Source organism: Quercus robur, chromosome 11 (genome assembly GCF_932294415.1).
Source record: "Quercus robur chromosome 11, dhQueRobu3.1, whole genome shotgun sequence".
NCBI lineage: Eukaryota > Viridiplantae > Streptophyta > Magnoliopsida > Fagales > Fagaceae > Quercus > Quercus robur.
The window spans coordinates 13,151,209-13,223,297 of NC_065544.1; the positions used below are offsets into that span (position 1 = coordinate 13,151,209).

The 72,089-nt window shown below is 32.7% G+C and overlaps 5 protein-coding genes and 3 pseudogenes across 5 annotated transcripts in view; 4 read left to right on the plus strand and 4 right to left on the minus strand.

Moving 5' to 3' along the window:
• The first annotated feature begins 12,206 nt into the window (after positions 1-12,206).
• On the plus strand, positions 12,207-15,176 carry LOC126706571 (polygalacturonase QRT3-like). Its single transcript, XM_050406100.1, has 3 exons — positions 12,207-12,595; positions 12,855-13,091; positions 13,838-15,176. The coding sequence occupies exons 1-3, from the start codon at positions 12,254-12,256 to the stop codon at positions 14,891-14,893; spliced, it is 1,635 nt and encodes a 544-aa protein (XP_050262057.1). The 5' UTR covers positions 12,207-12,253; the 3' UTR covers positions 14,894-15,176.
• Positions 15,177-18,664: 3,488 nt separating this feature from the next.
• LOC126707383 (S-adenosyl-L-methionine:benzoic acid/salicylic acid carboxyl methyltransferase 1-like) lies at positions 18,665-23,047 on the minus strand (annotated as a pseudogene).
• Positions 23,048-28,165: 5,118 nt separating this feature from the next.
• On the minus strand, positions 28,166-31,300 carry LOC126706210 (S-adenosyl-L-methionine:benzoic acid/salicylic acid carboxyl methyltransferase 2-like; annotated as a pseudogene).
• Positions 31,301-40,566: 9,266 nt separating this feature from the next.
• On the minus strand, positions 40,567-43,957 carry LOC126706622 (S-adenosyl-L-methionine:benzoic acid/salicylic acid carboxyl methyltransferase 1-like). Its single transcript, XM_050406158.1, has 4 exons — positions 43,797-43,957; positions 42,819-43,223; positions 41,502-41,756; positions 40,567-41,122 (listed from the first exon to the last, which is right to left on the minus strand). The coding sequence occupies exons 1-4, from the start codon at positions 43,869-43,871 to the stop codon at positions 40,751-40,753; spliced, it is 1,107 nt and encodes a 368-aa protein (XP_050262115.1). The 5' UTR covers positions 43,872-43,957; the 3' UTR covers positions 40,567-40,750.
• Positions 43,958-48,411: 4,454 nt separating this feature from the next.
• On the plus strand, positions 48,412-52,980 carry LOC126705652 (anthranilate phosphoribosyltransferase, chloroplastic-like). The gene is made up of 10 exons (XM_050404759.1): positions 48,412-48,849; positions 48,950-49,093; positions 49,711-49,872; positions 49,969-50,052; positions 50,520-50,708; positions 51,380-51,470; positions 52,023-52,082; positions 52,198-52,316; positions 52,415-52,549; positions 52,644-52,980. The coding sequence occupies exons 1-10, from the start codon at positions 48,652-48,654 to the stop codon at positions 52,677-52,679; spliced, it is 1,218 nt and encodes a 405-aa protein (XP_050260716.1). The 5' UTR covers positions 48,412-48,651; the 3' UTR covers positions 52,680-52,980.
• Positions 52,981-54,219: 1,239 nt separating this feature from the next.
• LOC126704723 (pentatricopeptide repeat-containing protein At2g26790, mitochondrial-like) lies at positions 54,220-55,857 on the plus strand (annotated as a pseudogene).
• A 10,023-nt stretch (positions 55,858-65,880) lies between these two features.
• LOC126705352 (RING-H2 finger protein ATL74-like) lies at positions 65,881-66,916 on the plus strand. The gene has a single exon (XM_050404302.1). The coding sequence runs from the start codon at positions 65,899-65,901 to the stop codon at positions 66,595-66,597; it is 699 nt and encodes a 232-aa protein (XP_050260259.1). The 5' UTR covers positions 65,881-65,898; the 3' UTR covers positions 66,598-66,916.
• Positions 66,917-69,996: 3,080 nt separating this feature from the next.
• The window catches only part of LOC126705351 (choline-phosphate cytidylyltransferase 1-like), a 7,428-nt gene continuing 5,335 nt past the window's right edge, over positions 69,997-72,089 (minus strand). The window contains exons 7-8 of the mRNA XM_050404301.1: positions 70,636-70,746; positions 69,997-70,491 (exon numbers count right to left, since the gene is read on the minus strand). Of these exons, the coding sequence (XP_050260258.1) occupies positions 70,342-70,491; positions 70,636-70,746 (261 nt within the window). The 3' untranslated portion in view covers positions 69,997-70,341. The remainder of the gene's footprint in view (positions 70,492-70,635; positions 70,747-72,089) is intronic.

Consider the following 72,089-nt stretch of genomic DNA (forward strand, 5'->3'; position numbering starts at 1 on the left):
AAAGATGCTATATGAATTATATATAAGATTGTGAACAGTATGCCAAGAATATATATTAATTTCATAGTGCCAAGAAATTTTTTTTTTTTTAGAGAGTTTCAACTTGTGGCGTCTACTTCTAATGATAACTCTTTATCATCAGACCAAGATACCAATCGGTTTTTGGTGTAGGTAGAGATTGAACCCTAGATCTCTTATTCAACCTACTAATTGAACTAATTGGAACCCACATAGTGCCAAGAATCTTGAAACCGGAATTTCCCAAACCTTATTAAAAAAATAAATTCAGCCTTTCACGTCTACCAAGTAGAACCAAATCGCTAGCAACTAAAACATATAGTCATTCTCTAAAATTAAAAAAAAAAAAAAAAATTGGTTTACCTCTTCTATAATTAGAAAGTGTATAAAAGATAATTATTAAACATACAATTGAAAATGTTGGAGGATAAAATACTGTGATTGCATATAAACTTATAGCCAAAGGTTAAGCTACTCGACTAATTTAAAAGTTTAAAAGGATACTTTGATTATTTTATTTATTTATTTTTTTTTTTTTGAGAACTGGATACTTTGAAAGTTTTAGCTTAAACATTCCTTTATCGTTGTGCATCTTACAAAGTAGAGTTTTAAATAAAACAATAAATTTATCTCTGTTTTTTTTTTTTTTTTGAGAGAGAGTTTCAACTTATGTCGTTTGCTTCTAATGATAATTATTTATTATCAGATCAAGATACTAATAATTTTTTGGATACTAATAATTTTTTGATGTAAGCAGGGATTCAACTCCAGATCTCTTATATAACTATCAGAAACTTTACTAATTGAGCTAATTGGAACCCACGATCTTTGGTTTATTTATTAATTGGTAAATCATACATTGTAGGACCTCAGGATGGAAATAAAATTTTGAAAATAAATTCAATGAAACTTTGAAAAATACTCAGCTGCCAAAAAAAAAAAAAAAAGGGTTTGAGTAAAATCGGCCCTTTAACAATTGAAACAGCTAAATTTAGCACCTGAAAATGAAACTTTCCAGTTTTGGGATGGGGTGGGGGATTGTTACAAGTCATTACTTTTAGAGTTCTTCTAAGGTCAAAAAAATATTTTTACATCAATTTCACAACACTCAGTTTTAGGCTTTATTTTCCAATCTAAAAAAAGAAGAAACTGTTTTTAAAGTTACATTATTTCCCCCCAAGCTAGACACAACTGTATTTTTATCAATTTTTAATAGAATAATTTTAGGACCATAACCTTTACCGCACCATTTTTTATATTTATTGAATATGGTGGATTATGATTGATTGTTTATCATTTTTACAATGACCCATTACTTTTACACCCCCACTCACAACCTACCATATCATAGTTGTGGCACAAAAGAGTGAATCTACAATTTAAAAAAAAAAAAAAAAAGTATACAAATAAGGGTTGATTTTTTATTTTTTAAGGGTCTGTTTGGATAGAACTTATTTTACTGAAACTGAAAACTGAAAACACTGTAGCAAAATAATTTTTAAATGTGTAAATAGTACCGTGGGACCCATTTTTAATGAAAAAATTGATAAAAAATGAAATTTGTGGGTCCGTGAACAGTGCACGAATGCACTGTTCACATAAGACCGGTCAAAAGTTGCGGCTACTGTTGCATGAACAGTAGCTGCTTGTGGGAAAATCTCGTGAAAAAAAAAAAGAAAAAAAAGGGAAAACGCAGAAACGCACAGCAGCAGAAACGCAAACGCTATCCAAACATTACCTAAATACGTATCCAAGCATATATACTTTAGGTTAGACATTCCTCTTAAACTCTTTCATGCATATAAAGAAATATATATATATATATATATATATAGTTGGGTTCATGCAAGGTACACTTAGTGAAACTTTAAGAAATTAATGTTTACTCAATATATAGTTTTTAATTAGATATGAATTTTGACAAATCTACCGTAAGATTATACTATTTTCGTATGTTCATGCGCAATTAAGGAAATTCAATTATGAAAAAAAGAAAAAAAAAAGAAAAAAGAAACTATGGAATTCCAACCAAACATCATTATCTGAGAAAATCAATTTAAACAAAGAAATGTTGGAAAAGGATTGCCGTGGAAATCAAATATACGAGGCCTAGTGTAGGGAAGGCCATGTTACAAAACATACTAACATAGCCTCAAAGTATTAAAAATGCCATGTTTTGAGATTGGATCAACCTTATTTTTATTTTTATTTTTAAATATGGTAGAATTTAAACTTATGTTCATACTCAAAAAAAAAAAAGAAAAAGAAAAAAAAAAGCAATAATAAACCTATGATGTCCACTTTATGATAATTGTTCTTATTATCATACGGCTAAAATACCAGTTAGTTTTTAGTATAAGCAAGATTTGAATCTCAAATCTTTTAATCAGTTACCAAAAAAAATAAAAACTATGCCAGTTGATGGTTTCTTATTCCTACTAGAACCCACTGGGCCAACCATATGTTGAGGTCTCAATTTTTGTTCTCTGCCATATGGTGGGTTCTTATTCCTATTTTCAACCAAATGACAACTCAAGAACTATACTACAAGGTTAAGTATTGGGCGATTTTGGCCCATTAGCATTGATTTTTAAAATATTTAGGCTCGAAACACTGTTTGGGAAATATATAGTAATATACCACTTTTTTAGATACTCGAGCTTGGCAAGCTCGAGTACCATGTTTTTTAAATCCACTAACGCCCCATATTCAAGGAGCCCTATAGTGGCGTTTTTAAGCCCTATAGTGACGTTTTCGGGCCCTATAGCGGCGTTTTTCTGCAAAATTTTTTTTATAAGTCCCCCATAACAGGTTAAGGGGCCCTATAGTGACGTTTTTGGCCCCTATAGCGGCGTTTTCCTGCAAAATTTTTTTTATAAGTCCCCATAACAGGTTCAAGGGGCCCTATAGTGGCGTTTTTAAGCCCTATAGTGACGTTTTTGGTCCCTATAGCGGCGTTTTCCTGCAAAATTTTTTTATAAGTCCCCATAACAGGTTCAAGGGACCCTATAGTGGCGTTTTTTGGCCCGAAAACGTCACTATAGGGCTTAAAAACGCCACTATAGGGTTCCTTGAATATGGGGCGATAGTGGACTAAAAAAACATGGTACTCGAGCTTGCCATGCTCGAGTACCTAAAAAAGTGGTATATTGCTATATATTTCCCAAACAGTGTTTCGGGCCTAAATATTTTAAAAATAAATGCTAATGGGCCAAAATCGCCTTAAGTATTGGGCTAAACCTATTCAAAGTCCAAGAGCCTAAACAATTTCGTTAATACTTGACCACGCAGGTTTAGATTTTTTACCCAAATTCTTTGCCTGCAACAAGCCTCTTATGGAACCCAACAGCCCAACTGTATTACTTGACGGATTGAACCTTTGCAATCCATGAATTTTAATTTACGATCTGGGTTTTATGAAAAACCCAGACTTTGTTCATGATATGAGGCTTGCGACCCAAATTTTCTACTACTTCACAGATTGGGCTTACGGCTTCTGTACTCTTTCGTCTCATGAATTGGGTCTGTAACCGATCTTTGTTTTTGCTTTACGAGATGGGCTTCACAATTCCCGAACTTTTGCTACATAAAATGGGCCAATTAGGTAACAGCCTACGAGAGCCCAACACCATTACAAGCTCAACTGTTTAATGAGCATGAACAATACCTTTGTAACGTTCTTGGATGACATGATTTGAGCATTTGAATTTGGGTAATTAAAATCCAAATAACATGTTTGGGATGTTTAAAAAAAGTCAAGGATTTGAATTTGACAAATTCACTAAAAAATTTAAACCTTTAAAATCCTTAAATTTGAAATAACTCCTAAAATCTGTATATTTAAAATCAAAGTATTTCAAATCTATTAATTAAAAATTTAAATCCAAGTTTCCAAACATGACCTTGATCTAACCCATTTACTCTAAAGTAGCAAGTTCCATATTAGTTCTTTATTAGGTCAATTAATATTGGGTTTATAAAATGATTATGAAGATTCTCAAATGTAATTTTTTTTTTTGAGAATCAAAAATATTTCTCAAATGTAATTTTACTGGTCCTTTTTTGTAACTTCTCTTCTATGTTTCACTTTACAAAGTATAAAGTATACAAATTTTCTCATGAATACAAGTTTTTTAAAAAAGAATTTTTTTTTTTATAAAAATAATTGATTGAATAAGATCTGGTTTATGAGTAAAGCAAAGACTGAAGTTTAAAAGGTATTCAAGTTAGAATTATGCTAATATCATCTTTTGAAGTGATCCCAAGACAGGTCTAAATTCAATCCGAGGTAAGTTGATCTAGCATAAGAATAAAGACTTCTGAAAATTTTAATGTGCATAATTAACCTTATATTTTTCATAATTTTTTTTTTTTTTTTTTTATAATTATTTTTGGAGAAGAGAGAGGGCAGTAGTGAAAATGGCGACTTTATTGTACTTATGTTTACGGGTAAATTGCATTTTAGTATGTTGTATGTTCAATTTTGATAATTTCATTTTAAAACGTTTTATTTGGTTACTGAAAATTGAAAAAATGGATTAATTTGGTCCCCCTGTTTACCTAACTAACGTGATGCTAAAGCACCCAATTGAGGGATGAAATCGATCCAATCACAATTTAAGGGACAAGAATCTAACCAACCTATATTGAAAGGACCAAAATTGAAGCAATCACATATTTATAAGGGAAAAAATTACACTTGCTACAAATTTTAAGGATGAAATTATTTTCTTTTTGAAATTTTAAGAACCAAATCCAAACTTTTATATTCGAAGGACCAAAATCAATTAATGGACTAAACAAACATACAATTTATTCTATTTTTATTAAACTTTTTATCTCCTCCCATCTTCATTATCCAAAAAGGGCCATGAACACCAAAAGCTAGTTGGCAAATCAGGCCATAGTCAGGGTTCTACGAATTGATGTTCTAACAAATTCAGCTGTACAAATTGGGAGACAATGACCGATAAAAACACTACTGCTTTAAGGTCATGCATATAGCGTATTACGTTTCATATAGAGTTTGGCTTACGTGTCCGTTTGACAAGGATTATTTTTGTTAACTTATTTTACTATTCAGCTTATTTTTGCTAGTATTCATGGGTCTTATTATACTTTTTAGTACTATTCATAGGTCTCATTGTACTATTTTAACTAACTTTTATCTTTATCTGTAATACTTTCAGCAAAAAGTTTTTAGTTTCAGTAAAATAAGTAGATCCCAAACTGACCTATACTTCCAGTACTTTTTTAACTTGAATTTTCTTATGTTTTAATGAGAAACTGTCACATCACTCACTAATTAAATAAAATGTGGAGATTAAAACCGACTAACACTTATCATTGTATATTTAAAATAAAAAGAAACTTCCAGTTAAAAAAGTACTAGAGGTAAGCTAAATCATTTCATACAATAAGTGTGCATTATAAATAGACTTTTGAGGAGTCCAACCTTATGAAATACTACTTGTAGTTTGGCTTAGGGTCCATTTGGTTGGAATGGTGGAAAAGTGGGAAGATAGAAGATGATTGGAGGATGAAAAAGAGAAGGATAGAAAATATTTTAATTTCCCTTATTTTTGTTTGGTTGGAAGTAGAAAAGTAGATGGATGAAAAAAATGAATTTATATATAAAAATTTAATCACATACCCTTGTTAAAAAATAATGCCCAATTAAAACAAAAAAGTGACAAACACGCAAAAAAAAAAAAAATCACGTCTAATTAAACAAGAAAAAAAGAAGAAGAAAAAAACAAAACAAATCACTGTCACCCCATGCCCTAGGAAACCAAAAGAAAAAAAAAAAGAAAAAGAAAAAGGAAGAAACAAAAATCCCAAGGAAAGCAAAAAAAAAGAAAAAGAAAAAAAAGCCAACGTTTGCCAAAAAAAGAAAAAAAAAGAGATTCAACGTTTGCCCAAAAAAAGAAAAAGAAAAAAAACAGGAGCCAACGTTGCCCCAAAAGAAAGGGCAAAGTGTCCCAGGAAAGCAAAAGAAAAAAAAAGAGCGAACGTTACCTAGGAAAGCAATTGGCGCATTTTTGTCTCTATATACCTCTCTTTCAATTTTCTTTACATTTTGCTGGGCTGGGGAGAAAATACCCGGACCTTATCACATTTTTTTTCTCTTTCTCTTCCAATCAAACACATTTAAAAAAAAAATTTTCTTTTCATTTTCTCTCTAAAATTTTCCATTCATCCTATTTTACCTCTAAACAAACACACACTTAGATTTCCACAATACATAAATCTTTTCTTCTTCATATTGTAGTTTGTAGATGATACGCAACAAAATAACTAGCTTGAGAGAACAAATGTTTAATTTATGCTCCCAAACCACATGTAATTGGCTTTTTGTGGTGTAAAATGTGAGAAGAATGTTTAGGGAGACAATAAAATTTTGTAACATTCTCATAATTTTCTTATTTTCAATGGTGATAAGTTCCTATAAAATTGTATTTAATTTCATTTTGACTAACAGTGAATTGACCCCTCACTTATTTTGAAAATATTTAGGACATTTTGTTGTGAGTATAAAAGAATAAACCAATGCTCTTATAACATTCATTAATTTTTTCTTTATTCAAATTTCACAATCAAATTATTTAACTAATTATTAAATATATTATTTTCTACATGCATTTTTTTTTCTTTTTTTTGTTGAGAATAAAAACTTTTGACATAATCAATAATCTATGACAAAGGTTGTATTGTCTCTTTAGTTCCTATCACTATCCTTTCTCCGATCGATTTTAAACGTGCAGCAGTGCAACTCTACAAATCTGGCAGTAGCTTCTGCAGACCTTTGCTCTATAGATCTCCATTCCTCATTTGGTGACTAGTTCTTTGCGAAAATAATGATATAATTGTTTTTGAGCGAAGAATTTAGGAGTGGAACCTACTAGCTATACTTTCGCATCAAAAACCTTACCTAACACATTTATCAAACCCTAAACCACTGAGCCATCTTTGACCTCTACTTTTCTTATTGCCATAGTTTATTTTCCGAATTCATATTTGATAAATAAAAATAAATGTATAAAGAAAAAAATAGTTCAAATAATTTTATGAACATGAATATTCTATATCAAAAAATAAAAAGTTCCAAAAATTTTCCCAAAAAAAAGAAGAAGAAAAAAACCAATCATTTTGAAACCATTTTTTATTTATAAACATTAAAAAACTAATCTAATTCTAAAAGTTTTATAACTCAACTAGCACCTCTTGTTATTTTTAACAAAGTTCAAATCCTCCTACTACATTGTAATTATTGAATTATTAAAAAAAAAAGAAAAGTATGTTATGGTTTATGGAATTTGTTGTATTCTAAAATTTGTGTCCGACTGTTGGACTTTTTACTTTGCCCTAGGTGGGTAGCAATTCCATACAAACTTTGAATTTTGCGAGATAAAGCATTAAATTAGGAGTATATGACCTTTAGGTCAAATGCCATTGGTATTTTATAGAGATATACTATATTATATATAGGGTATAGGTTTAGGCAAAATTCAAACTGAGACTTATCAATTGAGCTTAGTGAAACCCCACATATTGAAAGCTAAAAGAATATAAAATCATTTAAATACAACATATATATTATTTCTAATCCTTAATTCAGGTGCCATTACGATGAAGTTTGACTGATCAGAGCCAACCAATTTGGCAGTACAAATGGACCTAATACGTATGTAAGCATTAATTGTGTGGTTAAGAGTGATTTATATGGTCATTATGGCCTATACTGATTTTTTACTGATGCAAATGCATGGATCTTAAATATCTAGTTGCTCTGTAAGAAAACATTTAAAGGGCTATTAATTATTATTAAAGAGTTGGCATATTTCTTCAAGGTGCAGCAAATTCAATTAAGGCAGGCACAAACAAGCATAAATCTCCTAACCTTCTCATTTAAAAGTCTATTATTGTAGTGACAAAGGATCAATTTTAAGAATAATTTGAATTGCCACGGCTCACTCTTGGTGTGGTGATCACTTCACAAGTATAAGTGCTTGTAGGGTGCGGGGGGTAAGGGCCGGGGTTTAACTCTCCAGAAGAGAGTGTCACACATATATATACTTAGATTAATTTAGAGTAGAAATTCTATTTTGTATTATAAAAAAAAAGAATAATTTGAATTAATTCCGTATCATGTTTCCGCATGAAGTTATTAGTAATTTATTTATTATACATCTAATAATTATCACTCCTGCATACCTATATTTGAGAAATGAGCAATTTAATTTATTTACTGCTTATTAAGTGACTTTATTCAATGCAGTTAGAATATTGACATTGATCTTGTTAAGCTCGATTTGTAAATTTTTAAAAGGCGCTTTTCCAAACAAAAATTAAAAGATATTCACATATTTTTTTTTTTTGACAGAAAACACACAGATTTTTGTGATTCTAAGGATATTCACACAGCAGTTTTAGGTGTAATTTGGTCATTTTTGGAAGTTTTTGGGGGCGTTTTGATCACTTACTTCTTTCTCTTATAAGAAAAGGAAAATTGTTGTCAATTCCCTGAAAAATGTTTACATCTAAAAACATTTTCCGTCAAAATCATTTAATGCAACCTTAATTTTAAAATTTGACTCATGGTCACTCTTCACTTTTAGCACCATATTATAAGTTGTGAATTTCTTGCCGTCTTTCTAACACCACCTTTATTATTACAACAAGTAATGTTATGAGGTTTGAAAATAATGGGTTTAGCTTGAGTCCAATGTCCTGTGCACTAGACCTGATAGTATGCTTTCATACATTTAAAAATTGCTATGTGTTAGCATCCTATTGGGTCCAGTACACAGGACGCACTAGACCTAAGCCACTCCTAAAAATAATTGTCTTACAAGTTTGTCCCTAAACTTATGAATATATATTTTTTCTTTATAACGCGACAATTACAACAGAAAATTCAAACTCTCATCATCTTGTAACTTAACAAGTTTTCTTTGACAAAACTCATTGATTCTATTAAAGAGTTACAAATGGAGCAAAAAAAATAGTGTCAGAAAAAGCAATTTTAACGTTTGGGAGTTGGGATATGAAGTCACCTAATTTGCACAATATTTCGATTTTGATGATGCAATTTGATTGTAGTAAGTGACAAAATATGGACCCCGACCAACTAAAATGGATGTGATTTGATCCATATTCGACAACAAAGGTGTGAACGGTACAATTGTGCTTGGACACAGCTGTGTTGGATCTTAACCCGTGATTGCATGCCATAACCCAATGCCATGAGTTTTTTTTGTCTGTCGTAGAGTATTATGCTATTATTACATCAAGTGATCAAACTTTTAGCATGTTTTCTCAAAATAACTACCTCATGTTACTTTCAAAATTCAACCTTAGATGAAGTTGAATTTTCTTCACTAAAGATCATACAAATGAAAACAAACATTAATTTCATCTACGAATTCCCAAATTAATTACATAACAAATTCAACTCTATAATTAAACAAGTAATCATAGCCTATAACTGTATTACACAAAGTGATTTACTAGATAATCCTCCATCTAGGAGATAGGGTTAGGTGGATCGACTCATATAGGATCCGCATGAGGAAAAAAACTGGCCATTCCTGTACCTTTTTCTTATTAACCACATAGGTTGAGTGATTCACAGTTGGTTTGGTTGGGATTAGTGGCTCAAGTTCTAAGCTTTGAGGTTATGATATTGGTTCACCCAGAATGCCAATGCCCGCTAGCTGATGTTATAGGGAACTAGGTGGACCTGAGATTAGGTTATGGCTAAACTCATGAGACAGTGTTTATAGTCCTTTTAATTACCATTTAGGTTTCTCAAACATTGGTTTTTTAGTTGGTATAGGTCCCCCTACCTTCTTTAATTTCTTGAACCAAAATGAAAAGTTACAGTTTTCTTAATATATTTATTGATGTCTCAATTTTATGTTCAACTTAATTAAGCTGGCCACTAATTAGGCTAGATTGCACGAGTGAAACACATTTGTTGTGCAATGCTTGTCCATTCATATATGAATCCTCTAGTACAGGGGATCATGGGTGCCCCCCAACTAGGTTCAGTTATAAAGTAAATTTAGACCCACCGGGCAATTAAGAGCATCACTAGGACAAGTAATAATCCTGGGTAAACCAATCTTGTCTTCTCTGAGAATTTGAACTCATGGCCTATTCCTCCCAAATCATGTGGAAGTTGTTAATATAACATAATTCGGTCCAAATCTGTAAACTTAAACTTTTTTTGAGTTAGATAATGTCTTAATATGTTTTATGAAACCCTCACAAAGAGACTCATTATGGTGTTAATGTTCAGCTCTCATAACCTCAAAATCCTAGGAGGTGGTATTAGGTCCAACTGTTATACAAGGAAAGTGTTCATTAACGAGTTTCACTAAGTGTGCGTTTGGATACAATTTATTTTGCTGAAAATTGAAAATTGAAAACAATAAAAAAATAATTTTTTTTACTGTTTATTACTGTTTGGCACTATTCATTGGCCTAAATACATTGTTCATGGCCAATGAACAGTGCATAACATGCTGGTTTAAAAAAAAAAAAGGCCTAAAATGCGGACGCGCAAATGCGGACGCCCAATACAAACAGACCTTAAGTAGATTGGGAAAAACTCTCATGTTTAGCTCTATGCATTGTTGAGTAATGGCAATTTGCGTTCAAGGGGGACATTAGATGGCTCACAAGTGAAGGGGTAGACTTATTGGCAAGGCCAGCCTTAGGCCTAGGGCCCCTTAATAGAGAAAGGCCCCCGCAAGGTAGAGTAAGTGATTTTTTTTTTTTTTTTTTTTTAGTTTTTTTATATATAAAAAAGAATTAAAAATAAGTTGTACATTTTTTCCTCCATTTTTAATGCCCAAAAAAATTGAATGATCATAGAAATACTACAAATTTTATTACATAGATCTTATAAATTGTTATTCATTTATTATTGTAGTTGTAGAAGTGTCACCAATCACATTATTTTCCAAATCAGTTTCTAAGTTCTTTATAGTAACTTTAACATTTTCCACAAAAAAAAAAAAAAAAAAAAAGATTAATAGTAATCTAACCAAATCACCATTAAGTAAATGAAAAATATTGAAGTTATGGCAAAATTACTACAAAAAAAATTATAAACTAATGTAGCAAAAATATGGTTGGTACCACTTAAATAATATAATAAATAAATGTTTGAATCAATTTTTTCTACTTGTAATACGTTAGTTGTAAGGCCTATGCAGTAAAGGTAGTAGTATTACTAGTATTGCTCAAGTGAATTAGTCGTATTAGACTGTGAGAATAATGGATTTTTAAATAAAAATAAAAATATAGAACATTAACTAAATTGATGCTTAATAAACTAAGTATTATTTAAGTGATATTTAAATAAAATAAATACCCATTTAAAATTTTTTCCTTGAGTCTCAAATTGTCTCCCATTTAATATTCTTTTTTATTTAGAGTGATGCATTCAAAAAAAAAAAAAAAAGTCAATAATTATATATAGAGAAATTATCGTATACTCCCGGAGTACTATAAATGCATATTCCCTCCTCTCACATGAATGGTGGGTCCCACTAATTAAATTCATGGTATCACATGAATGGTGGGTCCCACTAATTAAATTCATGGTAAGTGAGACCTACTATTCATGTGAGAGGGAAGACTACGCATTTCTGGTACTCCGGAAGTATTTAATAATTTTCCTTTTATATATATATATATATATATATATATACACACTTTTATTTCAATATAATAAGTGACAAACCACTCTAACTGCCCACATCAAGAGTCCTTGATTTATAAGCTATCATATTTCCACCAGGGAACAACCATCACCAGATCATCACCTACCAGTTAACCAACTAAAATAGATTGGTTCATCCCAAATAAATAAATAAATAAAAACGATTATATATTTGGGAGATCTACAATATGGTACGTGGAACCCCATCTAACTATAATATTGTACAAATTCACATAAACAGAACCTGTGTGAATGAACCTTTTACACTATGTCAAACTTCTCATGGTCCTTAAAGTAAGAAGTTGGTAACAGCTTACTTTTCTGTCAGGGAAGAGAGAGAATCAAAAATCCTATGCGGCAAGGCAATTCTCATTTATCACGTATAAAAAATAAACATACATATATATAAAAGAGAGCCAATGTAGGTGTCATGTGTATGATCTAATATGAATAATTTTCTAACCATTTTTCTATCAAATCTTAGTTATAGGCTCGCTTTCCATGTCCCACAAGTCCCTATCTTTTCTATCTCTCTCACGCATATATAAAGTGGTAAGGTTTTCTCTCAACCTCTTGTCTTTTACATATATAGGAGAGAAGGAGCAGGGAGCAACAATGGCAAGAAAAGCTCTGCTATGGTCCATGTTTATGGGATTGGCTAGTTTTAGTTTCTTGTTAATTCATGTTTATGGAGAGCAACCTCAGGTGGGTCAATTTTCTGGTGGTCATTATCATGACCAAATGCGCAAAATGCAAGCCATCAAGGCCTCCTTTGTCCGGCATGACTCGATTGCTCTTTCACCATCAATCTCACCCTCTCCTAGTGCTGCTCAGCAACCACCGGTACCGATACGTTTCTCTTAAAACTCTCAGCTAATTTTGGTTCTTTCTTGGTTGATATAGTTTGTTCATCAATATTTAAATTTTACATATACGCGATTTGACAAGCTTATTTGTTAAAAGGTGAAATAAAAAGTGACTTTAGTCAATAAACTAGTCTATTAATTTTAATTTCACATGACATTATTAATTCTTTGTCATTTCTTCGCTAAATATTTCATAGTCCTGACCAACATTCTTGCTTGTGATGATGGTGGAGAAGGTTGTATCAAGTTCTCGTGTGTATCATGTGACATCATACGGTGCAGATCCAACAGGGAAAATGGACAGCACAGAAGCAATCCTTAAAGCAATATCAGATGCAGTTCAACGTCCAAGTGAAGGGTCATTGATAGAGGGAATACAGAATCTTGGTGGTGCAAAGCTTAGTCTTGAAGGTGGCAATTACCTTATTAGCCGACCACTAAGATTGCCGGCCACCGGTTTGGGAAACTTCATGGTATAGATTCTCACAAACGTATACTATAAACTACTTAACTTTGTCTTCATTAAGCGTTGATTTTCTCGTATAAAAGATAATTTTATATACTTTTGTGTACCAATAATATCTAACAAGGTCCTCTATAAAAGTGGTAGGTACCACTTGTCACATCACCATAGGCCTATGTGGCAAGACCAAGTGCCTTGTTTGACACAGAGATCTTTATGACTTTATGTTCCTGCGGTCTCGATCAGTTAAGCCTGCAAAGTGCGAATTGTTTATGTTTTAAACGGTTGGTCTAACATGACTTAGAATACATGACTTAGAATACTTGACTTTAGATAATAAAAAAACAGAAAGAGAGAGAGAATAAAGTCTCATTCTTCTTGGGTTCTAATTGAAGTTATGAAAAGGATTTTTAGATCACACATATTCCGTGACTCCTAGATGCCATGAGAAAGAAAATTCTCCTTGCGGCAGCTTTTGGAAATACTTTTCTTTAATCTAAAGGAAAATATTGCTATATGATTTTGACTGAATCGCAATAAACTTGTCTTTTGGATGGTTCAATCTAAAAGTTTTGGATCTATGTAAAGTAAAATGCACCAAATCCATATTATATGCACAAAACCAAAAAAGAGACTGCTTTTTTATAAGACACCAAAATATTCCTTAGCTATAAATTATATGAATGCTAAGAATTGAAGACTTATTTTATCCTACACTTTAATGATGCTGTGTTAATTTTGTATTTGATGAAACAGATACATGGAGGAACACTACGTGCCTCAGATGATTTTCCAACTGATGGGTATCTGATTGACTTGTCATCTTCATCGAATAGCAAGAATGAAGTGAACGGAAAGAGTTCGATGGATGCACAGCTATCCTCATCATCATCTTACAATTATGAGTACATAACCCTCAAAGACCTCATGTTAGATTCAAACTACAGGGGTGGAGGCATTGCAGTCATAAATTCACTTAGAACTAGCATAGACAACTGTTACATTGTCCATTTCACTACTAATGGGATTTTAGTCCAAAGTGGCCATGAGACCTACATACGAAACTCCTTTCTCGGCCAACACATCACTGCCGGTGGAGATCAAGGCGAAAGGAACTTCTCTGGTACTGCAATAACCCTAATGGGCAATGATAATGCTGTCACAGATGTGGTAATTTTTTCAGCTGCTACAGGAATAATAATTTCAGGTCAAGCCAACATACTCACTGGAGTACATTGCTACAATAAGGCCACTGGCTTTGGTGGCACTGGGATTTATCTGAAATTGCCTGGTTTGACACAAACCCGGATTGTGAATTCTTATTTGGATTACACTGGTATAGTGGCTGAAGACCCTGTGCAACTTGATATCTCTAATTGCTTTTTCCTTGGTGATGCATACATTGTCCTAAAATCAATAAATGGGGTTGCAAATGGGGTCAATATTGTTGATAACATGTTTGGTGGCTCTGACAAAGGAATTGAAATTGTTCAATTGGACCAATCCAATGGGCCTTTCAAAGATATCAAACAAGTTGTGATTGATAGGAACAATGTCAAAGGGATGAATTTAAAGGCCACTGTTGCAAGGGGGTCTGCTAATGGGGAAGGAAACTCATGGGTTGTAGATTTTAATAATGTTCTACTTTTTCCTAACCTTATTAGGCATGTTCAATACTCGTTAAGTTCTACTAGCAGCCAGTTCCCTAACCATGCCTTGAGGAATATATCCGGTAACCGGGTTCAGATTCAGACAAATTTGAATGTTTCAGCAAGTGTATTCGTTACAGTGGATCAATCGGTAGCAAATTAAGCTGGCCAAAATTTAGGAACAAGAAGTCCTTATTGGCAACTGTGAATAGCTTGGAAGAGTGATACATTTGTCAGAGTCTTTTACTATCAAAAAGAAATTAATGTTACTAAAATTTTAAATTATGTCATTAGAAAAATTGAACCAGAGAAAAAGTTGTTCTGGTGGATAGTCCAATAGAAAATACAGAATTATTTTCATCAAGTTCACCTTTTGGAATTGGAATGTCAGAGGTTTGAAACAAAATACTCGATTTTTAGTACAAGTTCAGTCCAAGCTTCAATTTTTCAGATGGAAATTACTGTTGTATTGAAACATCAAACAAGACATTTAAAAATTCCAGTGAATGTTGGGAATTTTTGCACTGAAAAACGACTAAATTGGTCAACAACAAGAATTACTGTGCATATTTAAATTCCACATGGCAAATGAACCAAGCTTCTTTGATTTCAGGTTTGCCTTCAAATCGTATGTGAAATAAAATAGAGTCACTTCAATCACCCTCTTAGTTTATACTTGGCAAGATTTGAGCTTTAAGACCCCCCTCAACTCTATCCCTATTTTTATCACTTAAGCTAAAATATAAGAGTCTTAAAATTGAACAGGATGTAGAAGTTTCAATTCCAACTAACAAAAGTCAAATCAAAACCGAATTGAACAACTGCCTATTCTCTATTCAACATAATTTAGTGCATATCTAGAAGCTCTATGTTGTCATAAGTTCATCAATTTCAAAACATTTTAAAATTGGTACTCTAGTGAAGAAAAAACTCTTATGTTGATGTTTAATACATTGACAAACCTGAATATTGGTTTATTTAACGGATGTGAAGATGAGCACCAAAGTGAAATTAGTTGAACAAATAAATATCAGGTAGAAATTATAAACTTGGGGTAGGAGAAATGTCCTTATGTCCAAAGGTCCAAAGGTTGAAATTGAAAGTTTAACTAATCTTGCCCTATTGGGTGTTGTGGTTGGGCATTAGTCATCATCCATGCGGTTAGAGTTAGAGTTGGTAAGCTTACTCAATTTGAAAACCAAGTTAGAGAAGTAATTATTTTGTCTAGCTCAATTATTTTATTTTTGGATAGGTGTCTAACTATACTGATAAAAGCTTGGTTCTTCATGTCATTATTCTTTAGTTATTCCCAAGTCAAAATTCTGGGTTTAACTGAAATCAAATTTTTAAATGATATATTCTTCTTAATTCTCAACAAATATAATAATCCTACTCACTCACCCCAATAAAACTTGAAAAAAGAAAAGAAAACGGACAACTGTTGGACTAAAGAGGAATAATAGTTAAGGCCCAAATTTGAGTTTGGATTGAAAATGGAGAGTTCTTAGGAATGAGCTCCAATGGGCCTGAACTTGAGCACCTTTATATCGTCATCCTGTAATGCCGTGTCTAACTCCATTATAGTTGATACTTTTTTCTACCCAAAAAAAACTAAAAAAGAAGAATAATAATTTTATACTATCTTATGCTCTTGGAAATTTAAAATATTAAAATCGTTTATAGTTTCTTTCTGGGGAGGGGAGAGGGGAGGTGGGTTGAACACGTTACACAAAAAAAAAAATAATAATAAAAAAAATACAATTTAAAACTATTATTTTAATAAGTTATTTGTTTATAAAATTAGGTTGGATCTAATATGTCATAAAAATGTGTTTTAAGAAAATACTTTTAGAGCCCGTTTGGATTGAGGGAGAGAGTGAGTAGATGGGAGTAAAATTGAATTGGCTGACCACTCACTCTCCCTCTCCCTTACTCCAAACCGACCCTTGGTATATTTAGGTGTTTGTTGTTAAAATCTTGGTAAAACCAAAAATTTTTTTTGGTTGACTAGGAAAATGCAGTTTTAACTTTCAAGAGGTGTGTAATATTTATTTTTTGTCCAAACAAGAGTAACATTTTTTTTCCTTTTCATATAGCCTTCAGCCCCTCTACACACAACCCCCAATCAAACCAGCCAACACCTTCTCCCAAAGCCACAAACCATTGACACCACTCTTTCTCCCCCCGAAGCTTTGCCAATAACCTTGTGTCCAGTGACAATTTTTATTTATATTCTCATGTTATTATTGATGTTGGTTAGTCTTTGAACATGTTTGTCGCCCTCTCCTTGTTAAAAAAGGACTTCTTAATTTCCTCCCACTCCAAGCTCCTGCTAATTTGGTGTTATTCTGTTTTCTTTATCCTTTCCTTGTTTATTATTGGACTTCTATATGCTGCTCTGAGGGTGTGTCTGTGTGTGTGAGCTTATTTTTTCAATCCATTTGGATTTTTTCTGATTTGTTATAATTATTTTATAACTGTGATATAATTATTTTATAAAAATAAAATGTAAAATTTGTATTTAAAAAATATGTGCTATTTTTATAAGTTTTAGGTAATGAAACATATAATATATTTAGCATTCAACAACAATACATAGTGAGATATATATATATATATATATATATATATTTATATATATAGAAAATCTTAATTTAATAGAAAAAAGATTTAAATTACATAATTATAATATTGTTTTATATAAATGGAGAAGATGTTATAAAAAAGATTTTTTTTTTTTAATGTACGACAATCAGTTTACTAATTTCAACATATCCAAGAAATTTTTTTTTTTTTTTTAAATGTACACCCCCGTTCCATAGAACACATTTAACATGTTACATTCAATTTAAGATATTATATAAGTGTAGTATTGTAGATTTTTTTTTTCTTTCCAAATATAATTTAATGTCTATATTATTGAAAATTGAATTTTAAGGTAATCTTGTGAATATCGATCATTTTTCTTGATTTTTTAGGGCCCATATCTCTAATTTCTAATGCCTATTTTAATTGTATTTTTTAGCCCAAAACTAAAGGGTTTGGGCAAAATAGAATAAAATTTAATACTTTTCATCCAAAAAAAAAAAAAAAAAAAATTGAGCCTAATATTGATAAGACAAAAATACAAAAGAATCAATTTAAGGCCCAATTAGTCCAAATTGGATTGAAGTAGACCGAAGTAAACCAAATTGGACCAAAATTGACCAAAATAGATTGAAATGGACCGAATGAACCAAAATGAACCAAAGTCAACAAAAATAGATCAAATGGATCAAAGTGGACCAAATGAACCCAAGTGGTTCGAAATGAACTAAATTGGACCGAAATGCTAATGTAGCTTAATTAACATGAACATGACAACCATAAATGTTACTGTTCAGCTTTTAGATATTATATGGATATAGACGGTAGATATCAGATAAATAATTTGATAGATAACACAAAACATGACCTAATATATGTGATTATCCTTTTCATAATCCAAAGAAACTGTAGAAAAGACATGTTAAGGAATATTAAGCAAGTACACAGTCAAGAAACGTAAACAAAACATAGTTCACACAAATTGAATCCAAATAAAAAAGCAAATGCTCAGACCATATTTTGTAGTGATTTTCAGCAAAAATCTCAAATTTCAACATATTTGAAACTAATAGATTACTGATTCTTTAAAAAACTTAAACACCTCTCACACATGGGCTTAAATCCCCCCTTAATAAGTGGAGCTCAATGCATGAAATTTTTAATATTTTAAATGGGAGGTTTATTAATTAAAAAGTGGCTAAATCTCTTCTAAAGATTGTTGGGGAAACAATGGAAGAGTATTCAAACTAATTAACAAAATTATAAAGTAAAATTAGGATATAGTAGTATAATAAATCAAAAACATATTTGACGGAGTTATAAAGAAAAAAAAAAGATTGAAACAAAATTATAAAGAAAAGAACATGTTGATATGCTCATCACAAGTTTCCGAGCAGTTCTGAATATTCTTCATGCCAAATTGCTGAGAAAAAGAGAAATTGTAGGAAACTAAAGGTCACTGGGAACAATCCAGTAAACCAAATTTTCATACACGTGATTTAATTACATATGAAAGCACTAAATGATAATACATGGCAACACCTTGTAATAATAATACAAGAGCTTGACCTGCCACATTATTAGATAAGCACAAACACGAGTCATTCATGTGATGAAATGACCATTATTATATTCTCGATCACCCATATATAAAATCTTAATCATCCTATCTTTGTAATAGAAATGGTCACATTGATAAATTGACAATTCTCTTTAGAAATGCGATCAGCAATAATTTTCCTGTACCTAAGAAAAACTTCGTCAATTATTGCATCTCCAAAATGACTAACAAGCATGGATTCAGCCACAGCTCTCATGTACTTTGCAACTTTGTATCCATCGTCACTAAATGCATTTGATGCATTGAATTCATCATCAAAATCATTCCATTTGATTGCAGAAACCTCCAAGTGATCAATTGAGAAATATCCTTCTTTTGAAACTTCGGTTTTCACTTCTAATGGGGATGGTGTGTATTGAGGGATATTGAAGGAATTCATTTTGTCTTCATCTATGAGTCCCTAGAATGTACATCATATGGTTTAGCACAAAAGATTTTATGCAAATTTGAGAACAATTATTCTTTCCTAGTACGAATTGCTATAAATATATATATATATAAAATAATAATAATAATAATAATAATAATATATCAAAATCTAAAAATAAGAAGCACAAAGATACTTGTTAGTTGTTAGTTGTTATATTAGTACATGATCAAGAAACTCCTACAGGTCAACATCAACATATTTGGAGCCCCTTGATTTTTCAAAATTGCATGAACTAATTCAAAAATAAATAAATAAAATGTTCGTACTTCGTACAACAACACACCATACCGGACACACACACACATATAAACAAGTGGTGTCCAATTATTGACCAAAGTACTCTACTCTCTACCTATGAAAACCTTAGGCACTCTATGGATTGATAGTGTGGTGGATGGAAGGGGAGAACTCTTGGTTTATCACACATCCTTTAAGTCCATTAAATCCACCACTTGAGTGTCCTCAAGGGACCCTAGGCAAGTATCTTAAATGCGCAATATCACATACATGATTGAAAAACAAAAGAAAAAAAAACACCTAACAATCAAATAATGTCACCATTTAAGAAGATTAATCATAAGTTAAGTTATTTATGAGCATATTTTTTGAAAATAAGTAGAAGAATCTCATTCAGTTATTAAGGCAATGTTTGGATCCACGTTTAACCACGTTTGCGTCTGCGTTTGTTATAAATTGCTGGGTTTCTGTTTTTTTTTTTTTTTTTTTTTTTTTTCACGTGTTTTGTTTTGGAGTATTGCGGTTACTGTTCAATGAATAGTAACCGCAAATGTTGACTTTCTGCAGTGAACAGTGCACATATGCACTGTTCACGGACCCACAAATTACACTTTTTATCAACTTTTTCATTAAAAATGGGTCCCACGGTACTATTCACACATTTAAAAATTATTTTGCTACAGTGTTTTCAGTTTTCAGTTTTAGCAAAATAAGTTCTATCCAAACACACCCTAAATTTCCAGTAGTTTAAAAAATTTGGATTAAGCAATCAAAAATTTGGAATTAATTAATTAATTAGGAGTATACTAATCATAATTAAGTGAAACTAATAGAAACTTTCCATCATTTATTACCCAAAGTTTAATTTGTAGTAGCCAATGTTACCTCAGAGACCACGTCATTGAGTGCCATTGCCAAAAGCTCCCAAATAGAACAACACTCTCTGCTAGATGGATCTTCACTTCTTCTTCCTAAAAAGGTTAATACCATTCCCCCTCCTGCCACCAACTCCTCTGCACGACACTTCAAAAACATTGAAAAATCTCTTTGATATTGCTCATAGTATGCCCTAAGAACATCTGGCGGGCTTGTACATGCCATGTATATGTTCCCTTTATTATTATCCAACCCTTCTGGAACCTATTGCACAATAAAATTCATATTATTAATGTATTTTTCATTGTAATGCTAGTAAAGTGAGAACTATATTTGGCAATTTACCATTATCAGATCTTGAATGGTTCTTTATTATTATTTATAATTCAATAGAAATAATGGGGGAGTGGTACGTGATTTAAGTCCTGAATGTCTTTGTTGTAAATATTAGGAGGTCGTGCCAATTGAGCTAGACTCTAAGCATATATATTTTGAATAGTTATATTGAAAGAGAATGCTAAAGCATGTATATTACCAAAAGCATATCTTAATTGACTCTGTTAACTTAGCAATACCAGTCAACCTTAAGAATCCCCTCAAAAAAAAAAAAAAAAAAAAAAAACACCTTAAGAATATGGATAACTATGTCTTTATCTTCTGTATTTTAGATCAATTGAATGCTAGGGTTATTTAAGATCAATTGATAAGCATAGTTAGATTAAAGGAAAATGCTAAAGTGTATTACCAAAAACATATCTTACTATGACTTTGTTAACTTAGCAATACCAATTGGCCTAAAGAGTATGAATAACAGAGTCTTTCTATTTAGTATTTAAGATTAATTAAATGCTAAGGTTATTGTTGAGTGATTGAAATATAAATTACTCATTACATAACTGCTCAATTTGACGTGATAGTTGGTGTAATAGTTGCATATAACATCTCTCTCATACCTGATATGAGAGGTATTTAAAAAAAAAATAATAATAATAGAGGGATGTTGTATGCAATCATTACACAAAATAATAAATCATCACTTCGCAATAATAATGAGGTTTGAATTTCTTGCTTAAATTTCAAGATAAAGAATGCGAATTTCTTTTAGTATCAAAGCGAATTTCTTTGAATTTGAATCTTGTTTTCAGTCTACCTCTCATTTAAAAAGTTAAAAATCATATCAGTTGGCATTTAGATAAAGTGGTAGTTTATCAATCACATGATTATGGATATTATTAATTATGTTAACCTTTTTTCCCGATTTAACGAACATGTTACCTGAGATAACCATTGGAGACTATAAGAAGAGTGGACAAAATGCAGACTCTTGCTTGGAAAAAGCCTGCCATAGAAGGAACCAGGAGTTCCTGAGAACAAACATGGACCAATACCAGGCCCCATTTGATAACTCATTTGTTTTTGGAAATTTGGCAATGACTTGAAAATGGTATTAAAGTCATTCCCTGGAAGGTCGTTCAAAAATACTTGATATTCAGGTTATTCATGACCTAGTTTTTGGCGAAGCTTGTCCACTACCTTGATAAGTTCAGAAACCAAAAACAAAGAGTTCGGTCCAGAAGAACAACCCAAGTCAGCGATGACTAGGCTCCTTGGCAAGGTGCTGCAGTAGAGATTGGTTATAGCTTCCTCTGAGATGTGTTTGGTCAAAGATATTACTTTTTTCTGTCCAAACCAATTAATAGTTTGAATGAGTTATAATCTACATTATTATGCACATAAACTTTTCAAATGACCGTCCTTTATCTATCATTTTGATTATAAGATACAAACATGCTAATTGCAATTTAACAATAAAGATAGAGATGAACTTAGTGTAAAACTATTTTAAACTATTTTTTTTTATGAAGTGCCAAGAACTTGTAATGCAACTGTCTTGGCACTTTCAAAGACTATATATATATATATACATATTATTTTTCTTTTTAATAATCAATGACATAGCATGTTATAATTGGAGTAGTATTCCTCAAAAAATAAAATTTGAAACAAATCATGGAGTAGCATTACTTTTTGGATTCATTGCTGACACAATTTTTATTGTGCACTAGATTATAGCAATCATATCAACCCTTGTTTTAAAAAGTATGAAAAAAAAGTTATGTATTGTAAAATCGTAATGAGTTGACATGTGCTCTTATTTTATTTTTTAAATGCTGAGTAAGCTAGCATGTATCTTATATTCAAACTGTCTTAATTTTTCCTCCTCTTTGCATGCATAAGTCAATCAAACCAGGGCAGCAAAGTTTTGTTTTGTTTTGCATATTAATTAGAACACAATGTTTTGTCAAAAAAAAATTAGAACACAATGTGGCACACAAAATTGCCCATTTGGTACACTTGAGCAATCAATCAATTGGGAAGTGGAAAAGTATGTACCCCACCTGTATGTACTTTGAAAATACTGGTGGGAGGGGGTTGGTAATTAAGTTTACCTGAATCAGGGAGTTGCTTGCATAACTTGTTTCATCTATTCCACCATTCATGTGGAGCACTTGAACAACTTCCATCTCTTTCTCTGTCTCACTTTCTCTTGTATAGATGAGTGATTCTAAGAGTTTAAGCTGCAATTTTGTCATTGGAGTGGAACCCAATTTATAACCATTGGTACCTCTCTTTTCTCAAGAACTAGTGGCCATGATTTCGTTTTGGTTTCTTGGGCTACATTCACTGTACCAATGCTACTGAGTACTGACACAACCACTCCTGCACTTTTTTGAGAAAAGAACCACTTTTACACTTAATTTCACAAATTGTGAAACTTGTAAAGTGGTCAGCGAAAAGTGGTGGGCCACATTCACAAGTTAGTAATGTGAAAAAAATATCGACTACTCACAATCATATAAATGAACAAGTCGTGAATTTAAGTATATAATTGGACGTGTTGCTAGAATTATTCAATCACGTACACTAGTCGAAGTTGGTTTCTTAGGCTACATTCATTGTACCAATGCTGATGAGTACTGACACAACCACTCTTACACTTTTTTTTTTTTTTGGAGAAAAGAACCACTCTTACACTTAATTTCACAAATTGTGAAACTTGTACAATTATGAGTGGTCAGCGAAAAGTGGCGGGCCGCATTCACAAGTTAGTAATGTGAAAAAAATATCCACTACTCACAATCATATAAATGAACAAGTTATGAATTTAAGTATATAATTGGACGTGTCGCTAGAATTATTCAATCACATACACTAGTCGAAGTTAGATTTGTCTCAAATTCCTAAATTACAATAATGATAGATATCAACCAAGGAATTTGATAGATAACTAATTTATAAAGAGTATCCACAGCAGTGGAGCCAAATTTTTAGCTTTTTATCATTATAAAAAGTCACTTTATCTATTTTACATTTTCACATCCAACAACGGTGGTTTTATTTTAGCTTTTAATACAATAAAATAATATAAACACTACAATAAAATAATATTTCATTCAACCATCAAAACACAACCACAACTAAAAGTAGTGTGACCGCATGGTGGACATTGGGAGAGACACAAAGAGGTAGTGAGGAGAGAGACAAAAGCAGTGTGAACACAAAATATATATATATATATATATATATATATTTTTTTTTTACCTTTCAGCTACAGTGCACAGCAAAAAGTAGCTGTGCACTATAGCTGTGGAGCCAAAAAATATAGGTTTGGCTCTACTATTGCAGGGTACATTTTGATATTTAGAGCATTACCATTAGGTGTGCTAAATGTGTTAAATGCTATAATATTTGGCATTTGGCATACCAAACACCAAAAATAGAGCATCATCAGGTGTGTTATATGTGCCAAAATTTTGAGAAATGCTATAGTACGCTCTCAAATATGAGAGTGTACGGACGAGAATGCCAAAATTTTTATGCTTATTTTGTTAAGTTTTCTTCTCTCCTCCCAACACATCTCTTCTCGGTCAACAAATTCAGAGTCTCCCAAGGCACGCTTCAAGCTTTGGTCTCTGCCGCTGTGCTCTCCGGCGACCACTTCAACACCGCCCTCATCCCCTTCATTGTCGAGCGCCTCGGCGACGCCAAACAGCTCGTCCATGACGCTACCTGGCGGTTCCTCCTCACCCTCATGCAGGTCTCTTCTCCGTCCGTGACTCCTCACTTATGCTTGGAGTCACAAGAGCTGGGTTTGATGGATCTCCCACCTCCGACGCTTTTGGATTCTTTGATTTGGGATGGGTTTGATGGGTCTCCCACTCCGTCGCATCACTCCCACAAGAACTGGGTTTTACGCTTTTGGGTTTTTTTTTTAATGATATTTTAATGTGATGTATATATTATTTTAATGTATGGGATTGAAGAATAGAACATTTGATAAATGAGATATTGTGAAATAATGTGCTAAAATGATAAAGTAGGTTTTTGACGTGTCAAAATGGCATTTTTCATGAGAGAGCTGATGAGAATGCTCTTAGTGGTGCTAAAAATAGCTATATATGATATAACTATTTAGCACCACTATTGCTAGTGCTCTTAGAATAAAAGTAGCGGTCTTGAATTTTTTTTGGACCTATTCCTATATACTTGTTATATATTTATGTGGGCGTTATCTCCTTATTACTATGCTTAATTTGTATAATTAAGCCATGATTTGCATTAGTTTCTATTATTTATCTTTACATAATTTCTTGAATAAGATGCTATTCATTATGTGTAATTTTCTACTTTCAGGAAATCATGTGAGAAATATGAGTTTACAGGAATTTGTGAGAGAATGGAGGCCAAACTAGAATTAAAGTGGAACTAAAGGACCATGCTTAAATGTCTAAGGAGGTGCAGTTGGAGTGCTTGGATCGTCTACCATGATTGGAAGCTTCAAATAAGGAAAGAAATTAAAGAGGCAGAATCTGAGAAGGAAAAATCTAATTTGAGCACTGATCAGTATTTTGGGCGTATCTCTCTCCTCAAAAATCCAATTAACATAAGACTAGATGGGTTGGAACCGTGACTTAAATATCTACAACTTTCTAGTTTTGAGTTTTTCGAAATTCTCAATTTTTGAAGGCCGAAATTCTCACAAGTTACTGCTGTAGATCTGGACGGAAATTAAAATAGTAAAAGTTTTATTTACTTTGGACTTTTGATGTTAGGGTTTTGAAGGGAGGCTGTGTAGAACAAATTTTGGCAGAGAAAAATTTGTATTTTTCTTTCTCTAATGGCAGCCTAAACTCTTTGCTAGGGCTAGGGGTTATGTTTCTTCTATACGGTATGAATTTTCAATGTGATTCTTTCTAGGATTTTATCAACAACATATGTGATTGTTCAATTAGATTTCTTTTGATGTATTCTTCCATGCTTTCAATAAGTTCAATCATTTTTTTCTTATTGCTTAGATGAATTTCTAATAGTTTCAAATAGAAATTAGGTTTTAAAGTGAATGGGTTTTTTCTGAAAACTTTTCTAGCTGCATTATTAATCTAGGTTATCATACATTCTTGAATTGTCTCAGTTCAACTAAATCATAAGTATTTAATTGTATAAGAACAATCAATTATGAAATATATAATTTCTTAGATCACAAAGAATTTCATATCGATATAGGGAAACACCCCGATGCCCTAGTATTTACATTATTGATTTAAATCAGTTTTTTTTATTATTCTTGTTAACAATCACCAAGAAAAATTATTTTCTTCTTTACCCAAAATTTTGTTTAATTATATTGTCTTTAAATCTATCCTGCTCCTTGTGATTCGACCTTGGCACTTCGAGAATTATATTGCTATGGTCTCCTAAACTTAGGAGTGAGCAAGCAAGAGTTTACCTGCATCATTAGTCATATGAGAGGTGGCACCTGAGTCAGGAATCCATTCAGGATTGTTGGGATTTGATATAGAGAGTGCTGCTAAGGCTTGTGGTATCTCTTCATCTTGATAGGCATGGTTGTATCGATTTCTACAATTGATAGTGTGCGCACCAAAAATGTGGTTAATGGGCCAACCCCCACTTGGGCTCACAATTTACTTGTAGTGTGGGTTTTGAGTTTCCTACTCTGGGTAGTTCATGACACGGAGACTCCACAAAGCAACCTTACACTATGAATTCCCCTACTCTTCTGATGCTTCTCTTGCTCCCTCTATTCTCAGTTTCTTATGGAACCTTTCAACCACCCCCTTTTTCTTCATCCCCTTCTCCTCTTTATAGCTTGAGATTAGTGGAGGGTTTATAATTACTTTCTTGTTATCCTTAAGTGGGTGTTTAGTTGGGAGTGGGGTGTGGTAGAAGTGGCATCGGAACTGATTCCCACATCAAAAGATTTGCCCGGCAAATTACCAGCAAATTGCACTTCCCGGCTAGGTTAGAGTTGATTGGCAAGGTCTCACCTTTGCCGTTCATGCCATAATGGCTCCATTGTGGTTTTTGGGCTTTGGATGGGTGTCTAGGCTTGTCTGGGCCAAGGTTGTGGGCCCAACAAAATACACAACTGCACACGGTGTCTTGAGGTCCAAGGCTCAAGGCCCAACAAGTTCAAGGAATTGTACACGTGGCATCATCGTAATGGATTCTATGAACAATGGGCCTGAGGGGGAATAATGCCCCATATAGAAAGCCTTATGTCCAGGCTTGTTGCAGATTTGACAAATGATGGAGGGTCGTTGGTGTTGGCTATGTTCATCCATAGATTGTGATGGTCGTTGTGATTGACTAGAGGATCTAGTTGGAGTGCTTCCAAAATGTGAACCACAATTGTGTTGTGATGGAGTAAATCCTTGCCCTCTTGAACTAAAATGATTGCCTCCACGGTGCCCTAGATTTCAATTATGTGAATTTCCTCTGCCTCTATTTTGGCTTTGAGAGAAGAAGGCTTGATTTTCATTCAAGCTACTATCTTGATGTCTGTGTTCATAGATGGATAAAGAAGTAACAAATTTTTCAAAAGAGGGGAGGGGTGATCTTACTCGCATTGCAGTGACAAAGTTGTCATATTTTTGTTAAGACCATTGAGATTTGAGAACCCAATAAACCTTATCCTCATCATCCACAGAGTTGTGTATTGCTGCTAGTTCATCACAAATTACCTTTAACTCATAAAGGTATTCATCTAGCGATCGATGATTCTCTTTGCGAATTTCTTGAAGTCTTCGTGTAAGGTCGCGTGACCTCTCCTTAGAGCAGTTAGCAAACCAATCTTCAAGACACTTCCACACCTCTTGTGCGATGGTCAAGCCAATAGTAAGACTTAACTTTTGAAGTCAAAGTCGCTGTGATAAGGCTTTTTATGAGTTGGTCATCTTTCTTCCATATGGCATATTATGGGTTTGGCTCTTCTTTTCCATCTGAGGAGATTTGCAATGCCTTGGGTTGGTTTGGGTTTTCCACAATGTGGTCCACCATTTGAATGCTCTCAATTAATGGTGGCAGTTGGTCTCTCCACATGACAAAATTTTTCGTAGATAATTTTTCCCCAACCATTGCAGCAATCTGTGCAATGGTGGTGATATTGAGAGAGGATGATGATGTAGACAAAGCCATAAGCAAGATAAAGAAAAAAAAAAAAATAGAAGGTTTTACACTACCACAACAAACGTGGTTTGCTTTGATACCATAAAGAAGAAATTGAGTAATTATATTATTCAAAGGGCCTCCTCTCAATGTCAATGAGAGAAGTTATACATATGTATTTATATACAAATGATCAGTGTTTGTACAGAGAAGAATTTCAAAATGATTCAAGGTGTATAATTATGAGTGGAGTGATTTTCTCTTGGAGCCAAATCATTTGCTGATCTTCAGTAACGGTAAGAGAGCCAAATATGGTGTTGATTGAGTGATGGCAAAGGATTTTGTGTGATTTGTCTAGGAATGAATGATTTCCAAATTTGTTGCTCTGTTAGTCTTTCCTTTTGTGTATTGCTGACTTTTCTTCTTCTTTAACCATTCCCCCTCCTACCACCAACTCCTCTGCATGACACTTCAAAAACATTGAAAAATCTCTTTGATATTACTCATAGTATGCCCTAAGAACATTTGGCGGGCTTGTACATGCCATGTATATGTTCCCTTTTTTATTATCCAACCCTTCTAGAACCTATTGCACAATAAAATTCATAGTATTAATGTATTTTTCATTGTCATGCCAATAAAGTGTGAACTATATTTGGCAATTTACTAGATCTTGAATGGTTCTTTATTATTATTTATAATTCGATAGTAACAATAAGGGAGTGGTGATTTAAGTCTTGAATGTCTCTGTTGTAAATATTAGGAGATACCTTGAGCTAGACTCTAAGCACATAAATTTTGAATAGTTATATTAAAAGAAAATATTAAAGCATGTATTACCAGAAGCATATCTTAATTGACTTTGTTAACTTAGCAATACCGATTGACCTTAAGAATCCCCTAAAAAAAAAGACCTTAAGAATATGGATAACTATGTCTTTATCTTCAGTATTTAAGATCAATTGAATGCTAGGGTTATTTAAGATCAATTGATAAGCATAGTTAGATTAAAGGAAAATGATAAAGCATGTATGGAAAAAATTGGCTTCTGCCCTTTTTGGGCAAAATAAATAGCATTCTACCCCTTTTCCCAAATTAATTAGGGAAATGACCCTCTTTTGAAAATCGACTTTTTCAAAATCGAGTTAAGTCCTATAGTGACGTTTTTAAGGACCTATAGTGACGTTTTTTAACTCAAGCTCCATGAAATTGAGTTATAGGTAAAAAAATTGCATGTAACTTGACTTCATAGAAATCGAGTACAAAATGCCACTATAGGTCATTAAAATGTCACTATAGACTCTTTAAAACGCCACTATAGGGTTTCAGAAATTTTTTTTTTTTTTAACTCAATTTTGAGAAAATCGATTTTCAAAAGAGGGTCATTTCCCTAATTAGTTTGGGAAATGGGGTAGAATGCTATTTATTTTGCCCGAAAAGGGCAGATGCCAATTTTGTCCAAGCATGTATTACCAAAAACATATCTTACTATGACTTTGTTAACTTAGCAATACCAATTGACCTAAAGAATATGAATAACAGTGTCTTTCTATTCAATATTTAAGATTAATTAAATGCTAAGGTTACTGTTGAGTGATTGAAATATAAATTACTCATTACATAATTGCTGAATTTGAGGTGATAGTTGGTTTAATAGTTGCATACAACATTTCTCTCATACCTGATATGAGAGGAATTAAAAAGAAAAGAAAAGAATAATAGCAATGTTGTATGCAATCATTACACAAAATGATAAATCATTACTTCACAATAATAATGAGGTTTGAATTTCTTGCTTAAAATTCAAGATATGGAATGCGAATTTCTTTTAGTATCAAAGTGAATTTCTTAGAATTTGAACCTTGCTTTCAGTCTATCTCTTATTTAAAAAGTTAAAAATCACACCAGTTGGCATTTGGATAAAGTGGTAGTTTATCAATCACACACTATGGATATTATTAATTAATAATTACATTAACCTTTTTTTCCTATTTAAAGAATATGTTACCTGAGATAACCAATGGAGACTAGAAGAAGAGTGGACAAAATGCAGACTCTTGCTTGGAAAAAGCCTGCGATAGAAGGAACCAGGAGTTCCTGAGAACAAACATGGACCAATACCAGGCCCCATTTGATAACTCATTTGTTTTTGGAAGTTTGGCAATGACTTGAAAATGGTATTAAAGTCATTCCCTGGAAGGTCGTTCAAAAATACTTGATATTTAGGTGATTCATGACCTAGTTTTTGGCGAAGCTTGTCCACTACCTTGATAAGTTCAGAAACCAAAAACAAAGTGTTTGGTCCAGAAGAACAACCCAAGTCAGCGATGGCTAGGCTCCTTGGCAAGGTGCTGCAGTAGAGGTTGGTTATATATAGCTTCCTCTGAGATGTGTTTGGCCAAAGATATTATTTTTTTCTGTCCAAACCAATTAATAGTGTGAATGAGTTATAATCTACATTATTATGCACATAAACTATTCAAATGACTGTCCTTTATCTATGATTTTGATTACAAGATACAAACATGCTAATTGCAATTTAACAATAAAGATAGAGATGAACTTAGTGTAAAAACTATTTTAAACTTTTTTTTTTATTAAGTGCCAAGAACTTGTAATGCAACTGTCTTGGCACTTTCATCCTGTACTTTCAAAGGAAATTAAACATCCAACTTCCAAATTCCCCCCCCCCCCCCAATGCTAAAACACTAAATATATATATATATATATATTAATAATTAATGGAATAGCATGTTATAATTGGAGTAGCATTCCTCAAAAAATAACAATGAAAAATAAATTTTGAGACAGATCATGGAATAGCATTACTTTTTCTTGAATTCATTGCCGACACAATTTTTATTGTACACTAGATTATAATAGATCATATGAACCCTTGTTTAAAAAAGTACGAAGAAAATGTTGTGTATTGTAAAATTGTAATGAGCTGACATGTGCTCTTATTTATTTATTTATTTTTTTTAATTGCTGATCAGTGAGCTATCTTAATTTTTCCTCCTCTTTTGCATAAGTCAATCGAACCAGGGCAGCAAATTTTTTGTTTTTCTGTTTTTTTTTTTGTTTTTTTTTTTTTTTTTTTTTTTGTTTTTGCATATTAGAAAAAAATGTGGCACACAAAATTGCCCATTTGGTATACTTGAGCAATCAATTAATTGGGAAATTTAAAATCATGTAACCCAACTGTGTGTACTTTGAAAATATTGGTGGGAGGGGTTTGGTAATTAAGATTACCTGAATCAGGGAGTTGTTTGCATAACTTGTTTCATCTATTCCACCATTCATGTGGAGCACTTGAACAACTTCCATCTCTCTCTCTCACTATCTCTCGTATAGATGAGTGCTTCAAAGAGTTTAAGCTGCAATTTTGTCATTGGAGTGGAACCCAATTTATAACCATAGGTACCTCTCTTTTCTCAAGAACTAGTGGTCATGATTTCGTTTTGGTTTCTTGGGCTACTTTCATAGTACCAATGGTACTAACACAACCACTCGTGCACTTAATTTTACAAATTATTAACTTATGCAATTATAAGTAGTCGACGAAAAGTGGTGGGTCACATTCACAAGTTAGTAATGTTAAAAAAATATTGACCACTCACAATCACATAAATGAGTAAGTTGTGAATTAAGGTGGGTGATTGGACGTGTCGCTAGAATTATTCATTACCAACCCCATAGACATAAGATCATAACATGAGCCTAGTTCTTTCCTTTTTCATATATGATATACACTTATACAGTAGTCAAAGTTAATTAGATTTGTCTCAAATTTCTAATTTACAATAATGATAGATATCAAACAAGGAATTTGATTGATAACTAATTTATAAGGATGATGGATGCCAAACAAGGAATTTGATAGATAATGCAAAATATGGCCAAAACACGACATTCAGATTTTCTACAGTTCTTAGGGTACACTATCTAATAGCTTTCTTTAAATCTTAACCATTTTTTTTTTATTATAATTTAATGGTCTAAATTCTATCATGTTTTCATTCCATTGACAATATTTTTAAAATGATAAAATAATGTTGCCAAAAAAAAAAAAACTAACTCATCTGCCAAACTCTGTCTCTCTAGAATCATCCAAAATGTCCCAGCTTTTGGGTTGTCTTCATCACCTTCTGCAAGTCATTCGTCCCTGAATGATTATTGATAACATTCTTAACATTATTTCAAATCTTCATCTCAATACAACAAACTCATTCCATTTTCCACAATTCTATTCATATGGATTAAAAGAAAATTACACTATTGAAGACTGCAATCGCAAATCTGAGTCACCTTGTTTCAACAAATTTATCTTCAAGATATTTATTCCAAAAAAAAATTCACTTTAAGATGAACCGTGAAAAAAGAAAAGAAAGTCTACACTATTGAAGACAACAATCTCCAATCTGAGTCAACTTGGTTCAACAAATTTCTCTTCAAGATATTTATTCCAAAAAAAAATTCACTTTAAGATGAACCATGAAAAAAGAAAAGAAAGTCTATTCTATCCCAATCAAAGTCACAAATCTTTATATCCACTGATTGTTTTGTTCAATACAGTAAAATTAAAATTAATCGGAACAAACCCACCCCCTGTTTGGTTATCAAGAGATCAAATGAAAGTGAGCACAGAACTATACATGCAAGTTGCCGGAGAAGGAAACCAGTTTGGCAGATCGCCTTGGGGAGGGGAAACTGGATTGGCATATGAAGGAGGAGATGATAGTTAATGACGTTAGTAAGTATTTGGTTTTGTTTGCACTATTATTTTTATTATTATTTTAAAGGCATTGTTAGTGAAATGTTAATGTGGCATGGTGGCAGAATCTAGACCCTTATATCTTAAAAGAAATGTTAGGATTTCAAGAAATCTTTTTGATAAAATACCTAAGAATGGAATCTTGATCCCAGAACATGTGGATATTCTTTCATAAAAGCGAATCATGAATTATTTCAAATAATGGATCAAAACCCTACTTGACGGAATTTGCAACTTATCGGTTTTTTAGAGTCAAGGCATAAAACTAAATTCATTGTCTTTAAGAAGTGATTTTGTCCCCCCAATACGTAGGAAAGACTCCTTTAACTGATGCAAATGACTCAAGCACTTGCTCTTCAATATACAACAACACCGCACTTACAAATGGATGCCCAATATGAAAGGTTTCTTCAGTGTTTAATTTTTAACAATTGGTTTTTGTTATGTTATTAGGAGCTGGGTCATTAGACAAGATTAGAATAGATTGTTAGGTCAGTTTTTAAATAAATCTTATTTATTTATAATCAATTGATAGAGATTAGGTTTTCTTTGTTTATTTTTTTTAAAGGAAGATTTCTTTTGAATTTGAATGTTACTTTATCCCGTAAAGACATTTATATATATATATATATATATATATATATATGGCTTGGTGTTAAAACATACTAAAATATTATTATTAAAATATTAAGTGAGTTTTTATTTTGAAAGTCTAGACTCCCTCAAATAGTTCATTTATCAATTAAATGGTCTTACTTTCCTCTAAACAACCAACACAAAAAAAGGGTACATATCAATCAGTTTCCAATGAACTTGAAAGAGCAATTGCAAACGTAGATGACATCGAAAAAGATTCGCTTTAGTGCAGGTAACGTTACTGAAGTGATGTTTGTCTACATTTGGGTTCAACGTATTCATCAGTTTTCTTAAAGACACATGCAATGGTATGAACCTGTCGGCTCCTTTCGCCCTAGTTATACGGCCCGTTTCTCTACCCAATCTTTGAGTTGGCTTAATTCTAAGGATCTCCTCTCGCCAACTTGCTTCATAAATAGCAATGGAGTACAAAGCTCTTCCAACGAATGGATAGGATGTAAAAGGAATATGGAAAGATTTTTACAAGTTATGCCTTTTGTTACCACTTTTATGAGATAAAAAAATTATATATTAATTTGTTACATACCGGTTGTAGGAGTGATAGGTCTAAGACTATATATTTATGTATATATTGGGCCAGGGGCCCAATCCGATGACGTTAAATAGTTCGTGGACGAGTAAATACTTTTGTGAGAATCTGTGTTAGTAAGTGAAGAAGTGAAGTATGATCATAATCATCCAAAGAGGTAGTCCGAGGAGGGTTATATCCTCAGCTATGCAAAGCCGAGGTCAGAAGGTACAGTCTGACATCAAAAGTAACGTTCCTGACAATTCCATTGATGAGAATAAGTATCAAGAAGGAACAAGATATAGGGAGGCTATGAAATATCAAAAGTGAAAGCTGCTACCACCGGATTAAATGCTCTGTAGCTAACTTTTTGTTTGCATTAATGTGAAGAAGACCCTTGAATAGTGTCACCTTGGCTACCCCAACTCACAGAGGGTCTAAGAGGGTGTCTGATAGGACAAGCACTCAAGTAGTGATTTAAAAAATCAAGAAGTGGAAGGTCAAGATTGTCTAAAGTGAAGTATGATCATAATCATCCAAAGAGGTAGTCCGAGGAGGGTTATATCCTCAGCTATGCAAAGCCGAGGTCGGAAGGTACAGTCTGACATCAAAAGTAACGTTCCTGACAATTCCATTGATGAGAATAAGTATCAAGAAGGAACAAGATATAAGGAGGCTATGAAATATCTAAAGTGAAAGCTGTTACCACCGCAATAAATGCTCTGTAGCTAACTTTTTGGTTGCATTAATGTGAAGAAGACCCTTGAATAGTGTCACCTTGGCTACCCCAACTCACAGAGGGCCTGAAAGGGTGTCCGATGGGATAAGCACTCAAGTAGTGACTTAGAAAATCAACAAGTGGAAGGTCAAAATCATCTAAAGGGGACTATATAATGTAAGAGACCCTCCATGGAGAAGAGATCAAGAAATAAAGAAAAAAATACCATAGCAATCAAGAATTGAACTGGTAATCTATCTTGAGAGAAGTATATAAGAACTAATTTCCTCATACTGTGCTGAGGACAGTTTTATTTAGAATAAACCAGTCTATTTTCATTTTCTTGTCATCTGAATTTTTTTTACTTGTTGTTTGATTCATTAAAATCTAGTTTTCCAACTCACTCTCTACAAATTCATTGTAATGGGCTTTTTGGGCCTAAGTTCATTTATCATTTGGGCTAGGGACTCAAATTTGGTCCTTACGCCGGTAATTCGGCGAAATAGTATTCCTTTTCAAAAAAAAAAAAAAAAAAAAACCGCCGCACAAAGAAAATATTTTGTTGCGAGTGAATAAGATATTGATGAATTGTCACTACATAAAATCATCATTATTAATAGGAGTCTTTTTCTCAATTATATTCAATTTGTAAAAGTCTTGGTGAGCCTCGTGGGAATTTGAAGTTAATTTTGACTCCAAAACAAGTCGGAGTTCAAGTTTAAGAAGAATTAAGTTTCTGGAATCTTGATTCTTGCTCAATTTCTTCTCAATAGATTGAGACTCTCTTACCTCGACCCATTGAGATAGAATCTCAACTTGTTGAGATTCGTGCAAATCCAGTGATTGGATCTGTTTCTATCAGCTGTTGTGAAGGTCGGGTTTTGTGGTTTTGAAGCCAAGGTATAAAAGGAATCCTATGGCACATTTTCAAGTTTTTTGTAACCCCTGTGGTGTACAAAAGTATAGAAAATTTCCAATCTCTCTGTGTGTAGGGGGCTCTGTGAGTTTGAGCTGATTGTATTGAGCAAATGAAACCCAGTCGGACCAATTCCTTTCCTCAAGAACTAGTTATCATGATTGTGAAACCAAAAACGAAAAAAAATGAGTAATTTGTTGTGGTCTTGTGATTTCTTTTTGGTTTCTTGAGGGTATTGTACTCTAAAGGACTAATGCTTGCGGTCATAACTTAAAAGAAAGGAGCTGGAAGTAAAATATTTGAAGCCAATTTCGTTACATACTATCCAATATACGAGGTCCCTCACAAACGAAGTTTCAAACTCACAATTAGACAGGGTTGTAAATGAATGAAGCTGTTTATGAACAGTTTGAATTCAAACTCAAGATATATATATATATATATATATATATATATATATATATTCATTTGTTTAGTAAACAAATCAAACTTAAGTCAAAATTTAGGCTCAATTATTAAACAAGCCAAGCTCAAACATAATAATGTATTTATAAATAAGCTCATGAACCTAAGACTTTTTTTTTTTTTTGGATAAACATAAACCTGAGACTCGATTTTTTTTTTTTTTTGAGAAACCAGTAAGAACATTTATTAATGTAAATCAAACTGAAAAATATCCTCCAAATCACGTGGTAACTCTTCTAACCACACATCAGAATCAGCAGATGCAACTGCTCTACGAGCGAGGGCATGAGCAAGTTTATTTCCCTCTCTCTTAACATGACAAAAACTACAATCAACGTTAGAAACTAAACTATGAATATCATATTTTTATATGTATACTTGTCTAAAAATATACTTATATAAACTTGAGATTGAATCGTATAAGTTTGTAAATAAGTCATGATATCATTATTGATAATATAAACAGTCTATTCGTAGTAACAATTCATAGATTTGTGAAGGTGTAAAAAATTTTAATCATGATATTACTCTATATAGAAAAAAAATAAGTTAATCAAGTAATTCATGAAAAAATTCAAGCATGTTTATTTCTAATCTTATTTGAATTAAGATTCTTTGCTTGTCACATTAAGTGCCCATTTGGATTGGGCTTATTGCACGTCTGCGTTTTGAGTTTCACGTTTCCTTTTTTTTTTTAGCACATATGAACAGTAACTGCACAGTTCATGCACATTGATTCATTGTGTAGGAGACAAAGTGCACTATTTATGCACTGTTCACACACTGTTCATGGGACCCACAACCACTTTATTCAGAAAAAAAAAAATTAAAAATGGGTCTCACTGCACTATTCACACATTTAAAAATTATTTTACTACAGTGTTTTCAGTTTTCAGCAAAATAAACTGTATTTAAACAGACCCTAAGTCTCCTGTTTGAAATAGGATTTTCATCCATCACGTGGCTTACAAGCCACACCACCACAAACTCATTAAATGACCACTAATAGGCATGTGGGCTGGAGGTGCCCACATGCACCCAACAAATATATGGCAACACCTTGTACGAGAATTAGAAAAAGAAACAAATACAAGTACTTGTCAACCCTACCACATTAACATTATTAGAGAAGCACCTCTGCGTGAGTCATTCATATAACGATGAATACAAATTCTTTGTATTGTTTTTTGTGTACCACTCTATATTCCACTAATCCCATTATGTGGCTATTAAGCCACACTACCACAAACTTATTAAATGACCACTAATAGGCATGTGGGTTGGAGGTGCCCACATGCACCCAACAAATATATGGCAACACCTTGTATGAGAATTAGAAAAAGAAACAAATACAAGTACTTGTCAACCCTACCACATTAACATTATTAGAGAAGCACCTCTGTGTGAGTCATTCTTATAACGATGAATACAAATTTTCTATACCACTCTATGTTCCACCAATTACTATTTTTCATGTTTTGATTTTACTTTCCTTATAAAATAACTGAAATTTAGAATGAAAAGCAATCATACACATGATAAGTAGTGATTGGTGGAACATAAAGTGGTATACAAAAAGTGGTACAGAGAATTTGCATTTGATGATGATAGGACCATTGTTCAATCAGCCATATATAACTATCTTTGTCATAGAAATGGTCGATAAATTGAGCTTTTTCTTTAGAAATGCAATCAGCAATAATTTTCCTGTACCTACAGAAAACCTCCTCAATTATTGCATCTCCAAAGTGAGTGGCGAGCAAGAGTCCAACCACAACTCTCATACATTTTGCGACATTGTATCCATCATCACTAAATACAAAAGATGGATTGAATCTACTATCATGATCATTACATTAGACTGCAAAAACCTCTAGGCGATCAATGGAGAAGTATCCTCCTTTTAAAACTTTAGATTTCAATTCTGATGCGATGATGTGTATTGAGGGATATTGACGGAATCCATAATATCTTCCTCTAAGTTCCTAGAATGTATTTCCTATGGTTAGCACGATAGATTTTATGCAACTTTGAGATCAATTATTCCTTCCTAGTACGAATATGCTATATTAGTTCACAGTCAAGAAATTCCAACAGGTCATAATCAAAATATTTGGAGTCCCTTGATTTTTTTAAAATTACATTAACTAATTCAAAAATAAATAAACAAAATGTTGATATGGCTATAATTGCACTATACCGGGAGAGGAACCTAGTTTATAGTCATAGGCACCTCCCTTTTCCAAGTAACTAGTGGTCATGATTGTCAAAAAATAAAAAAAGTAATGGTCACGAATTTACTTGAACAACTTCCATCTTGTATAGCTGGTTGGTGGATTGAGATTAGGTGCAATACTCTAAGTATTGTACCTGATACAATTGTAATCAATGGCTGAGATTGAAAGTTGTTTTTTCAACTTTCAATCTCAACCATTAAAGGAAAGTTAAAAAGTAAAAAATGTAAAAAATTTTGTGAGAGAAAGTGAGTAAATTGCATTAGGTCCTGATCTCAATCCGCTGGTTGGTTATGTGAATTTGAGCTGATTGTATCGAGGGAGATGAAACCAATATACAACCAAACGTACCTTTTCTCAAGATATTATTGTTCATGATTGTGAAATCAAAAAAACAAACAAACAAAAAACCAAAAAGAGAAAGAAGTGGTCGTGATTCTTTTTTAGTTAGAGAATTTCATTACCATGAGAATTATGTTTCAATGACACGTGAGTCCTACATGTCATTGAGACATGGTCTCATGAGACTACTGTGCTTAGAAGAAGGACTAACGCTTGTGGTCATAACTTAGAAAAGAAAAGAAAATGGAAGTAAATTATTTGAAGCCTTCAATACCAACCTCTCATACGCCATACCCATTAGGTCATCACAAGTACGTAACGCTGGCTCTTTCCTTTTCATATATGATATACAGTAGTCAATGTTAAATTTTGCCTAATAAAATCCATTATTATATATAGATATCAAACAAAGAATTTGATAGATAACCTCTTAACCTTTCAGAATTAGTGAACTATGTACAAAAATTATGGGTGTATATTACGTATCATCAATGGCATTATCCTTTTTTTTTTTTTTTTTTTTAACCTTCCACACAAGAATTATAAATACAAACCTCATACCGTGAGGTCATCACAACTGTAATATACTAGTCTCATCACACGCGCTTCGCATGTGCAATGAAGCTATTTTTTTTTTAAACCTATATTTTTATTTTATATATATAATTTTTATTTTGAGAATTTAATTTATAAGTGGATAAAGTAATTTGAAAATCAACAAGAGAGTGACCTTATTTTTTAGGCAATATTTTAGTGAGAGTTAGAATTGTATTTTTACCAAATTGTTCTTTAATTTTGTCTCTACTTAAATATAGGGATATAGGGACATTTTTGAAAAAAAAAAAAAATGAGGATCCTAAATGGAAGAAGCTTCTTAAATAGGAGTATATACCTTCAAATAGTACTGCTTTTGGTATATAGAGTGTTCACCAACCACAGTTTTGTTAGTTTCTAATTAACAACTTCTGCAATTGCAAACGTAGATAAACATTGAAAACATTTGCCTTGGTGCCGGTAATGTTACTGATTTGATGTTTGTCTAGATCTGGGTTCAATGTATTCATCGGTTACTTTAAACAATATGCAATGGTCTGAACGTCCTATACGGCATTTCATGCCGTTTCTTTGATCAATCTTTGAGTTGGCTTATTTCTTAAGCTCTCCTCACACCGACTTGCTTCATATATGCTGATATATAGCTACAGTGTAAATGAACCGTGAGCTTGATTCGGGAAAATGTTTATTTGTGTTTGTTTATTTAGCAAATAAGTCAAACTTATGTCAAGTTTAGACTCCTATTAAACATGTCAAACTCAAACATAATAATATATATTCATGATCAAATTGATGAACCTAAGGCTCGATTTAACTATATATAATTTTATATTTCTATATGCTTAATTGCCTAAAAATATACTTATTTAGACTTAATAATATGATATCAAGTTCATATGATATCAAGTTTTTATTTAAAGTTTATTAATAATATAAACAATCCATTCATAGTAAAAAAATTAATGGATTTGTGGATATGTAAAATTTTTTAGTCATGGTATTACTTAAAATAGGGGGAAAGAGCTAATCAAGTAGCTCATGAACTAATTTGAGATTGTTCGACAAGAAAATAAACTAAGTTTAAACATGTAATTTTGTTTCATGATGAAATTAAACTTGGCTTGTGTTCAAAATATTATTAAAAGAACAAACTTGAATCTTTAATACTTGGTTTGGCTCAACTCGTTTACATCTTAAATCAAATGTCAAATGAAAAGTTTGACAATGAAATAAAGAAAAATCAATTGAAAAGTTGAGTATTTTCGCTTTTTTTTTTTTTTTTTGGTGCTAATCTTATATAAAGACTAGTGGCCATATAAGGGAAAAAAAAAATAATCTTCAGTGACAAAAACTTTACTATTTGATCTAATTGAAATTCACTCACAATAAATGCATAATTCATAAACCATCCAAATATATGATTTTCTTCATGCCAAGTTGCTAGAGAAAATGAGAAATTGTAGGCACTAGATAGAGTTCACTGAGAACAATTCAAATACACGTTATTTATTACATAAGAAAGCACTAGCGGATAATATATGGCAACACCTATTGCGAGCGAGAACTAGGAAAAAAACAAATACGAGACCAGTTGACCTACCACATTATTTGAAAACCACACTAACGTGAGCCATTCATATGATGAAATGACCACTTTTTTTCATGGAAATGGTCACATTGATAAATTGAGTATTCTCTTTAGAGATGTGATCGGAAATAATTTTCCTGTACCTACGGAAAACCTCATCAATGATTGCATCTCCAAATTGATTAACAAGCAAGGGTTCAGCCACAGCTCTCATGCAATTTGCAACATTGTATCCATCATCACTAAATGCAATAGATGGGTTGAATTCACTATCATAATCATTCCATTTGACTGCAGAAACCTCCAGGCGATCAATGGAGAAGTATCCTCCTTTTAAAACTTCAGATTTCACTTCTGATGGGGATGGTGTGTATTGAGGGATGTTGAAGGAATCCATTTTATCTTCCTCTATGAGTCCCTGGAATGTACATCCTATGGTTAGCATAATAGATTTTATGCAAATTTGAGTTCAATTATTCCTTCCTAGTGCAAACATGCTACATTACCACTTGTTCTATTAGTTCATGGTCAAGAAACTCCTATAGGTCATCATATTATCAACATATTTGGACTGTGGAGTCCTTTGATTTTTTAAAATTTCATTAACTAATTCAAAAATAAATAGATAGTAGGATCTAATTCCATTATTAACATTCCGTCAATTTATACAAACTCAGATTGAATACTCAAATTTTCAAGATTATTTAATTAATTATGACTATACTAATCATAATTAAGTGAAACAAATAGGAAACTTTTAATCATTTTGTAACCAGAGTTGTAGTAGCCTATGTTACCTCAGAGACCATGTCATTGAGGGCCATAGCTAAAAGCTCCCAGATGTAACAACACTCTTTGCTAGATGGATCTTCACTTCTTCTCCCTAAAAATGTTAACACCATTCCCCCTCCTACCATCAGCTCCTCTGCACGGCACTTCAGAAACACTGAAAAATCTCTTTGAAATTGCTCGTAGTATGCCCTAAGTACACTTGGTGGGCTTGTAGATGCCATGTATATGTTCCCTTTGTTATTATCCAGCCCTTCTGGAACCTATTGCACAATAAAATTCATATCATTACTGTGTATTTTTTATTCTCATGCTAGTAAAGTGTGAACTATATCTGGCAATTTATCATTGCATAGATCTTGAATAATTTTTTTTAAAATCACTTTTTATAATTCGAAAATTACAATGATGGTGCGAAGATTTGAGTTGTGAACATCTCTGTTATAAATACAAATAGGTGTTAGTTGAGCTGACACGTAGATCTTGAATAGTTACATTAAGAAAAATGCTAAAGCATGTATTACCAAAAGCACATCTTATGAAGAATTTGATAACTTAGTAATACCAATTGACCTCAAGAATAGGAATAACTATGTCTTATGTATTTAAGATCAATTGAATGCTAAAGTAATTCTTGAGTGATTGACATATAAATTACTCATTTCATAAGTGCTTAATTGGAGGTGGTTATTTGTGTATTGTTGCATACAATATTTCATTCATATGAATGGGTTTGAGAGGGATATTGTATGCTATCATTATACAATATAATAAATCATCACTTCACATTAACAATGAGGTTTCAATTTCTTGCTTAAAATTCAAGATAAGAAATGCAAATTTCTTTTGTAATGCAGTATTAGAGTAAATCATCTTGAGCTCAAACCTTGTTTTCATTCTACCTCTCATTTAAAAAGTTAAAAATCACACATGGAGGGCGTTTGGATTCAGATGAATCCAGTGTCCACGTTTCCAGTGTTGCGTTTCGCTTTGTTTTTTTTTTTTTTTTTTTTTTGCCCGCATTTGTTGACTTTGGAGACAAAATGTACTGTTATGAACAGTGTATATACTGTTCATGCACTGTACATATACTGTTCACGTATTAAAAAATATTAAAAAATATTAAAAATGGGTCCCACAGTACTATTTACACATTTAAAAATTATTTTGCTACAGTGTTTTCAATTTTCAGTTTCAGCAACAATAAGCTCAATCCAAACGGACCCATGTTGGCCTTTTGGATAAAGTGGTAGTTTATTAATCACATGATTATGGATATAATTATTAATTAAATTAACCTTTTTTCTGTTTAAAGAATAAGTTACCTGAGATAACCATTGGAGACTGTAAGAAGAGTGCAAAAAATGCAAACTGTCGCTTGGAAAAAGCCTACCATAAAAAGAACCAGGAGTTCCTGAGAACAAACATGGACCAGCACCAGGCCCCATTTGACAACTCATTTGTTTTTGGAAGCTTGGCAATGACTTGAAAATGGTATTAAAGTCATTTCCAGGAAGGTCGTTCAAAAACACTTGATATTCAAGTGATTCATGGCCTAATTTTTTGCGAAGCTTTTCCACTACCTTGATAATTTCAGTAACCACAAAAAAAGTGTTTGGTCCTGAAGAACAACCCAAGTCAGCGATGGCTAGGCTCCTTGGCAAGGTCCTGCAATAGAGATTGGTAATAGCTTCCTCTGTGATTGGTCTGGTCAAAGATATTACTTTTTGCTGTCAAAGTCCAAACAAAATGAGTTTGAATGAGTAGTAATTTATATGCTCATAAACTAAGAAAATAATTGTCCTTTATGAAATGGGTTGTGTATGGTAAAATGAAGTGATGATAATAGCGTATATCTTATATTCAACTATTCAAAGTATTGTAATTTTTCTTCCTCTTTGTGTTTAGTCAATCAAACTAGCGCAGTAAAAAAACTTTTATGTTATAACAAAGAAAAATAATTGTCACACACTCATTATTATATATTCTCTATACAAACACTACCTCAGATTGAATTCGTGTTCTTAAAACACTATTTTAGTTAAAAATGTGAAATTATAAAATCATATTTTTAAAACATGATTTTACAATTTTAACTAATATCGTGTTTTCAAAGTGTGCAATAACGAGTATTTAATAAAATTTTCTACGTAACAATATATGGCACATAAAAAATGTCCTTTTTAACATGGCATTGGCCTGACTTGAACAGTCAATTAAGTGGGAATATCATGTACCACCTGTATATATGAACCTATATGATTTGAAAATATTCGTGGTAGGGGTTTGGTAATTAATTTTACCTGAACCAGAGAGTTGTTTGCATAACTTGTTTCACCTTTTCCACCATTCATGTGGAGCACTTGAACAACTTCCATTTCTCTCTTCTCTCTTGTGTATAGATGAGTGATTCTGTGAGTTTATGCTGTGACTGTGTCGTAGGAGAGGAACCCAATTTATAAGCATAGCCATTTGCCTTTCCTGAATAAAGTATAAACTAGTGGTGGTAATTGTCAGACCAAAAAATAGAAAAAATTGTGGACATGAATTTTCTGGTTTCTTGGGGTTAATAATGGACGTAACCATGACTGAGATTGTGCAGCCATGTGTACATAAAAAATTAGAAGCCAATTTCGTTACTGCTTTGCTTTGATATAATAATTGATTCACAAAAAAACCCAAAAGAGTGTTTGTTATGAGTGTTCACCAACCAGAGTTTTGTCAGTTTCCATTGTAACTGTGCATGCAAAGTTAGTGTATTTGGGTAATGATGTAAGTGATGTATGTAACTGATGTGTGACCTCATCCAATTTTAACGTATTCACCAGTGTCTTTTTTTTTTTTTTTTTAATAATTTTTTTTTTAAGAATGTCAATTTATGGTGTCCATTCTTGATAATAGTTATTTATCATTAGACTAAGATATCAATCAGTTTTTGGTGTAGGCGGGTTGAACCCCTCATTTCTTATTCAGCAATCCGAAATTTTACTAGTTGAGTTAACTGAAATCCACCAGTATCTTAAAAACACATGAAACAAATATTTGATCCTCAAAAAGTTTGTCCAATTTTTATTTTATTTTATCCTTAACATTTAAAAAGTAGCAACTTGGCCTTTAAATAATGTAAAACGATTCATTTTGGTCAGTACACTAATCTGAAAATTGATGTTGTCTAATTGGCCATATTTACAATAGAAAAGGGTATGGATGATGACTTAGAAATTACATGCGAGCAACCACAGTAAATTAAAATGACAGTTCATGTAGTAAATGGTAAGAGGGAACTATCAAGCATCCTCGGTAAAATAAAACGACACTATTATGTGATGATAGGGAACTATCACCGTGGTATTAATTTTAAGAAAAGCATGTTATTTCGACACCTACTTGATCAATTGAAAATTTATCTCGACACATCTTCAACAATTAGTTGATCAATCAAGAATCGTACATTCAGATTTTAACCTATTTGGTTTTTCATTAGGTTGGCTATACAAAGTGAGTTTTTGTAATCCTAAATAAAGGCACATCAAACCCGGCCTTTATGGAGGTTGGAGAGGTAAAGCATCAAAAATCCTAAACTTTTCAAAAGAGTAGATCTTAGCCTCCATCCAGTGTATACTCTACTACTGTTGTGGAGAAAATCTACAAGTAGGTATTTGAAGTCATGAGTATTTGAATTTGTGGATTCAAATCTGTGTTGGTAACGTCAGTAAGTACTATATAGGCTATAACAATTTAGAATAAGGTATTCTTTATTGGAAAAAACTTCAATTATTTGATCAGTGGATATGTGAATTTGTTTTGCCTCTAAGGTTAATATATTTATTTGAGTGGATGGTTAAAAGTCCTCAGCGTCGTTTTTTACTTTATTATTATAGTGTTCTTTCATTTTTCCCTATGTCACCATATGTTTTATTATTTGTGTGATTTTTTTTTTTCCATATGGTTTATGTTGCTAGTTAGATGGTAATTAGCTTGTAAATTAATCTGAGTGGTAATTTAATATATTTATTAATTCTGCCCCAAAATCAACTGGGGTCTAAATTTTTTCCTAACATTATTTTCATTTTTATAAAATTTGCATAAATTTCTACTCTTATCAATATTAAAATGTCTTTTTTTTTGTCCCAAAACTATTGTAAACACCACACTTTCTCTCCTTAAACTTTTAAAATATTTTTTTCATCTCTAAACTATTGAAAAAAATAAAATAAAATCATCCCTATTTTTGCAACTAAACTATGGAAAAAAATGCTTTAAAAAGAAAATGTAATGCTTTCAATAATTTAAAAATGAAAATAAGAAATTGGGTGAATTGCAAATTACACCCCTAAAGTTCGGAGGTGATTAGATTTTATATCCTGAAGTTTTAGAATTTGGATTTTACCAATGGCTTTAAAACCCGGACCGGACCATATGGTCCAATTGGAAAAACCTTGAATTGCTCATTTTTGTGGTTCTTTTAGCCTCAGGAACCGCTCTATGGAAAAAAAGTAGGGACCTGTGCGAACCGTGGTCAGACCTCACGGTTTTGAGAACTGTGACCAGACCCCTTCTCACGGGTCCCTACTTCCCTTTGAATTTGAACCTAAAAAAAAAAAAAAATGGCAACGAAATGGACATTATAGACCGTGTACAGGTTTTCCGTTCAGACTTGGGCATTTTGTTTGAAAATATTCACTGAAAACTTGCTAGAAGTTTTGAATCTTTCATCGTCGAGAGGGTCATCTTGTTCGCTAGAAGCCAAAAGTAGTAGATCTTGTTCGCTAAATTGATGTTTTGGGGGACATTTTGCTCGGATCTGTTTTGGAAGAAAGTGAGAAGAGTTTGCTCAAATCAATTCTGGAAGAGAGAGGGGTGAGAGAGAGAAAACAAGAAGTGTGTAAGGGAAAGAAAGAAAAGACTAGCCTAGTGGTAGTGTATTAGTGGGCAAGGGTCTGATGGTTTTATGAGGATGGGGAATACTAATGCATGGGGAAGAGAGTTTGTTTGGGGAAAGGGTAAATTAAATGCAAGAGTGGACATTTTCTTTAATGCAATCATTTTTATATTTAATTTTAAATGTTAAACTTTTTAATTTAATATATTAAGATAAACTTTAAAGTAATATTTTAAACTTGAAAGTGGTGCATCTCTATATTTATTTGTACTATTTTAATAAAATATTCTATTTGTAATACTTTTATACATTTATTTATATTTAAAATAATTAATAATTTAATTATGATGTTATCACGGTTCGACTCCAATTCAACTTCGGTTTGGCCTTAAAAATCTTGAACCTCTCATTTTTACAATTCAATGAACGGTCCGAGTTACAAAACCATGATTTTACCCCCTATATTTTAGAGTTTGGATTTTACTCCCTAAATTTTCAGAATTTGGTGGTGTAAAATCTAAACAACCCTAAACTTTAGGAGATAAAATCCAAGTTTTGAAACATTAGGGTGTAAAATCCAAATACCGCAAGGATAGGACCAACTTTGTAATTTACCCTATATTATATTTTAGGCACCTTCTTCTATTTGTGGACCTTAAATTATTGCCTAGATAGCCTAATGGATGAGAGGCTCTAAGGCCATAAGAATTGGGAAACAAAAAGGGCACGTCCCTTGTTTTAATATGACAAAATCATGACGAAACTTTTTTTTGAGAGAGTTTCAAACTATGATGTCTACTCTTTATGAATGAAGGGAAAGACAAAATAACCCACTATAGAGGAAATATAATGAATGCTAAGACTTTGATCAATTGGGAAATGAAAGAGCCCCTGGTGGTAAGGATGGAAACATGTAGGGGTAATTTTGTAATTTTATAATTTGGATAAAAAAACAATGGGTTTGGTGGAAACTCTAACCAGCCATTTTCTTTCCTTTTTTCTTTTCACCCCAACCAACACAACATTAAAAACAAAATGTTACAATGCTAATTTAAAAAGGAAAAATAAATAAGATACAATTCCTTTAGTGTTGTATAATAACTTCTCCAAATAAATTCAAAGTATTGAAATCTATTAGAATTTGATTGAGTAATCTTTCTTTTTTTTTTAGAAAGAATTTAATAGGGTAATCTAGTACCTAAATTTTACCCATTTAAAAATAATTAGAGGGAATAAAAAAAGAGTCTAAATTTGGTAAGGTTGGGATGTAAAACCCATGTTTTGCATCATCCAATAAGAAATTGTCATATCAACATTTTACTTAAAATTTAATACAACCTACCACACTTAATAATATCCGAATAAGCTCCCAAATCCCACTTTGGTTGGATTAATATATGGGTATTATAATTGATTGGGTGTGGTTGAATTTATTGTTAAATGTGTGATAAAATGACATGACATTTGAGATTGGAAAAGTAAAATATGAGTTTTACCCCACTTCCTTATAAAATTTAATCTCATAAAAAAATAATGATAATAGTAAGGATTATTTCACATTTTTCTCACCTAATCACTTAGTCTACACGATATCGAAGTGCATTAGAATTCAAAAATAAAATAAAATATCAAACTAATAAGTGGATTGGATTTAAAATTCCTTAGAAAAGAAATAAAGATAAATATTTTTTGTTTTTTATTTGATCAATACAAATATGTATTAGATTTTTGTTTTTTGAGGTTAAATGCATAGTTTTAAAAAGCGGACCAAACTTTATCGGTTCAATTGAGAATCTGATCATAATTTGGTTTACTAATAACAAACAAACCAATATCACCGAATAAATAATCATTTCACAAGTATAAGCAAGTATAAGCACTTATAGAATATGAGAAAAAGATGAGGATTGAAGTAGGAGCTAATTCCGGTTATACGTGACCATTTGGGTAAGTGGGTGATTTATCCACACATTTTTTCTCACCTAAACAGTCATCACCGGATTTACATGACATCAATGCGCCTTTTACACAGATGACATCTTACATAGAAAACTGGTAAGTTACGTTAAATCTTCACATATGGTAACCCCAAATATGGATTCCGATTTAATCATTGGCCTTCTGTGCTGGACAATGATATTGCTACATTACATATTGAAGCTGCAAAATAAAACAACCCATCTCTTCTTGTTCCCTCATAAAGACAAATACATTCACAGAGAGACTCACAGTTTCTGTTCTCAAAGATTGGTTTTTTGTTGTGAAGTTGGGCTGCAATGGCTGTCTCCTCCTACAAATCTCAAATCCTTTTCCCTTCTTTGAATCCCATTCCCAAGTTTAATGCTCCTCGAAATTGCTTTTTCCCACACCCAATTCCTCACGCAAAGCAACTAAGTCAAAAAACCACTCTGGTCTCTGCATTTCCCGGCACTGTATCTGATAGTTCAACCCAAAAAGTACAATCTTTCGATGAGGTACGGATTTGGGGTTGTTTCGATTTGTGTTTATTTGTAATTTTGGTTTCTGGGTTGTTTTGGTTTCTGAATTTTGTTTGGTTTTTTGGGGTTGTTGCAGTTGATTGAATCATTGATAGATCGTGTTGATTTATCTGAGGCTGAGGCTGAGGCTTCCCTTGATTTTTTACTAAAAGATGCAAATGAGGCACTGATTAGTGCTTTTCTTGTTCTGCTGAGAGCTAAAGGGGAGACATATGAAGAGGTAAAATGTTCTCTTCTTTTGGGTTCTATTAGAATGAGTTTTATCATTGACATTTCAAAATTATAGTATGCTGTTTGCCCACTTGGAATTGATAGATATGATATTAGAATTTATTGTCTGAGTGAAATTTCATGGAATAATGATATTGAAGGCGTGTTTTCTAGCTGCTTCTTAACACTTAAAAATCATGTTAATAGATTTTTACTTGATAAATCTGAGGCCAACCACCCAAGTTTTTTGCCTAAATGCTTTTATGGCCTGTTTGGATGGAGGGGGAAGGAGGGGGAGTGGAGGGGAGTAGAGTAGAGTTGGCTAAAAACAAGCTAATTTTAGGCTAACTCAACTCTACTCTACTCTCCCTCCCTCTCCCTCAATCCAAACGGACCATTAAGGACTTAAGCCAATTCAATTTTTGTCTACAAAAGTATGCTTAATGTTATAACAAATGGAGGATAATGAAGGGTTCAAGCGAAAGCCTTGTGGTGATGGCATCTTCCTGTGTGGTGGCCCATGTCTATGGTTCAAACTCCACCTCCCCCTCCCCCACTATCTACCTATCTCAAAAAATGGAGGATAGTGAAAGTTAATATTTTTATGGGTTTTTAATGATTAAACAGATTGTGGGGTTGGCAAGGGCAATGCTCAAGCATAGTGTGAAGGTAGAAGGGTTGAATGATGCAGTTGACATTGTTGGAACGGGTGGTGATGGAGCAAACACTGTGAACATTTCCACTGGGGCTTCAATACTTGCTGCAGCTTGTGGTGCAAAAGTTGCAAAGGTTGGCATTCCTCTACACTTACTTTGAGGCTGTGATCTTTAGTGAGATGTATTACAAATGTTTGAAATAGTGATTGATTAATTGTTTTGTGTTCAGCAAGGAAACAGGTCAAGTTCCTCCGCCTGTGGAAGTGCTGATGTATTAGAAGCATTGGGAGTAGCTTTTGACTTGGATCCTGAGGTTAGTGTAATTAATTTTATTTTTCAAAATTTAGTTGATGCTCCAATGATATTATGGGTAGTGAGTGACTACGCTTCAGAGCAGCTTCTTGTGTGGTGAGAAGCATATTCTGACCATTAGGAGATTATAAACTGGCTGCACTAGACTTTATAGTTTTAGACAATTTATGAAATACATATCAACCTAGAAGTTATCGTGATAATTTTGCAGTCAGATGAGGATGCTATCTCTATCTGATGATAGATGTTTTTCACTCATAAGCACAATGGTAATTAGTATTTATGCCCATAGTATTATTTCCAAACCTATACCCACTGAAACCCCAAACTACATCTAGCGGAGAATTTTTTTTTTTAAATGTGAATGTATGTGCTCTACTTATATAATATGAGAAGAGTGCCAATATTCTGAACAAATGATTTTTTCCTATATTAATTCAATTTCTCATTGTTTTTTCTTTAACTCAGGGGGTTACGAGGTGCGTGAACGAAGGAGGAATTGGGTTTATGATGGCTCCAAGGTATCACCCAGCCATGAAGATTGTCAGCCCTGTTAGAAAAAAGCTAAAAGTGAAAACTGTGTTCAACATATTGGGCCCAATGTTGAATCCATCTAGGGTACCTTTTGCTGTTGTTGGAGTATATAAAGAAGACTTGGTAAGTATTTGTATCAAGAATATTAAAATTATCATCTACTCTCCTAAAACTTTATTTCTTGATGATTTAATTTCATATAACTTCCCCTCCACCAAAAATAAAAAGATTTGAAACTAATTACATAACAAAAGTGATTGAATATTTCATTGTTTCAAATGTAGTCACTATGTTGCCAGGATGGTTTCAATAGATATAAGGTTGTGACTAAATAGATAATTAATAGATTAATTGTTAGTAAGATTCAAAGGTTTTTGATTTTGATTTTGATTTTGGGTCTTGCCTGAATTGTTGATTAATGTATAATTGACTCAAAACTTTTTGAGTGTTATGTACTTGCTTATTGGCTCAACATAGTCCTGGAGTATCTCAAATTGTAATCAAGTTAAAATGTTTTGTTTGCAGTAGAGCTTAGACAACTTATAGTAGCAAAAATTAATCTCTATTGTTTCAGTTTGAGAGCATGTAACCAAACTAAAGCAACTATGTTAATGTTTCATATTATTATTACAGTTATCACTTCATCATTGATTTCATTGTGTATTCTCTACTAATAGAAGGAAGCCGATACAAAATTATATACTGTTAATGGACTTGGGTTCACTTTTCAAGTAATTAGTTGCGTATATGTGATAATAGTTTTTTTCTTAGTATATGTTCTATTTGTTGTTTAGGTCTTAAAAATGGCTAAAGCATTGCAACTTTTTGGCATGAAAAGAGCATTAGTTGTTCACTCAGAGGGCTTAGATGAAATGAGCCCCCTAGGTAAGATACTTCTCTTTTTGAATGCTGAAGTATGCATATTGCAACTGTAGAATTTGACATTTTCGTATCTCTCTCTCTCTCTCTCTTTCTCTTTAAATTATGAGATAAACTATGATGAAGAGGCCTTCCATCAAGATTGATCGAGCATAACCCATCTTTACATGCCTTGGTCAGTTTTCTTATTGATCCAAACCATTCACATAGATTTACAAACAAAAAAAAAATTGTATCTCTTACATTTTGCATTAGTAATTAGTGCCAACTTATTAAATTTTTTGCTTATATTTGAATGGCATATAACACTGCTTATCCATGTCAAAAAAGAACATCTTTTTTAAGTGGAAAAAACCATAATTTATATTTTCAATTTATGTCCTCTCACATATTTTTCCTCAGTGTATCGCATAATTTAAAATTTTCTAGAAGCCTATCAATACGTGTACAAATGGTGATGCTCTATCAATCTTGATGAGGTGGTGCCCTTTTAAAGTTTATCTGTTTAAGTATATTAGTAGATCTCATCTTAGTCACGGATCAATGATTTGAATACAGGACCTGGGCTAATCCTTGATGTCACTCCAAAAAACATTGAGACATTCTCATTTGATCCATGTGAGAATCTTGCCTCTAATTTTTAATTTGTTCATGTTTGATTAGTTTCTACATAGTAATGGTTATGAACAATTTATTTATGCTTACTGATAAAGATGTAATGTTTACTGGATAGTGGAGTTTGGCATTCCCCGCTGCACCCTAGATAGCTTGAAAGGTGGGGATCCAGAGTATAATGCGGATGTTCTAAAGCGTGTGTTATCAGGACAGAAAGGGTCCATTGCCGATGCACTTGTAAGTTCTTTGGCAGTCTGGCTCTCATTAAGCTGTTAATGTCATGAGTTTACTACTTATGATCGAGAAATCTAATAATTACCAAAATATTTGAACAGATAATGAATGCAGCAGCTGCTTTATTGGTTAGTGGTCAAGTGAACACCTTGGGTGAAGGGATAATTTTGGCTCGTGAAACACAAGAATCAGGAAAAGCTCTTCAGAGGCTTAATTTGTGGATAGATATTTCCAATGTAAGTCAAATAAAAAAAAATTAAAATTAAAATAGCTTCAAATTGAGATTGACTAATATAAACTTCTTTGATCTCATTCATTTGATAATTGCAGAAATCAAAAAACGAAGCAGCCCTTAAGTATGCCTGAGACTCTAATATCAGTTAGGGAGTTCTGAAGATTGAAAGCCAAAAAATAGCATGGGAAATGTCAAAGTATTCTGACATGTGAAGGCTTCTAAGTATTCAGACATGTGAAGACTTTGAAGAGTATAAACTTTCACCTGCTTAAATTTTGAATAGCCCATTTAAAGCCAAATCTTGTAATCAGTAGAGCTTTATGCTTCATGCTGATGTTTTTCAATTTTAGGGATGTTTATATCCCAGTTGTTTCTCAAGATGTAAGAGACCTACAAGAATTGATAAATGCAGTATTTCACTTTGAAGTAGTATCCAAAGAGACAGAATAGCAGTAAAATAATTGGTTGTGGAACTATCAATGTGCATCTCTCTCTCTCTCTCTCTCTCTCTCAGACAAATAAAGAAATGGAATTGGTGTTCAGAGCAAGAAGAAAGAGCAAAGAAGAGCTAGAAATGGTGTTGAACTAGGGCAAGAAGGTTATATCCTCCACACACTTCGTGATCTTCAGGTTTTTTTTTTTTTAATCTATCCATCATAGTATGCAAGCTTCTATTCAACTAGATCTGCATATGTTATCCCATAACAAATGCATATGTTAAAAAAGATATCCTGTTACTTGATAGAGATTTTGAATCTCTGATAAGTTCTGTCATAGTGAGAGTACAGATGCCAAATTTGATGTGAATAAAAAAATCCTATAGTTTAATTCTTGTCCAATTACCATCATCTGCTTTCTTTGATCTCGCCTACATGATCATTTCTACCATCCAAGTTGAACAACACTTATCACTTCTCTATTTTCGTAACAATGAGAAACTCGATGACTGTTCACTATACCGTATTCTTGAGGAACTTTTTGTTTTAAATGTATGTTCTATTTGAAGGACATGGAAGTGATGTTCAAGCAGCTCTAGCAGAGTGGACAGGACATAGAACCCTAAAAGGACTGATTGAAGAATACAATTTTCAGTTTCTTGTTATCTGTTATTGCAGTGGTTGTAGAAAACTGGTAGGGAGGTCAGCTTGTTTCCCTTCTCGCCAAAGCTGGTGTGATTGCCAATTACTCTGCCCATCTGTGTGAATAATGTAGATTCCAAATGTTTTTGTAAACAAGGTGAAAACAAGAAATACAAACATTACAAATGTTCCTAGATCAAGTTTCATAGGCCACACTACAAGTTTTGTAATAACACTACATTGGTTGTTTGACACTGAAATGTTTTGTGGTAATGGAATGAAATACTATTTTAGAGTTTAAACAACTCTACTGAGGTTTTCCGCTAATTAAACTTTTTCGGGTCAAGCTCATGTCCTGTTTGAATGTCATCAGTGTAGCTTATTGGAGTGCTGGTCAGAATGACCCTATTTTTTTTTTTGTTTATATATGCTTTCTGTTGAACTAAGAAAAATTGCAAAGACAACCTCTCATTTTATAATTTTTATTCTCTTTTTGTAGTTGGATTGCAACCGGAGTTTAAGTCTTGTAACTCTTATTTTTCTTTAGATTGTACCTTATACACAAAGCCATGGAAATTTCTGATTTGTTTGAAACGCTTGCAGGCTTGCAGCGGAGGGGCTGCAGCCTGATGAGACATTGCTTAGAGCATACAATGCATTGGTTAGATCTTGGTATATGTTTGATGAGGCCATTGATGTTTTGTTCCAAATGAAGAAGTGCTGGCCCATATCTTCACCTATAATTTTCTCATGAATCAATTATTTAAGCATGCCAAAATGGAGCCCTAATGATTACACCTATGCCATTGTGATTGAAGCATTCTGCAGGACTGATGATATGGAAGAAGCTGTTCATGTTTTTCAGGAGATGGAGGAAGCTGGGGTTACCCTTAGAGCTTTCGCTTGGACAGAATATATTGAAGGGCTTTGCACCCATCAGAGGTCAGGTTTGGGATAAAAAGTGCTACAAGCATGGAAAGGGGCATCTGCCTCTATTGATGCATATGCTTATGCTGCTGTCATTTGTGGGTTCCGTGACAAGATATGGTGCATTGATCCATAGGCACTGCAAGAATTGAAATTTTCTATAAGCTTAATGATATGATGTAAAAGGGTATATAAAGTTAGTAATTATGTGATTGTTGGCTTGATTCTTCAATGATTGTGTAACATGGGCATGCCTTTGGAAGCATTGTGTCTATTTGAAGAATTGAAGGGATCCAGAATTTTTCCTGATGAGCTTCTATACAATATTGTGGTGGATGTTTTGTGCAAACAGGGGAAAGTGGAAGAAGCCAATACATGAAAGGTAAGCATATGGGTTTAGATATTAAGCAGTAGATGACCTTGATTTAAGGATACTATTTCCTTGGAAAAGTTTCTATTGCCTTGAATCTATTTGAGCAAATGAAGGAAAAGGGGTTCAAGCCTGACCTTGCTGTTTATGATGCACATACTGGCGGGGTTTTCTAGAAATGGCTTCACATCTGAGGAACGTGACCCTTTGGATTATATGGAGGCACAGGGTTTGAAACCAAACTCTGTTACACACAACATGATTATTGAAGGTTTTTGTAAAGGTGAAGGTGGAGGAAGCTGAGGAACTGCTAAGAAGTTTGGAATATGAGACTGGATAACCATTCTGCAAAGATTAATGGGTACTGTGTAGCCAACCATACAAGTGAGGCCTTTAAACTTTTTGTTAGGCTGTCAAAGCTAGGGGTTTTAATTAAAAAAATGTTCATGTGCTGAACTACTGAGTAACCTTTGCTTGGAAAGTGTCTACGATAGACCTTCAAGGTGCATTGGTGCTTGAGACAATGTTGGCATTGAATGTAAAACCAATAAAAATAATGTTCAGAAAGTCTTAGCTGCTCTGTGTGAGGCTGGAAATATGAAAAAGGTCCAGTGGCTTTTTGATGATGGAGTTGAAAGCGGGTTAATTCCTCATGTTATTTCCTACATAATGATGATATATGGTTATTACAGATGAATTTCTTACGAGAATCCCATGATCTCTTTCATCATGTGAAGGAGAGGGGCATGAAACCTGATCTCTCTCGTGGTTGTATGGTATAAATTTTGTTTTGATTTTCAACAATGTATATTTCCCTATGTGGAGTTGGATACTAGTACTTTGATCTTGTTCTCCCTAAAATTGTTGCCACCAAAGGTAGAGCTACAATTGAAAGTGCTTAAGCCACTCTTTGGTATGTATTTTATCTTACAATCTCTTAGCTTCTTGCATAACATTATTCATTTTTTATTGGTTAATGTGACCAGTGGTTTCGAACCCATAATCTCACCCTCCACAAATTCTTGTGGGATGAGGAAGTGATATTTGAGCCAAAGCTCATTATATTGACATGATTATCATCTTCTACAAAATGTGGCTTGTTGCCGTTTCCATTAATCCTGGTTTTCCTTTTGAACAAGGTATTGCTAGTTAGAGTTGTTACAAAGAAAGAGAGTGATTGCTTGTCTCTAAATTTTGCTACCCTTTAATGGCTTTTATTTTCCTTGCCTGATTTGTTCCATAATTTGGCCATTGTAGGCACAATGTAGCAATAAAGTGTGCAACTATGGCTCCAGGTACCGTATGCATTGTAAAGTTACACAATTAACCAAAGAAATAATTGTCATACTAACTGGCTTATTGTTAGCATATAAAAATGGTTTGGTTTTGACAGATGAAGCTCATGTCAAGGAGTTGAACTTGAAACAAATGTGGAGTCGTTCAAATGGGTTTTTAACCTTTTGTTCAATGAACTTCCCTTATGGTCTATTGTTATTTTCTTCAGATTCTATTTGATAAAAGGAACACTGTGCTTTCCATTTACAACAGGTACTGTATTCAGAGAACCAATTATTTAGCTTGTTCCAGGTTTGTAATGTTTTCTTGAAAGCCAGTTTCTTTTTCATGATAAAGCCAAGGGCCCAGAATCCAGATTGACTTGGTTTTCTTTTCAGTACAGGGCAACACATACAGATTCAACCAACCCGCTGCCTCCGCACTTCCAAGTTCAAAACTTGGAACACAACACTATTTTGATGTTCAAAAACTCCGATCTTGGTGAATTCGCTGATTTGATATTCTGTGAGCCAGGGCATTTCTTTAAGAAAGCACTAATAAATCAACAAAAATAAACTCTGCTTGACCATTTCACATCAAATCATCACCATGACTGACATTGCTTCCTAAGCCTGCATTTCATACACAGTGGCCGATTGGGTTGAGCTTAGCTGTTTGTGAGTGCTTGTAGGGCAATCGGACATGGATCAATTATGCTTGCAACTTAATTCAAGAATATATCCTCAAAAAACCTCTAAAAGTAACATAATTTAATCATGTTTGAGTGGATTTCAATTAGCTTAACTAATAAAATCTTTTATTGTTGAATAAAAAATTTGGGTTCAATCTCAGCCTACACCAAAAATTAATTGGTGTGAAAGCAAGAGTAAAAGGTGATCACCAAGCATGTTACACAAAATCAAACAAGTGAATGTAGAGACCAAATACTTTTTTGAAGAAAATATCATATGCGTCACAAATCACAATGAATCACAAGTATACGGATTTTATGACTGATTTCATATAGAATTTCCAACTTCCTTATGTGTATATAAAGAAGGATTTCAACTGGCTCATGAGACTTTTTTTTTTTCTTTTTTGAGGGAAGGCTCATGAGACTTTAATTTCACAGACTGAACACCAGGTTTAGATTGGGATGTCATGAATGTCAAGGTCCGGCGTAAGTGTTCAAGCTCAGTCCATATGCACTAAAGCCCATATCTAATAGTGAGCAATGTCTAATATCTCATTGGAAATTTAGCTGTTGCTTATTTTGAATGTCGATTACCAAAGTAAAAGGAAAGTTAAGAAAACAACAAAAGAAGAGGAAATTTAAAAGGTCTAGAAAAAAAAAAAAGTATTGAAGCCCTTACAAGAGCTCCAACGATTGAAGAGACAAAATACTTCTCTCTCTTTCCATTACTCCCTAGGGTTCATTTCCCAAGCTTTTATAGAAAAAGATTATGCCAGAGATCAAAAAAGCTTAGGGGAGAGCAATTGGGAGAAGAAGCACTTCCATTCTCCCCATTTCTTTCTCATTCTACCCATGCTGTGTGATTTGTGATACAGCAGCTAAAAATTTCTGAATTTTTACGGGAAGGCTCTATCTGTGATATCTCAAATTGTGTGGATTGAATTGTTTGAATGTGTTGTGCAAGGGGTGTGTGGAGTCCCATATCACATGTTTACTAGTAGATCTTGAGTTTATAAATGATTATCAGGATTTCTAATTATTACATTACTATTCCTTTTAGGGGCTGTTTGGTTGGAAGGGTGGAAAAGTGGGGGATGGAAAAAAAAAAAAAATTTTGAATGTCATAAGAAACAATAGAATAAGGAATATAATGAGGACAAGGCAAGAGAGAGAGAGAGAGAGAGAGAGAGAGAGAGAGAGAGAGAGAGAGAGAGAAGAGAACCTAGAGTTCACATTGCTATGCTATGAAGATACTAAGAAAGAGATAAGGATAAAGAGGCAAAAGGTTAATCAGGTCACAAGTAGTAGGAAAGTGAGAGGGGTAGGTGAGTGCAATAAAGATGAGGATATTTGTGTAATTGATTACCTACATCATCTTTTCTCCTTAGATTTCCTCCCAAATTGGGAGGACAAAATTATGTGGGCCCGAAGGGATTATTTTCCACCCCATTTTCTCTCTCTTGTTTTCTCTCCTGAACCAAACAAGAGAAAATTCTATTTTCCACCATATTTTCCTCTCATTCTTTTCCATTCTCCCTGTTTATGTTTGGTTGGGATGAAAACAGAGAGGATGGAAAATAGAGAGAGGAAAATAGGGTAGAAAATGCTATTTTCTACTGTTTGGTTGAGGAAAGAAAATAGGAGAGAAAATTTTCCCTCTTGGGCCCACTTTTTTTATCCTCCCAAATTGGGAGGAAAATAAGGAGGGAAAAGTGATGAGAAATGCATTTTACATAAATACTCGTATTTTATTACACTCACCTACCCCTCTCACTTTCCCACTATTATATAAGAAGAATATAATAGTCAATTTATATAAACTAAATTTTTCATCATCCCTTTTTTCTCTCCAACTAAATAAAAAGAACTAGAGGTGCTTATGGGCATCCTTAGTAAGGCAAAAGTTCATGGAAAATGCATTGTTGAAGTGAAATTGAGTTTTGGCAAAAAGTTCTCTTGACCAATGTTTTTCACGTACTTTATATCAAGAAAAGCCAATTTGTTATTTAAGAATGATCTTGTCCAAGAATAGGATATTAGTAGGCAATGGATATGCTACTAATGACATGTTCAAACTAAGTGTTATTATTTAAGATGTTTTTGGTAGTGCTTATATTGTTGATTCTTTTACTTGTGGCATGCTAGATTGAGACATTTAAATTTCAAATTTATATCAAAGCATAATATAATTTTATATAAGCATGATTTGAGTTGAATTATATATTAATTAGAGATGGTGAATATTTCTAAATGGATATTCTTCTTGACCAATTTTTTTCACTCACTTTAAATCAAGAAAAGCCAATTTGTTATTTAAGAATAGTCTTGTCCAAGAATGGGATATTAGTAGGCAATGGATATGCTACTAATGACATGTTCAAATTGAGTGTTATTATTTAAGATGTTTTTGGTTGTGCTTATATTCTTGATTCTTTTACTTGTGGCATGCTAGATTGAGACATTTAAATTTCAAATTCTTGAAGTTTATATCAAAGCATGATATAATTTTATATAAGCATGATTTGAGTTGAATGATATATTAACTAGAGATGGTGAATATTTCTAAATGAATATTCTTCTTGACCAATGTTTTTCATGTACTTTATATCAAGAAAAGCCAATTTGTTATTTAAGAATGGTCTTGTCCAAGAATGGGATATTAGTAGGCAATGGATATGCTGCTAATGACAAGTTCAAACTAAGTGTTATTATTTAAGATGTTTTTTGTTGTGCTTATATTGTTGATTCTTTTATTTGTGGCATGCTAGATTGAGACATTTAAATTTCAAATTCTTGAAGTTTATATCAAAGCATGATATAATTTTATATAAGCATGATTTGAGTTGAATGGTATATTAACTAGAGATGGTGAATATTTCTAAATGGATATTCTTCTTTGTGAGGAGCATGTCATAATACACCAAAGTGCAGTCCTTTATACACTTTAATAAAATGTTTTGGTCAAAAAGAAAAGATAAAAGAACTCTAGTTGATATGGTGAATGTCATAATCTTGAGTGCAATCAACTAAATTCCTATTTGATCATTGGGAAGAAGCTTTGCTTAGCATATGCTATGTGCACAATAGAGTTTTATCTCAAATGTATTTCATATGTGTTGTGAAATGAGAAAGTGACCAAATACTTATCATTTTAAAATGTGTGGGTTTTTAACCTTTTTTAACCTTTTGTAAAATGATAGACCAAAGAGGACTAATTAGTGAAAGAGCTATATAAAGTATATAGGTAGATTTTGTGTAAATTCGTGGGTGTATAATTTATTAGACTTAATTTCTAATATAAGAGTGAAATCAAAAGAGATTGAATTTATTGAGTTTAAATTCAAAGATGATTTCAAAGATACCCTGATATCTACTTAAACACAAGTAAATGACTCCAATGTTAAATATCACATTAAGCGATTTAAATGTGGTTCACCAAGTGAACAAAGGTGGAGTCAAAGTGTAAGAAATAAAAGGATTTTGATCCAAATTTTATTTCATGAGAAGCTCTTGTTTACCTTGTTGAAGGTAATTAAAGTGTAGTCCTAAACAAATGCCTATAGTATTCTTTGAGGGAAGTGATCCTAAACTTTTGAGAAAGTTTTGTGCTTCTAAAAGATGTAGCTTTCTAATATAAAAGCTATTAATGTTGAGATAAACTCAATAATATTTAATAATAATTGGGTCTTAATGGATCTACCTCTAGTTTCAAAACCAATTGGTTGAGAGTGAGGTATTAGAACAAGATATAAAATCTTTTGGCCTAAGGTTAGTTGTAAAAGGTTTGAAACAAAAGGGAAAAGATAGATTTTGATATCTATGCACTAATAAATATTTGTATTATTAGCTTGATATATTTTTTAAATCATTCATATAATTTTAAAGAAATTCACTATGTTTGATTATTACATTTTGATATATGTAATTACAATGTGTATCAATGTTATAAATACCGTTTCGGAACTCGTTTCAGTTTGTTCATTGGAATGAAATATTTCGGTACCGGTCAATTTCGGGTACCATTCCGAAAACTGTTTCGAAATTACTGCTAAAATATATATATTTATATATTATTATTACTATTATATAAAATAATGAATTTAATATAGCTTTCTATTAAAAAACGGGGATTATTATTTTAAAAAAACATTTATTTATGATTTTTTTTAAAATAAAACTCACATTTTAGGTAATTGTACACAAGTGAGCTTCCAAGATGCTTCCTATTGACTACTTTTTCAGTTTTTCCCATTTTTCAACTTCCTAAATAAAAAAATATTAACAATTTTTTAGAATATTAATAAGATTAAAAAGTATATAAATAATGAAAGATAAAAAATAAAAGTTGAAATTTATTTTTATAAAAATGCTAGATGACAACGTGAGTGGAGGAGGGCAGGGGGCTAACAAGTCAACATAAAAAGCTGAAGGCTCACAAAACTAAAACTAATATTACAAAAAACAAAACTAAGCACAATAAAAAGTTGAACCGGGCAGAAAATAGCCACAACAAGAATTAGAAAGAAAGTTGCAGAGGATGAAACACACAGAAAAATTGAAGAAGAAGAAAAAGAAGACTGTTGTGATGAGATGCATTTCTTCAGGTGACCGGTGCTGTGACAAGATGGGTTGATCGGGTTTGATTTCAATACCGGCTAGAATTGGTATATCGGCTGAAACTCACCGAAATCGACCGGAATGACCAGAACGGCCCGAAATCAACCGGAATTTAACCCGAGGTGGAACAAGGGGGTGCTTTGTGCTGGTGAAGTGACTGGTACTAAATTTTCCGGCCGGAACGGAACGAAACGGAATCAATAAAAATGATGTGTGTATATATATTTGAATTTTGGAATGGTTGAAAACCTAAATGTAGGGGTTTAGAAACTCAAATTGTGGAATTATAATATCCAATAAGTGTGCGGGTTAACCCTCAAAAGAGTCATGGACTCATAAGGATGCTAATGTGTATCAAAGATGTGCTTGTTAAAGATATTGAGAATTAACATCTAGGGATGTTAAATTCATTGTGATTAAATTCTGCCATGTGTGGTAGATGTCTCAATTTTAATCAAGCACATGTGGTGATCCTATTTTGAAAGTATCTCTTGTCAAATAGAGTACAAGTGAGTTCATTAATTGAACATTCAAGGATCAATAATGAAATATTGGATTGTGTCTCCACTCCACATATAACTTGAGTATGCATCACATAGATGTGAAGTGACTTTCTTAAATAGTGATCTTAGTAAGGAAGTTTGCTTAAAAACCTGTAGGTTTGTACTTTCTTAAATAGTGATCTTGATAAGAAAGTTTGCTTGAAAAACCTATGGGTTTGTACTTCCTTAAATAATTAAATGAAAGTTTTTTATGAATGAAAATCAAGTAAAGAAATATAGTGAAGATGTACACTATAATAATCTCGTTTTGAGATTAGTGTTGTCTCATTCTATTGAGAATTGTGTTATCTCATTGTGTTGAGATTAGTGTTGAGAACTTGCTTATTAGATTTCAGTATCGTTAAAGAAACAAAGACACTCTAATTCCAATAATAAATAAAGAGATTACTGGAAGGGCAGATGCATAGCTCGAGTTTGCTAGTGAATTAAGTATATGTTGTGTATCATGTTTGGAGGAAAACTAGACATTGCCTTCACAATATATAGACTTTCAAAATTTCTAAAACTTAAGGTTGATCACTAGAAAGTAATTAATTGTGATGAATATCTATTATATAGAATATTCAAAGTTAATTCTATTATTGATGTGAGTGATAATATCTATGTCTAGTTAGATAATTACTACATGTGGAGGTGCTATGTGTAAGTATTAAAGAAATAAGGTGTATTTCTTACTCTACTATAGAATTAAATTGAAAGCATTGATTATAATGGTAATGGGCAAGGAAGGAACTTGGCTAAGGTTTTGATAAAGCGTCATGGCCACGACCAGAGTAAGCTATTCCTTGTACTGTAGTTGTGAAACTACAATGCATATGGTATACATGAGTTGTATACAAAGTGAACTTAGACTTAAAATTTTAAGACAAGAATATGTAAGACAAGTCAAGTGTGGTTGGACTAGTCCATTGTTTACATAAATTCATAATAGATCCTTTACCAAAGTGTGTCTTGAGACTTGATAAGGATAACATCCATTGGAATGAGACTAAAATCCCTCTTTTAAGAGAATCACCAATAGTGGGAATCCAACCTTAAATTGATTTAAATCCAAGAGGTTTAAAGGGTAACAACAAGTTATTGATACATGGTTCGTAAGAGCACTAAATTTGTGTCTCATTTAGGATGGATTAGTGCAGACTGTTATGATGAAAATAAATTATGAGTTTTAAACTCTTAATGAAGTTCATAAATTATAAATGTCTGTGTAACAGGGACATAAGAAGGAACTTCTCCTTTGTGAACATAGGAGTGGTGCCACTTCTAGCAAGAGTAAAAGGGTTTTCTCTAGTACATGTTCACTAAACCGGGAAGAGCACAAGGCCATAATAGTGCTAACAACATGGATTTCTAAATGTGTTGTAGATATTCTCATGTGTGTGTTGTTTCCAATGTCGACACATAAGAGTTTTGGTTTAAGCACTAAGCCACCATAAACTCTATTGAAGTCTTGAGGCAATTATACTAAAGGGAGGTTTAGGTTGAAAGACACCTTCTTTTGTGCATGATAGAATGTCAACCAAATAAAATATGAATATTACAACCTAGTGGGGGATTGTTGTATATATAAAGCATATACAAGATAGTTTGTAATATATATATATATATATATATATATATATTAGAAGTACCTTTTGATAAAAATGTGTCTATTGAAATAATATAACCTTTCAAATTGGATATATATCAAAAGTGTTTTTTGACCAAAAGGTACCTATTAAATGAAAAGGTACATATTGAAGAGTTATAATCATTTAGGTATAAATATTGGCTTATATTCACTTGATAACTACTTTTTCTCTCTCGAAAGTTAGTTTCTAAGAAACACAGGAAATCTTGTGGGTATTCTCCAAAATTGCAATTTGTAAAATCTAATAAACTTGCGTATAGGAACAAATATTGTCTAAGGATAACATTCAATTTTGCCTCCAAGTCAATCACTAATTTCTATTAACTTGATGTGTTCATTTTGTTCTTTCATTATTACTCCTTGATTTGGTGAAATCCCCAACATCCACTCCATCATCTAATTACTTCATGCATTTTGAGCAGTTTGTCATCAACCTATATGTAATATATGGCTGAATTGTGGTAGTTATGAACACCATCTTATGGACAATATGGTTGCATATTCTCTTAGATTGAAGGGGCTTGTAAAAATTATGATGGGGATATGCAGAGTGATTGTTTAGCCTAGTGTTTGTATCTACGTGAGAAGAGAATGCAAAGGTTCTTTCTCTGGGAGTGTCATAGCCAAGTATGACAATTATTTGTTTAGTTTATGTTAAACAACTGTTGTCATTGGTATAGGATTTGGATCTCTTGGCCTGATTACATCAGTGTTGGTATATTTCGTTGTTCTTATTTTTGTTTTCCCTGAAATTTTTGTAATGCTTTTCTTTTTAGTCCAGAATTTTCACATCTAATACATGAGAAGAGCCAGCCCAAAATAGCTTCAATCTTTGCTTGGTGAACATAAGGTCTTGCACATAGGTATCAGATTGATTTCTTCTTTTATCAAGATGAATTCTTCTGTACAATTTTTATTCTTGAAATTTAAAGCTTTTAGGAATGGGTTAAAAAAATCTACTTCAATTCAATTCTATTACTAAACGTTTCTAAAAAATTAAAAGAGATTTAATTATTTTAATAGTCTGTCATAATTTATTTTGTTTTGATAATTGGATCTTATACATTTTGTTTGTGTTATGGGGTTCAACTAGGTGTTATACATCATGATCATACGATTTTTTTTTTTTTTTCTTTTCTTGTGGAGCACTATAAGCACACTTAAATTATTAATCTAATTTGCTTTTAGTGAAACTTTAATTCCAAAGTTTTAAAATATATATATAAATTTATATATATATATATATATATATGTATTCAGTACTCTATTTGAAACTCAATTGCCCAAAGTTTCAAAGCATTTATTAATTTTGAGTTATTTTAGTAATCTATTCTAATTTTTTATTTTAACAAAAACTCAATTTTAATTATCATCGCATAACTTAAAGTAAATCTTGCTCTTTTATTTTAACTATAAATTTATTGTAATTTTAGTTATATTATTAAAACATTTTCTTGTATATGATTTTTTTTTATTAGCCCGTTTGTTGTACATACATATATATATATATATATATATATATATATATATACACACTAAATTTTATTAATCAAAAGAAAAGAGAAGGGAAACTGGGCCTTTTGCCATCTCCCAAAATGAGAGCACCCAAAACACAAGATCTAAAATGGGGATAGGTCCACACAGAACACCTGATACAATCAAGAGCCAATTGTACAAAACTATGGACTGCAAAATTTGAGTCTCTACTTCCAATAGAAACATTCCAGCAAGAAAAGGCATCAAGGAACAGCAAAATATCAATATCAATTATCAACCCAAACCAAAGCCCGAAAGTGGTTTTTGTGACACCAATTTTTTATTCACCAAAGACCCAAAGGAGAAAAAAAAGTAGGGGAGGGAAACAATGTGACCATCAAATCTCAGTCACATTTTTAAAGCAAAATTTCTTTGAGGATGATCCAAGACCCCATCCCCCAAATCAGCAAATCCCACCCTCCACCCTTTCCCAAAAATAAAGAATAAAAAAATTGAAAAAGAAAAAGGAAATAGTGGCTTGAAATGAAACATTGAACTTATTAATCTCATGAGATTACTAGTGATAATAATTGGTCTTTTGCTAGTATACTTTTCCACCTAAAAAAATACTTCATGTCAAGGACAACTTGATGAAAACCTCCAATAAGAAATGATAAAATGTGTTGAGATAAATGAGTGAGTTAGATGCTTTGAAGCGCATGATAAAAGGAAGAGAAGACAGTGGATTATCAAGTAAGCATATCCCATGTCCCCATTTATCCCATTACAAATGGAGCACTCAAACTACTCTTTGGCTTTGTCTTTGCCTTCAATATGTTTGTTCCTCTGTGTTTGTGTTGTGTGTGCTCTCCATCTTTTCCATCTCTAGCTCTTTAAATTCCCACACATCTCATCACTCTCTTCATATGGCTCAAACTTATCCTCCTACACTTAGTCCAACCATGAGCACAACTTGTCACGATGAACCTTATGAACCAGCCATCGATTTCAACATTATGGTGATTGTTGCAGCAATTTTATGTGCCTTTGTTTGTGCTCTTGGCCTTAACTCTACGTTACAATGTGTGTTTCGATGTGCCCTCACCGAGCCAGTCCATTGGGTTGCCTCTCGTAGACTAAATTCAGGGTTAAAGAAGAAAGAAATGGTGGCTTTGCCAACTTCTGTTTATGCCAATTCAGGCTCTCCATCATCATCACCATCATCAGCTTCAGGTTGTGCAATTTGCCTAATGGACTTCAAGGATGGTGACAATATAAGGGTCCTGCCCAAGTGCAACCATAGATTTCATGTCGTATGCATTGATAAGTGGCTGCTCTCTCACTCTTCTTGCCCTACTTGCCGGCATCGGCTTAAGTCCAGTGACTGCATGCCCCCTTTAGAGATTGCCACAGCCTAGTGAACTTTTTTTTTTTTTCCTGCTAGGATTTGAAGTTGCAAACCCCTGATATTAGGTACTGCAAAGGGTACTAATTCCACTGAGTTATCACTTGGAACTCATAGCCTAGTATACTTATATATATTTTGTGCTATTTGTCTCTTCAATTAGGGTTTTTGTAACTTTTTTTTTTCTTTTTAATTTTGTCATAGGCTTCATAGAGATTGTCTGTACCGGCCTTGTTAGTAGCTAGAAATGGCCTGAGTCCTCTTGTGATGTTTCTTTTATATTATATATTCCATAAAATTATATATTAGACTCAACCTTCTAATTATCATTATCAGTTGTAATTTCTCTCCTACTCTTCTAAATAGGATCCTTTCCATTTTATTTGGAAGGGACAGAATCTATTTTGCTTTTTTTTTTTTTTTTTTTTTTTTTTTTAATAATAGTGATATTGGATAGACATTTAAATTTATAGTGTTTAATTTGAACCATGAATATATCAATTCCAAATGAAAATGATATGCCTATATAAATAATGCTTTGGATTCTCTTTTGATGTTGACTTGTTGGGGGGAACTATATACCCAAGATTATACTTCATATGGTTTCAAAGAATTTGAAGGAGACGTGGTCTCTTTATTTTCTTTTATCTTGTTTTTTATTGGACATATTTCTGTTTTTTTTTTTTTTTTTTTTTTTTTGAAAATTTATAATCAATTGAAATAATCTTTTTGATCTATTTAATTGCTTATAACAAACAAAAAAAAAAAAAATCAAGGCAATAATTGGTGTTATAGCATTATGTTGACTAAAGCATATGGGTAACAATCTAAAAGTTGTCTCATAGTTGCAAAGTGGGATTGTACAATTTGTTGCAAAATGTGTTATTATGGAAGACACCACTACCATCATTCTCAAGGACAATCAGTTGCACGGCCACGGAAGTCCATTTGGGTTAAAGGACCCAAATTGAGGCCAATGAAAATTTGATCTAGTCTATTTTCTTTTCTTTTCTTTTTCTCGATGGAAAAAATCACTATATAATCCACATTGTACATGGCGAGAGTGTGATGAACGAACCCTAATTCTCAGCACCCGTGAAAAACAAAAATATAGAAAAAAACGCAAAGATCTCTATTTCTAGTTTTGGACTAGCATCATCCTCAACCTCATCCTCATACTTGAGATCTTGAAATCAAATCCAAGAACATGGAAAATGTTGGAACATACTAGATTAGGTTAGGCTGCCTTTGAGTTCTTTTATTGCTTGACAAGAAATAATTGACACCATTGAATATGCAGCATCCACTTGATGATGTGAGTGCAAATAATAGACGTTGGTGGAATATAGGTACCCTACATGTTTCCTCGTAGGCATTATGAATTCAGTTGTTTCCTAGTTAAATGTTATAATTTGTGGTTGAAGAATATCAAGATTCAAGAAAGTATTTCCACATGGGTAAATAGAACTAATTATTTTTTATAAAACCTATAATTTAGTTATGCCTCATTAATTCTTTTAGTTTCACACTTATAATTTTATTTTTTTTCAAAAGTTTGTCAGATTGACGACATTATCAGGAACACTAACTCTTTGAATAAAAGAACTACATGTCTATGAACATTAAAACAAAAACAAACAAACAAACCATTTTTTGGGTTCACATGTATAATTGGAACAGAAAAATAGACTTGATGTAATTTATAAGTCCAATTCTAATGTTGAGAAAGCTGAAATAATTTTACTTGTAGTTACTAGTCACATAGTAAGATATCATAATCTTGATCAAGGACAATTCTACGTTAACCACCACACCCTTCCCCAAAAATTAATCTATATTATAATTGTATAATAAATATTTAAAGTCTTGAAAAACCTTTTGATATAAAACTTTTTTTAAAATATTATTTTTGATGTTTCATGCAATTAAAACTCTTTCGTAAACAAATTATTTTTCCTAATATAGAATATTATCAAAATTGGGATTTGAAAAAAAGAAGATATTTTTCTAAGGGACTCCTTGATTTTTAGGATTTTAGAAAAGTTGATTTCCATTTGATAGATGATTGGTTTGAAATGTGTTAAGAAAATTTTATTTTATTTTTGTATATTCTCTTATTCATATTTTATTAACATGGAGTATATGCCAATATTATTTCCCATTATAACAAAGTTTGACTACAAATTTGGTTAATTATAACTAATGGTTATAACCCCATTCAATATCATTTTATTGGATATGAATTTTGACAAATCCACCATTAGATTGCATTTTCTTCTTATATACTCTATGCTTGCAAAACTTTCAGAAGATAAAAAAATTAATAGTTATGTGATCAATTAAAAGTTTATATTTTAAGTTTTTATAATCTAAAATTATGCACAAAAAATAATTATATGGATCAAATTGTAAATAACATCCAATTTGTATGAAATTTGACATGCGTATTAAAAACATAAAGAACATGTAATCCAACCGTTAGATTTTCAAAATATATAATAATGTTAATTTTTTAGTGGGAATCATAACTATTAATTACAATTAAGTTTGTAACTAAACTTTTTCCTTTTTATTTATAAATTTATTCTTGAATTTTGGTAACTATTTAATTCTTGAACAGTGAATGTGAATAGAATAATGCAATTCTAGAGGTTAAATAAAAGTTAAGCAAAACAGTTCTCTATTATTCGTGAATCCAACGATAACACTAATAAAACAACACAAGTTCAATGTTGAAGTAATATTGAAACAATACACATTCGGAGGTAGAGAAACAGTAATTTATCAACCATTTCTAATGTCAAAAACAGTTTATGAGTCCAGTGGTAAAAAAAGCAGTAAAGCAATACAAATTCCACAACAAAAATGGTTTCGAGTTCAACAACAAAATGATAGCAAAATAATACAAGTTCAGTGGGAAGAATAATTGTGAATCTAGTGGTTATAAAACAAGAAACTATTATGAGTTCATACATAAAGCTTCAAAAGATTAGGGTTAATCCTCTAATTAATCAACAACCGAAGGAATTTGGGCTCTTCCTTCATGAATAACTTTCATTACTTGAAGGGTCTTTTTAGTGCAGTGTAGTTAAATGAAGTAGAGTGAAGATGGTTTCCTTTGTATATGAGTCAAGAAGGGATTAAAGATAGTAACTAATGACCTAAGTGTGGTGTGACTTGTGAGAGTTGATTGTATGCTTGTATGAATATTTGAAATGTTCTCTCTTTTCGTGTTTCCCTTGTCTTCCTTTTTGCTTAGAGAGCTTTAGTTGAAAATGAGAAAATATGGAAAAGTGGGATAAGAAGGTGTCGTGTGGGGAAGGTTTAGGTTTTTTGGATAGTGAGCCTTATTGCTGACTTTGGTCTTTGGGTAAAAAGGCAAGTTAATAAAGTTTGGTTTGCTTGGTCTAACTTTCAAAAGTTTTTAAGTATTTTTTACCTTACATACAAATCAATACCACTTCCAAAACCATTCACACAAGTTTTGCCTTTTACCATACATATGTTATCACGAGCTATTTCCAACACGCAACTGCTTTTCTTTGCTCAAAGCAGGTATGCATATACTAATCTTCTTTGCTCAAACCAGATATGCATATACTAATTACTGAACATGAAAGATCCAGGCTAGCCTTTAACTGGTTTCCAAGATTAAGTCTATCCCGTATCTGCCAGGAAGATCACCCGAGTGGAGGTTAATATAAACTACCATGCTTTTGACACCATGAACAAAATCAGCGCCCCATAAAAGAGCAACTCATTTTTCCTCTTCATAGTCATAGTATTCTTCTTCCTCTTCTTCTTCAGAGTCTTCATAGTACTCATCGTCAACTTCCTCATCATATATAAGTCCTTTTAACTGCTGCACCCTAAGCCGCTCTTGTATTCGGTCTCTAATAGCTGTTCCCTGATGTCAGCCCAAAACAAATGTTAAAATCTCAAAAAATAAATCAGTACTAACTTTAGGTGCATCAGCTTGTGTGTGCAAAAACTATTTATTTAATGAAGCCTGTGTGTGCGTGCGCTCATGAGAGAGAGAGAGAGAGCTGACCATTTTATGGCAACCTTCTTCAAACATCTCAAGAAATCCAGCAACCCATCGATCTGCGTTATCCACCCATTCATTACGATGTACTCTAGCAGTTTTTGCTACAGTTTGTATCTGCAAGTCAGCCAAAAAAAAAAAAAAACCCATCAGCAGTTTTTACTACAGTTTGTAGCTGTATCTGATGCAATTGGTTACAAGTTATTTCCCTGATTTATCTTTACAAAAATAGTTACAAGTAATTTGTTTCCATGATTGATATAATTTGGGAGTCCAATTGAAGGCCCGAAATTCACTATTATGGACAGGTTGACCAAGGATTAATAAAATTAGGAAGTAAGTTTTCTTCAAAAGGTTGGTACTAACTGCAAGTGGCATATAGACAAGAAACTTAGCCTTCCTTACATGCCCACCGCCATTGTGAACTCATTGTTGTCACCAACTTGCCACCTTCGCTGACTCTCTGTCATTAATGGAGTCTCATATCTCTCTCTCTCTCTCAAGAATGATTTTCAATCTTATTTCTCCCCCTTTCTCCCTTTCAGTGTCTTTGGATTTGTGGTCTACTGGTCTTGTTGTTTTAAATCTTGTTGTGAGTTTTGATTTCTCTCTCTTTCTCTGTTTGTGCTCTCATCTCTCTCTTGTTGTAGTCTTTGGGTTTGTGGACCATTTGAATCGATCTCTTTCTCTGTTTCATTTCTCTTGTTTTTCCTTCAAATCCGATAACCCGAAGAAAAATGATCCATCCAACTGAAGAACCAACAAATTTGGTTTCAACCGACCATACAGTCGATAGCAGGTTGGAGATCCACCTACCTTGACTTAAGCAGGTCGGGTGACAGGCTGACCCTAAACCTAATCCGAACCAGCCCATGGATAGCCCTACTTTCCACTAATTGGACCCGATCCCAAGCAACCCATGATCTAATTACTAGGTTTATCCCTATTACCACTGCATGGTACTAACTCCAGGCAACCTTAGGTCACGACTCCTAAGTTTTATTTATTTTTTCTTTTATTTTCCAAACACTATTTCGCCTTGAAAATTAGGTCATCTACATCACTTTTGAAATTTACTAACAAATTTGGAACAACCATTGACATTAATTATTAGTGATTTTTTGTCTCTTCTAGAAAACGGTGATCCCAGCAAGCAAGCATTCTAGACAGTACTTAAATCCTGTAGGTTACATGAGTTACATATTTACAGTGTGAGATTCATTATCTTTCGGGTTACTGCCTCCTAGGCATGAGGATAAATTGCTTAACCCGTCAGGGGTGAAAAGCCCCTAGATTACCCAATAATTGGTTATGGTGGGCGGGGTCAGTTGCCCAAAGGAGTTTGATTAACAGTGAGGATTGTTGTATAGTATGCTCTGCGACGTGCAACTAATCTGAATGAAGTTCTCCTATGTCATAAAAAAAAAAATAATAAAATAAAAAAATAAAAAAAATCTTTC

Bases quoted from the DNA above. Each gene is read 5' to 3' on its own strand.
- LOC126706571 (XM_050406100.1), top strand. From the start codon at position 12,254: ATGTCCCACAAGTCCCTATCTTTTCTATCTCTCTCACGCATATATAAA. The intron at 12,596-12,854 runs GTACCGATACGT...ATGGTGGAGAAG, and splicing joins GTGCTGCTCAGCAACCACCG to GTTGTATCAAGTTCTCGTGT. The intron at 13,092-13,837 runs GTATAGATTCTC...TTGATGAAACAG, and splicing joins CCGGTTTGGGAAACTTCATG to ATACATGGAGGAACACTACG.
- LOC126706622 (XM_050406158.1), bottom strand. From the start codon at position 43,871: ATGGAAGTTGTTCAAGTGCTCCACATGAATGGTGGAAAAGGTGAAACA. The intron at 41,757-42,818 runs GTAACTTATTCT...ATTGTGCAATAG, and splicing joins GTCTCCAATGGTTATCTCAG to GTTCCAGAAGGGCTGGATAA. The intron at 41,123-41,501 runs GTAACATAGGCT...TGTACATTCCAG, and splicing joins TCAATGACATGGTCTCTGAG to GGACTCATAGAGGAAGATAA.
- LOC126705652 (XM_050404759.1), top strand. From the start codon at position 48,652: ATGGCTGTCTCCTCCTACAAATCTCAAATCCTTTTCCCTTCTTTGAAT. The intron at 49,094-49,710 runs GTAAAATGTTCT...ATGATTAAACAG, and splicing joins AAGGGGAGACATATGAAGAG to ATTGTGGGGTTGGCAAGGGC. The intron at 52,083-52,197 runs GTGAGAATCTTG...TTTACTGGATAG, and splicing joins GACATTCTCATTTGATCCAT to TGGAGTTTGGCATTCCCCGC.
- LOC126705352 (XM_050404302.1), top strand. From the start codon at position 65,899: ATGATAAAAGGAAGAGAAGACAGTGGATTATCAAGTAAGCATATCCCA.